The sequence below is a fragment of the Eulemur rufifrons genome, chromosome 26 (genome assembly GCF_041146395.1).
Source record: "Eulemur rufifrons isolate Redbay chromosome 26, OSU_ERuf_1, whole genome shotgun sequence".
Classification (NCBI taxonomy): domain Eukaryota; kingdom Metazoa; phylum Chordata; class Mammalia; order Primates; family Lemuridae; genus Eulemur; species Eulemur rufifrons.
In genome coordinates this window covers 786925-858860 of record NC_091008.1, presented here as the reverse complement: position 1 = coordinate 858860, position 71936 = coordinate 786925, and the positions used below count along the sequence as shown (strand labels likewise).

General features: G+C 41.0%; 2 protein-coding genes across 4 annotated transcripts in view; both read left to right on the top strand.

Annotated features, from left to right (window-relative positions):
- MYOZ2 (myozenin 2) overlaps window positions 1–17532 on the top strand; it is a 21380-nt gene extending 3848 nt beyond the window's left edge. The window contains exons 2-5 of the mRNA XM_069459194.1: window positions 3559–3728; window positions 7800–7929; window positions 9849–10032; window positions 17298–17532. Coding sequence (XP_069315295.1) covers window positions 3559–3728; window positions 7800–7929; window positions 9849–10032; window positions 17298–17532 — 719 coding nt within the window. The remainder of the gene's footprint in view (window positions 1–3558; window positions 3729–7799; window positions 7930–9848; window positions 10033–17297) is intronic.
- Window positions 17533–38335: 20803 nt separating this feature from the next.
- Window positions 38336–71725, top strand: USP53 (ubiquitin specific peptidase 53). 3 transcript variants are annotated; one of them, XM_069459210.1, is made up of 15 exons: window positions 38336–38769; window positions 44554–44646; window positions 45943–46077; window positions 48479–48592; window positions 48673–48755; window positions 51035–51140; window positions 51721–51867; window positions 52622–52771; window positions 55371–55533; window positions 56001–56153; window positions 57416–57562; window positions 58602–59340; window positions 60366–60442; window positions 69052–69148; window positions 70056–71725. In XM_069459210.1, exons 1-15 carry the CDS (start codon window positions 38626–38628, stop codon window positions 71026–71028), a joined length of 3321 nt encoding a protein of 1106 aa, XP_069315311.1. In that variant the 5' UTR covers window positions 38336–38625; the 3' UTR covers window positions 71029–71725. The 3 variants fall into 3 exon arrangements, with proteins under 3 accessions (XP_069315311.1, XP_069315312.1, XP_069315313.1); XM_069459211.1 differs by lacking the exon at window positions 52622–52771; XM_069459212.1 differs by lacking the exon at window positions 56001–56153.
- Window positions 71726–71936: the final 211 nt, after the last annotated feature.

Genomic DNA, 71936 nt, shown 5'->3' with positions numbered 1-71936 from the left:
GGTATTTTCTTTCGTTGGATTTAACTTTTCACATTAACAGTCTCATAACCCCAAGAAAAACCAGAGCTAGGAAAGTGTGCATGTTTTATTTTGAGAACTGGTGTGCAGTCAGATCTTGTACATTCATAGATTTTCTGAGCATCAAACCACTAATAAGGCCCTCCATAAAACTAGCACCCAGAGAACTAGGCTAAATTATACTTTATACCAAAGTGGAAATTGCAGAGATTAATTCTAGCCATACCAGTCCATCATCCTAGTTTTCTTTTATTCCTTTTCCACTCTAATATGCTTAGATATACATCCCATAAACAGTGCTAGATAGTTCTGTTTCTGTAACTTAATTTGTGTAATTTAATACATGGACAATCTCATTTCTTAAATGTTTATACATTCACACAGCTCTTAAATGACAATATTTTCATTCAGGACAAATTTTTGAAACTTTATAAAACAGTCTTAGAACTCAAATCAAGGCAAAGATATGAAATAGAAAATCAAGAATCCCAGATGGGTTTCAAATCAATGTTTTTAGGTAGAAATAATTATCAATAAGCTTTTTATCAATTGGAGTCTTTTCAGGCATTATTCAAAATCACAGTCTGGACTATGATATTTTATGTTTTATGTCATGTGACTTTATGTGATAACATATAGTATATGGACTTTTATTCAGTTACATAGGCCAACTGTCTGTAAACAGGCAGAAGTGTCCTGTGCAAATGCAGATAAAATCTCTTTACCTCAATAAGTCTTCTAAATAAATTAATAAGTCTATCCTAAAGCAAATGAGCTTCAGGGAGCTGCCCTCCCGTGGTTTTACCCACTGTGCTAGAATTGCAATTGCAGTTTTAAAAGCTCTTCTGTCTTACTACAACTATCTGTAAGTGGGTATCTTTATATGGACGGCATTCACTGATCTAACTAAAGTTCTTGATCACTATAAATGACACCAATAGGAAAGTATGCCCAGCAATATTATTTTCAATAGATGATCTAATGCCACAAAGACAACCTTCTAAGCCACGAGGGCGAGGAAATGGATCCTGAATGAAACAATGTGTCATTTATCAAGCATCAGGATTAAACACACTGATAAGGCCCTGTGCAGGGGTTTGCAAGGGAAGGTGAGGAATGGCTGAACTTGGACTCTGTGTGCTCGCTGACAGCCTCCGTCACTCTGAAAGTTCCAGTAACGAGAGTGATCGTGCGTGAGATGCCCCAACTCACAAGTGGCTCTCGAACTCCTGCTTCGGTGACATCAAAAATTTAACTCTTAGAAGGGAAGGGAAGGAAACCTTGGAGAATCTAGTTTACGTGTTTTGTTATTTGTTTGCTTATGTAAAATATGCTTGCAAAATATTCCTGACACTGCTAGACGTGTCCAATAGCATGCTGGGAAATATCCAACAATTGGTTCTCTAGTGGAGGTGATGGCGGGGGCGGGGGCTGGGGGGGTTGTTGGGGGAAGTCTTGATTTGTAGAGTTTGCCAATTTCTGGGGTACAAACACTCCCACCATGGCTAATTTCAAGCTACCATCATGGAGCACTAAATGCAGAGTTGGAAAGAGATGAGCAGTAGCGCAACATTACATAATATTTCTACGGACAGACACAGTAGATACAAATAACCTCGAGAGCATTGTCTTTTTCTCTCTTTTGTAATCTAAAAGGCACTTGCTGTTTTGATTCCAGAAACAGCCCACCCCCCACCCCGCTGCCTAGTACACTGAGGGACATTCATAGACACACTGAAAAATAAACTAGCTCATCCCTCCACATGTGAAATAGTGACAGAGACTCCACACACGTACAAACAAACAAAGGTGAGTATTTTCTGCAGAACTTAGCAGAGCTGGCAACAAAATCCCAGAAAACTTTATCTGTCTCTGTCCCTCCCATTCCTCCTGCATGGGTTACTTCTGCCCGTCCCGGGGTTGCAGAGCACAGTATTTTGTTGTGTCTGTGTGTACTAACTAGAGAGCCGGACAAGCTGGTCCACATCGCGTTAGGAAGACCTATGAAATTTTTTTAATTTAACTTTTTTTTTTTTTTTATAACAGACTTTAGTTTTAGACTGGTTTTAGGTTTACAGAATATTGAAGAGAAAGTACATTGAGTTCCCATGTAAACCCCTCTGCCCTGCAGTTCCCATGTTAGGAACGTCTTGGATTAGTGTGTGTTTGTTGCAACTGATGAACCCATATTGATACACGATTATTGGCTGTTGTTGTCTGTTTTGTGTGGCCGTAACAGAATACTCGGGCCTGGGTACTTTATAACGAATACATCTGCCTTGGCTCACGGTTCTGGAGGCTGGGGAGCGTGAAGTCAAGGTGATGGCATGTCATCACATGACAGAGGGCAGGTGAGAGAGAAAAAAAGACCAAGTTCACCCTTTTATTAAGGGCGCTTGTCCCGCCCATGAGGGTGGAGCCCTCGTGGTCTAATCACCTCTTGAGTCTCCTACCTCCAGTGGGGACTAAATTCCAACAGCCATTCTGCAGAGGACAAGCATCGAATCACAGCGTCAGCCAAAGTCTACAGTTCAAAAAGAAAGGAAGAAGAAAATAAATTAATAAAAAAAAAAAAAGAAAAAAGAAATGAAGAAATCAAAGTCTACACTTCACTCTGAGATGAAGTCAAGTGCGTTAGAGTTCCGGAGTCTCCCGCAAACACGTGTCGTCTGTCTGCTGTTACAGCGTCACACAGGCTGGTGTCGTGGCCCGAAAGGTCCCCGTGCTCCACGTAGTCACCCTCTCCTTACCGTCCTAGTCTTCTCTTTTCCAGCATGGTGGAATCAAAACCACGCAGCTTTTTCAGACTGGCGCCTTGAACTTCGAAACGTGCATTTGAGGGTCCTTCCTTCATGTCTTTGGAGGACGTGATGGCTCTTTTTTTTTTTTTTTTTTTTTGAGACAGAGTCTCGCTCTGTCACCCAGGCTAGAGTGCCATGGCGTCAGCCTAGCTCACAGCAACCTCCAACTCCTGGGCTCAAGCGATCCTCCTGCCTCAGCCTCCCGAGTAGCTGGGACTACAGGCATGTGCCACCGTGCCCGGCTAATTTTTCTATATATATTTTTAGGTGTCCATATAATTTCTTTCTATTTTTAGTAGAGACGGGGTCTCGCTCTTGCTCAGGCTGGTCTTGAACTCCTGACCTCAAGCGATCCTCCCGCCTCGGCCTCCCAGAGTGCTGGGATGACAGGCCTGAGCCACTGCGCCCGGCTGACGGCTAACTTTTATTCACTCTTTCTATGTGCCAGGTGCCATGCTAAGCGCCGTATATTAATATGAAACATTTTAATTTAATTCTCCTATCAACACTTTGCAGTAGACACTATTATTAGCTCCCCTTTAGAGATGAGGAAATCGAGGTTTAGAGAAAAAAAGTAACATCTCTATGATCAGGCCGTTAGAAAGTGGTGGAGGCAGGATTTAATTTAAGGCACTCTCCAAAACAGCATGGCGCAAGCAACACATTATGGAATTTAGAAACGAATTAAAAAACGCTTACCTTGGGGTTTTCATGCCTACGAACATTGTTTGTTTTACAGACGTGGACGGCATGGACCTGGGGAAGAAGGTCAGCATCCCCAGGGACATCATGGTGGAAGAACTGTCCCATCTCGGTAACCGGGGTGCCAGGCTATTTAAGATGCGCCAGAGACGATCCGACAAATACACGTACGAAAACTTCCAGTACGAATCTAAAGCACAGATAAACGTAGGTATAACTTGGCCTGGTGGTACCTAAATGCACGAGCAGCATTTGTAAATTTGCGTGTATTGCTAGATTCCCAAACAAGCATGCTACGTATTTTCTTTCAGTTGCTTCTCAGAGTTTTTTTTTTTCATCATAATGACTAGTTTAGGTGGGGAAACAAAGGAAGTATTGTGTATGATTGGAGTATGCTTTTAGCTCAGTAGGGACCTTGCAAGCTTGTAGATTTGGCATGAGGACCTGATCGGTCCTGCTGAGAGGAGGGAGAGGGAGGGGAGAGAAGTTTCCGTGGCCTTATCGCCCCCGGTTAAATGTTTGAGATGGAGACGTTTCCAAAAGCACACAGCACTCTGCAAAATAAGGGTAAGCATTTTGGCCGGGCGCCGTGGCTCACGCCTGTAATCCCAGCACTCTGGGAGGCCGAGGCAGGAGGATCGCTCGAGGTCAGGAGTTCAAGACCAGCCTGAGCAAGGGCGAGACCCCGTCTCTACTAAAAAAAAAAAATAGAAAGAAATGATCTGGCCAACTAAAAATATATATAGAAAAAAATTAGCCGGGCATGGTGGCGCGTGCCTGTAGTCCCAGCTACTCGGGAGGCTGAGGCAGGAGGATCGCTTAAGTCCAGGAGTTTGAGGTTGCTGTGAGCGAGGCTGATGCCACGGCACTCACTCTAGCCTGGGCAACACAGCCAGACTCTGTCTCAAAAAAAAAAAAAAAAAAAAGGATAAGCATTTTATTGGCCAAATAGATCCTGGCACTGAAACAGACGTGGGAACTACAGACACATTCTATTTCCTCTCAAAGCATTTATTCCACACTGTGCAGGGAAATCTGGTTCCTATGAAGGAGAAAACCAGTGTGCACGTAACTCGGTAGACAAAGATTTCCTCAACTGAAAGCTATTTAGCAAGCACAAATTAATTAATTAAACTGCATTTTACATATGTTATTGATATTATATCCACGTATACTGTTATCTAAAGAGATGGTAGAGGAGGAAGTCTGTCCTAGAAAGGCAGCCAGCTTTGGGAAAATGGCTTGAAAAATCAAATAGCAGACAGGAAGAATCAAAGAGGAACAGTGATCCTGAAGTTGAAGAGATGGTGCAGACTACGATAAAGATAAGTTTTATTCACTGAGGGTTTCTTCCTATAGCTACGAAGGGTCTGTAAGTTTACATACAAGTTTAAATCTGCAAACTTACCAGCTGCCATCACTACTAAGTTGTTTTGAATGGACAGTCCACTTCTTTACAGCAGACAGATTTATTTCACTGAGTTCTTTTACGATAATTACCAAGACACGTTATAGCAACTAATATCCACACTCACCAGCACCAACGTTTTATTCGTTTCCAAAATTTTTTATTTTCCTTTCAGACATGCAGCTTTTTTTCTTGTTAACAGTAAATGTTGAGAGGACATTTTTAAATAAAAAAAAAATTTCACAGTCGTGAGCATCCTTCAGCATCCATGGATTAAACCTAGTTATAATTGTTGTAATTATGAATTTAGTTTGACATCAATCTTACTCAACTATAGCATTTACATTTGTGAGAAATGATTTTCACTTGAAGTCACAGGTAAGTACAACGCTATAGTACCCTATTATTATGCCCAGTGTCTTCTTACTGGAAAATATCTGTGGCTGATACCGTTTGAGTCTACAGTAATCCCCACCCCATCTGACGCAGTCTATACTAATCATATTCTTTCAATAATGACAATCGAGAGACTTTCTATGAAGTCATATAAAATCAGGTGGCTTAAGGAAAGTCTTTGAAAAGTCATCCACAAGTCTAAACATCTGAATAAATGCATAATGCCAGCTTTCTTAACTTCCACTTACATCTCTAAGAATAAGACTTTACAATTCTAGAGAAAGGGTACAATGAGATTCAAAACCTCCTTAGGAACACAACCTATTCTCTCGACACCGGTATTTTAAGTTATTGACAATAATCTTATCTACTTGTGGTCAAATGTTCTAGTTATACTTAAAGTGTGTAAGCATGTGTCTTGACAATTTTTCACTATTCCTAAAAGACTGGACCCTAAGTAAATAAAACGGCCCCAAACAAGTCTAATGAAATACAAAATTAAATGCTGATAAATCACTCAGAACAATAAACTCTAATAATGCATGCAATGAAGTCACATAACACACTCTGAAGTCTGACGATACTTACTCTCTCTTCTTTTGAATAAGGAAAATAGTATTCAAGGAAGTGTACTACTTTGATTTAAGCAACACCAGAATGAAGGAAATTGAAACCCTGCTCTCAGAATTCTAGAATTCTTGGCACCAACACCTATCTTGGTGGAATTAAAGGAAACTCTGGCTGGGAACCACAGAGCAGGGTTCGATCCTAGCTCTCCCCCCAGCCGTCTGACTTAGAGTTGATTTAAAAGGGCTTTTGTTTTTTTTTTCTTTTCTGGATTTTTTTTTTCCCCTCATTTATAAAATAAGGGTATGAACGCAAATGCTCTCTAAGGTGCCTTCTGGTTTTGATGATCTGTATATTCTCTGATCTTAATTCCAAAAATTACCTGCACAATAAATCATGAGGGAAGACAGGGAGCCACATCGTACGATGACGCATTCGCTTTGTTAAGGCACCAGATTGCAGTTTGGAACGTTGTCAGCGTGACAGGAATTAAAAAAATAATCTCGGGTCCCATTCGTTCGTTTATACTGTTAGCAAGTATTTATTGAGTACCTATTATCTTCTAGACACAGTGCTGTGAGCTCAGAGATAAATAAATATTATTTAGTGATAGACCAAATAACAGTGGAAGATAGAGAGCGACTATTTACATACAATCGTGTTCTTGAATCATCTTTGGAAGATTTGTGCCCCAGCAACCTCATCTATTGACTACATTTTCTGGAACAAACTTTTAATTTATTCCTTCCCTTGAGCTATAGATGTTGTCAAAATAATAATTTAACTTAGCTTTGCATGTTTCTTATTGTATCATAATGTTTAGGACCTCCTATAAACGAAAATGAAAGCTACCCCCCGGTAATCAATGCAATTTGTTCAAACATTAAGTATCATTTTCAAAACAGAAACAGTTAAGTGCAGCTTTGAACTTACTCTGCTGCTGATTCGAGCGATATCTACTTTCTGTGACAGACAGTGATACTAGGAAATGTGTGTTCTTAGAAAGACATGAAGAAACGTTGCTTGCTGTACATCAACCCATTTGGAAGCCCAGTTCGTGAACTGAACTGCTTCTTAAATAAAGGCAACAAAGGAGATGGTCGAAGAAAATAAGCATTCAAAGGAAAATAACGTGGAAGAATGCTTCACGATCATTAAAATTCTCTCTTAAAATTGCTGCAAAACGATATTGAACTTTTTGAAATCTCTAGAAATCTTAATAGTGAGCAAATGGCAGTATGTTATAAAAAGTAGTTTTCACATAAGACCATACTAAATATATGGGGATCCTGAACATGTATTCATTTTGTTCCAAATATAACTTTTACTATGTCTTTGGCACAAAGTATAGAACAGATTTTAAAAGTTCCTCTTTTGTTTCTATTGCTATTTCAACAGAAACCATGTAGTATGTATTATACATGTTTGTAACATAGATGTTTGCAGGCTATAGCATACTGCTCTAGCTCTGTTTTCTTTAGGGTCCACTTAGCTGAGATAAAAGGAAATACATTTTCATTTGTGTGTCTAACTTTCCGGAAGGGAACTGTGGATGGTAGAATTTGTGTCGTAGAAAGTATCTGTTGCTTGAGTTCGCCGGTGTGTCTCAGCTGGAGAGCAAGTTCCCTAGACACAGTGCCTGGCACGCAGTAAGGCCCAGTTAATTTCAGCTTTAATTATTATTAAGTGGCTTGTCGTCGTAAAACAGATCTTAGATTAGTATCAGTGAAATTTCTCATTTAAGTTCTCAACCATATTAGCATGTAAATTATTGAGGCCCCAGGGAATTATGAAGTGACATTGGATTTAAATTATAAATATACAAATGGAGTCTTGCATATATAGCTCCTGTTAGTGTGCCTAACATTTTTGAGCTTTAAGCAGAGTCTCCTTTTGATCCAACGCAGCACCGTCTGGCCATGCAGAACGGGAAGCCGGAGGGAATCAGCTTGGAAGCTGGACCCCAGCAAGCCCCCTCGACGCCCCCCAACACCCCGGATCCACGGAGCCCTCCACACCCAGACTACATCGCCCCAGGTAACCAACCCCCTTCCAAACAGAACCCTAAAATCGCCGCGTGCTTAACGATATGACTCAAGTCATTTGAAGCCTTTACTAAATGGTATTTAAATGATATAGCTTTTCTCATTAACTATGTTCTGTGGATAAATTTGAGATAAACGGAAAAATTCAGACCCAAAGGAATCATGTAAAACGTTTGTAGTAGCTGTATGTTCCCTTAGAGGTCCATTGAGTTTGTCGGGAATCACTTGTTACATTGAAAATTAAGGCTGGGCGCGGTGGCTCACACCTGTAATCCTAGCACTCTGGGAGGCCGAGGCGGAAGGATTGTTTTAGTTCAGGAGTTCGAGACCAGCCTGAGCAAGAGTGAGACCACGTCTCTACTAAAAAAATAGAAAGAAATTAGCTGGACCACTAAAAATATATATAGAAAAATTAGCCGGGCAAGGTGGTGCATGCCTGTAGTCCCAGCTACTCGGGAGGCTGAGACAGGAGGATCGCTTGAGCCCAGGAGTTGGAGGTTGCTGTGAGCTAGGCTGACATCATGGCACTCTAGCCCGGGCGACAGAGTGAGACTCTGTCTCAAAAAAAAAAAAAAAAAAAAAAAGCTGAAAATTAAGTCATTTGTAATTATATTGAAATTCTATGACTGTACAATTTATGAAATGCTGTGATATATATTATCTTCTTTAATTTCACAATAACTCCATGACACAGTAATTGTAGCTCTCATTTTACAAATTAAGAAACTGAGGTTATGAATGTCTGTGAGGCTATATTGATCGATCAAGAATGAAACCAGATCTGGTACCAAGATCACAAATGCCGCATATGAAGTGATCGTGGAGAGACTGCCTTTTGTTACTCTCTGCTCCCTCAAGGGGCTTTAAATGCAATTTCTTAAGAGTGTATATTTGTTATCTTAAAAGAGAAGCAAATTCTTATCCAGTCAGTACGTATTCCTTAGAAATAATGTTAGATATTAAAATATGAAATCTTTCAAAAACCTGACATAAAGTGCATGATACATGGAGTATGCTCAAATTATCCCGAAACCATCCCCTGCTTCCCCAGGTCCGTGGAAAATTTGTCTTTCATGAAAATGGTCCCTGATACCAAAAAGTTTGAGAACCGCCACTAAATATCAGCTCTGAGAGGAGGGAGATTTTTGTTCTCATTGGGCTCTCTCCTAGCCTAGAGTACAACAGGCCCTCAATAAACATTTTCAAATTAATTAATTGTGGCATCTAATGTATAATATAAATTAATGTAAGGGGCACAGATTTTGGGGATTTTTTTTTTGAGACAGAGTCTCGCTCTGTTGTCCAGGCTAGAGTGCCATGGCGTCAGCCTCGCTCACAGCAACCTCCAACTCCTGAGCTCAAGTGATCCTCCTGCCTCAGCCTCCCGAGTAGCTGGGACTACAGGCATGCGCCACCACGCCCGGCTAATTTTTTCTATATATATTTTTAGCTGTCCAGATCATTTCTTTCTATTTTTAGTAGAGACGGGGTCTCGCTCTTGCCCAGGCTGGTCTCGAACTCCTGACCTCGAGCGATCCTCCCGCCTCAGCCTCTCAGAGTGCTGGGATGACAGGCGTGAGCCACCGCGCCCGGTCAAGGCACACAATTTTTAAAAAATTAAATGAACAGTTTTACCTGAACCAATGTATACTAAGATAAGGAAAAAAAACAACGGTACGATTGGGAAAAATTAAACATTAAGAACAATGGTTTCTTTTTAAAGTTCCATAAGCTTAAAGGAGTTTTAAAATGTCTCCAGTATTAGACTGCTGTTTTCTAAGGGATCATAAAAAGGATGCATTGTTCATACATTCACCCCAGCATGAAAAAATTAAACATGGTAAAATGTTAGGTGGAGTTTAGTAACTCCCGGGCACTGTGTTTATTTATTCTCGCTATATTTTTCCAAAGGCTATTCCGGACCACTGAAGGAAATTCCTCCTGAAAGATTCAACACCACAGCCGTGCCTAAGTACTACCAGTCTCCCTGGGAACAGGCCATCAGCAGTGATCCTGAGCTTGCAGACATGTTGTCCGCGAAATTTTTCAAGCCCGAAGGAAGGGCAGAACTGCCTGATTACAAGAGCTTTAACAGGTAATTCAGTCATGCCGGGTGACACTGTTGGCATTTTAATACCAAGATTTTCCCACTGTGGTACAGAGAACTCAATCTTCTGGTAGAAAAAAAAAATCCTTTTAAGAAAAGAATCTAAATGGCAACACAGAAACACAGACTGTCTTCTTAGCCTAGGCAGAGACTCATTTCTGCAATATTACTAGTATTTTTAACTTGGTCCTTTTTAGTATGAAAGTGAAAATGAGTTGGAAACTGTCATTGTTTTAACACCAAGATGATATCTCCATATACTTTGAAAATGGTAGTTTTATAATAATTTCTGATTCAAAGGTTGATATTAGTTTATGTGTTGCTTCAAATGCTGTTCAAGAATTTCAGAAATAATTCACATACAGGGCTACATGAGAAGTACCGTGTAACTCCAGATTTCAGTTTATATTTTTGTAGACTTTAGACCAGATTAAAAGTAATGTAGAGACTTAATGGCCCAAGATTCTAGCAGACGTACAAAGCAAAACTTAGGCTACCAAAGATATAGCCAAATATATCTGTAGTATCATTTATACAAGGGCCATCTATTTTTCCCTGTTACTCATTTTTTAAAATTTCCATGGAGATTTTGGATATTTTTAGTGGTCTTGTAATCCATTCCACTTGACTTGTATTTTAGAGTAAAATATCTTCAGTATGCTATCTCATACTGACAAAACAAACAAACAAACAAACAAAAAAACTAGACTCAATTTATAGGCTGCTTAATAACTGTTCATTTAAAAATGAATAAATTAAGGAGTCAAAGATTTACAAAAACGAATGCCACATAAACTTCATTTCAACAGTAGTCTTTAGTATTTTAATTATTATAGTATTAAAATTTTAGTTTTTACACACTCCTGTATTAGCAATACACCTGTTACATACAAGAGGCATTACCATCAAATTCAAAGAGAGGTTGAGGGGTGTCAGAGAAAGGCAGTGGGGGGCCCATTCTAATCAATGCTATAATTTTTTTCCAAAATGAGAGTGCAGAAAATTATAAAAAGCAAAACACCAGGGAAAAATGCAAAATAACGTAAGACTTCAGGCTTCTGAGATAAGAGATGCAGTAAGACTTCTTCGTGTCTTGTAGCTTCAGTTTCCCGTAGCTTCTGAGCAGCCTACAAACACAGTGGTGTGTCTGAGTCAGTTATAAAGAGATGCTATTGATCATAGAAATACCAGGTGAGCGCTGCGTCAATGAGCATCATACTCTCCAATAGGAAACGCAGCCGCCTGTGTTAAATGTAACCTATTGTGTGTGTGTATGTGTACGAGAGAGAGAGAAAATTCCACCTGCTAAGCCTTCTCCCTTACTTGAGAAACTGTTATTGCTTTTTATATATACATCCACGTAGAAATGAAAACTTGAGTTAAATTTAATGAACATGACAGTGTATTCTTAGACTCCTTGTGACCATGAAATAACATTAATGGATGAAACAAAGCATGGTGTGATACATGGACACACCAAACACAGAGCTTTGAGATCCTCTCTGTCCTTAACGTGTGTATAAAAAGAGCACATGAGATTTAAGGTCTTGTCAGTTACATGTATTGCTTTAGAAATCTTCTTAACAGCAACTAAACCGTATACAGGCGTGCGTCATTTTATTGTTCCATGCTGTATTGTACTTTACGATACATTGTGTTTTTTACAAATTGAAGGTTTTTGGCAACCCTGTATCGAGCAAGACGTCTGTTCGCACCATTTTTCCAACAGCAGGTCATGTGCTCACTTTAGAACTCTGTGTCTCGTTTTGGTGATTCTTGCAATATCTCAGACTTTTTCATTATTACGTCTGTCATGGTGATCTGTGATCAGTGATCTTTGATGTCACTCCTCTAATTGTCCGGGAGCACCACAAACCACGCCCATGTGCGAGGGTGAACTTAATCACTAAACGTTCTCACTGCTCTACCCACCCGTCTCTCTCCCTCTCCTGGGGTGTCCCTGTTCTCTGAGACACGATATTGAAATTAGGCCAATTTATAATCCTGCAATGGCCTCTAAGTGTTCTAGTGAAAGGAAGAGTCGCACATCTCTCAGCTTAATTAAAAGGTAGAGATGACTCAGCTTAACGAGGAAGACGTGTCAACAGCTGAGACAGACGGAAAGCCGGACCTCTGGCCCAGTTAGCCAAATCCTGAACGCAAAGGAAAAGTTCTTGAAGGAAATTAAAAATGCCACTCCAGTGAACACAGCAATGATAAGAAAGTGAAACAGCCTCGTTTCTGATATGGAGAAAGGTTTGTCTGGATAAGAAAAAAATCAAACCGCCCACCACGTTCCCGTACACCAAAGCCTAATCCAGAGCAAGGCCCTCACCTCTCCAGTTCTGCAAAGGCTGAGTGGAGGAAGCTGCAGGAGCAAAGCTGGAAACTAGCAGAGGTGGGTTCATGAGGTTGAAAGAAAGAAGCCGTCTCCAGAACGTACAAGTTCACAGCGAAGCAGCGAGTGCTGATGGAGAAGCCACGGCAAGTCATCCAGATGTAGCTAAGATCACTGACGAAGGTGGCTGCCCTAACCAACAGATTTCCAACGTAGGTGAAACAGCCTTCCGTCAGAAGAAGATGCCGTCTAGGACTTTCATAGCTGGAGAGGACGAGTCAATGCCTGGCTTCAAAGCTTCAAAGGACAGGCTGACTCTCTTGTTAGGGGCTAGGACAGCTGGTGACTGTAAGTTGAAGCCAGTGCTCATTTACCATTCTGACAATTCTAGGGCCCTTATGATTTGTGCTATATCTACACTTCCTGTGCCCTATGAAATGACATCACATCTATTTGCAGTGTGGTTTACTGAGTATTTTAAGCCCATTCTTGGGAACTAGTGTCCCCCATCTCAAAAAAAGGATTCCTTTCGAAGTATTACTTGCTCACTGACGATGGACCTAGTCACCCCAGAGCTCTGATGGAGATGTGCAAGGAGGTGAATGTTATTTTCATCCCTGCTAACACAACATCCATTCTGCAGCCCGTGGATCAGGGAGTAATTTCGACTTTCAAGTCTTATGATATAAGGAATACATCTCCTGAGGCTGTGACTGCCATAGACAGTGATTCCTCGGATGGATCTGGGCAAAGTACATTGAAAATCTTCTGGAAAGGAGTCACTATTCTAGATGTCATTAAAAAACATGTGTGGTTCACGGACGGAGGGCAAAATATCAACATGAACGAGAGTTTGGATGAAGTTGATTCCAACCCCCGTGGATGAGCTTCCCGGTTCTGCTTCAGAAAGCTGTACGACTTTGAGTATGTCTCTTCACCTTTCCTCATTTTCATTGCCCTGTCTGCAAAATAAATCCTATAATTATATGAAGTACCTTTAAATATAGTACATTCATTAGCTATCTAGTAGAAGACCATATTTTAATTTCTACATAATCATTTTGCCTACTTCTTTCCTAGGATGGAATAATTAGTAATGATTACGGGTGTATTATATGTCCAGCACTATTCATTTTTACAAATGCAATTCCATCACTGATCCATCAAAATAAAGAAGAAAGCATCTATTAACTGTGAATTTTAGTGAAACAGGCTTCTTATGCGTTATGTAGATGACAAAATAGAAAAGTCATTGTAAGTCAGACCTATGTTTGAAGGATTTATGTTATGGGAATTACAGAGATGCACAATTATCTTTCAGTAGCATATTCCAAAATTTCCAGTGGAAATGTTTGCTCCGCTAACTTTGACTAAAACTCCAAACTATTTTCAGAGGCCTTAAAAATCCTACAGTCTCTCACATTCAGTGCTTAACATCTCTGTGAATGGACTGTGTTTAGTTTGTGTTGGAAGCAATGAAATCCAAACAAACAGGATGTCGTCTCAATGGTGCCAAAGAAAAGAAAAACAGCCTCCCTTTTCCAAACAGCAGCCATTCACTGGCTCTGCGGTAGGAGGCAGGAGATGGGTGGGGGAACGGAAGGGAATGTTTTCATTTACGAGAAAAGAAAATGACCCGCAAATTGGTGGGAGAAAACAAAACGGAAGTGGTTCAAAGGGGGAAAAGCCATCCGCTAAAATCTCAGTTTCGAGTGTTCTATCGCCTTATGTCTTTACTGTTCATTTATTCTTTATTTCAGTAATGCTACAGTTGCACCTCCCAAAGCCATCTCATTTTTGCAAAGTCCATCAGTCCCTTTTGAGCTCACTCTCCCAGTCCCTCACTGTCATCCCTCCGTTGTGCCTAAGCTCCATCTCCCTTGCTTGTCCCTGCTCCAACCCTGGGTGAGCCCAGAATCTGTCTACGCTGCACGTGCCTTCGAGCAGCTGAACGTGCCCGGAGACAGACACGCATTTTGCCGACTGTCTCGTCTTCAACTGATGACCACAAACGTCAGCACTGTCAGGCAATCCAGTGCCATTCTTGAGCCAGTTCAGTTTGTCGATTTCCTAGACAATTTACACCTTCTCTTCTCTGCCCAAACATCCAGTACCCTCACCCACTCCTCGCTCTCGAGCAACGGCCTCTCTTGTTATTTCTCTGAGAAAGTGGGAGCAGATTGAGAGAGACCTACCTCGTCTTCCCATGTGCCAGTGCAGTGCCTGGAGCTTGAGATGCTGTTATTTTTTACTGCATTTCCAGCTGTCTAGGTGCTTCTTACACACGTCTTTCGAGTGACTTAAGTCCCCTCCTGTGTCCCCAACCTGGACATGATACCTCAGGAAGCGCAGAGCGGTTACAAGTCACTGTAACAGTTGCAGTGAGAAGATACAAAAGAAATGGAACCCAGAGTCCTTCCTTTTTACAGACTAAAATCTATGTGGAGAGAAAAAAAAATGTAACTGAAACAACTTGAAAGTAAAGGAATCCACATTGTCGTACACTTAGTACGATTAGTACAATTGTAGTACAATTAAATGTAGCACAATTAAAATATTGATTAATACAAGGCACACAGAAATTAAGATAGTCATGAAAGACAGCAGAGTGATTGAGCTAAAAAAAAAAAAAATGTGGTCTCTTCCAGGCTTTTAAATAATCTTCTCCCTAATATTGGAGAATGATGTAGTCTTACCAGTTCCCATTGTCCAGATGTTTATGAAGATCTTCTAGCTACAATGCATTATGCAAGTGTATCGTCATGAGTTTCAAAGATACAACAAAGGGAATTCCAATCCTATTGAGTGTAGTCTGGTAAAGAATAAGGCAGACGTACCAATGGCCACAATGAAAGATGGAAAATAGGGTCACAGGGGAGGTGGAAATAGAGTCTACGGACAATAAGGGGAGGAAAGCTTCGGGGACAAAGTTACATGTGAGTCAGCACTTAGAGGGGATTTGGAAATGCCACAGTGAGGTAAGAGTACTCCCAGCAGGGAGAGAGAAAGAAGAGCATGAGTAAAGGCAATGAGGTTGGAGAGCAAACAGTTTTTCAATGTGCTGCAACAAAGGGCATGGAAGTTGCTAGGGCAAAACCTGCCGACCTGTCCCCACCGGGGTGCCCAGCTTGTGTTTTCCAAACCTGCTCTTTTCTCAGACTTCCACCAGCCAGTTGATAAAACTCTAAACCCAGGAGTTGTCCTTGATTTCTCTATCTTTCTCCTAATTTTACTCTCATTTATCCGCAAATCCTATGCATCTACTTCTAAAACCTATCCTGAAACCACCCACTTCTTTCCATCTTCCCAGAAAACACCTGAAATCCAAGCCATCATGTCTTGCTTGAATGGCTGAACTATCTTACCTCCTCCCAGCGTTGTCTTCTTATAATCTGTTCATGCAACAGCAGCCGGAATGATCTTTATAAAATTTAATTAGATTATATCATTCCCCAGCTTAACACCCTACAAGGGTTCCCTTCACACGGAGAAGAAAACTCACGTTCCTTGTTTGAAAAAGGCCCCACACAACTTGCCTGTCTCTGTCCCCTCTCCTCTCTGCCCCACGATTGCCTACTAGTCTGGCGACACAAGCCTTCTTTCTTTGCCTGAACGAGCCACCATTATTTCTGCCTGGGAGTCCTCGCATTAGCTATTTCCCATACTGGGCATGCTGATGCGCTTTAGCCACACTGCATATGGCCAACTTCTGACCTTCAAATGGTGGTTTGAATGTCGCTCTTCAGAGAAGTCTTTCCTGATGAGTCAATCCAAAGTAACTACCTAGTCATTCATTCACTTGTTATTCCATCGCCCTATTTTAACGCTCTGCGTAGCTCTTATCACTATCAGATGTTTTTGTATACGTTCATGTTTGTTAAGCGTCTGTCTCCTTCACTAGGACGTAAGAGCTGAGACTGACTATGTCATTCACTTGGAACCGTGTCTGGCACAGAATGAACAAGCGAATGCCTGATTCAAATAGAGCTGGGAAGTCCTGTGGGCTCTCGAGTGCCGAGACAAGGTGGCTGGACTTTACTCAGAGGCCAGATGGGAGGATGCGGAGGTTTTTGAGGTGGAGATAGAAAGATGCAAAAGACATACTTCTTGCCTTCAGAGTTCATAATTTACAGATAACTCAAACGATATTCTTAAAAAGAGAAGCTGACAATACAAAGTACCGTATATATTATAAGCATCGAATGAACTGACATAAAACAACTGATGTTTCTGGAATTTGGCCGAGGGAGTATGGGCCGGGACAGCTGGAGGGAAGTTAGAACTGAAGGGACACAGGACATGCCCAAGTGGGGAGATGTCAGGCGGGGAGGCAGTGTCTTAAAGAGTGGAAACATCGCTAGCAAAGGCAAAGAGGCAAGAAACGTTTGTGATGAGAACAGGGTACAGGGAATAGATTAGCCCAAAACCAAGAGTACATAGAAAGGAGCTTTACATGAATTTATAACCAATATCTGTGTTATCGTAAAAGCATAGTCCTTAAATGGAAATGCTTGCCTCAGAGGTCAGATGCTGAAAACCATACTTAGATTATAAGTATGCCCATAAAGTCATGAATTTAACATGCCCATTAAAATCATGAATTTAAACGTGCCCATAAAGTCATGAATTAAACGTGCCCATAAAGTCATGAATTTAAACGTGCCCATAAAGTCATGAATTAAACGTGCCCATAAAGTCATGAATTTAAACGTGCCTGTAAAGTCATGAATTTAAACATGCCCATAAAGTCATGAGTTAAACGTGCCCATAAAGTCATGAATTAAAACATGCCCATAAAGTCATGAATTAAACGTGCCCATAAAATCATGCCCATAAGATCATGAATTAAATTATTTTCTATTTTCTGGCGAATAATTTTACATATTAATTGACATCTCTTTTTCATTTCCCACAGAGTCGCCACCCCATTTGGAGGTTTTGAAAAAGCATCAAAAATAGTTAAATTCAAAGTTCCAGATTTTGAGCTGCTCCTGCTAACGGATCCCAGGTTCATGGCCTTTACCAATCCGCTTTCTGGCAGACGGTCCTTTAACAGGACTCCAAAGGGGTGGACATCTGAGTATCTTCCCATAATGATCACAACCGAACCTACAGAGGACGCCACCATGCCGGAATCCGAAGACCTATGAAAAGCAAGTTGTGTCCACCACGGAAACCTCCCAATAGAAAAGTTGCTGTTCTACTATTCTTCCTGTCAAAGCCACTTCACATTTTTCATTGGTAGCAATAATTTAATAGCAATTTAGCACTTTTCCTTTCATGGCGTTTAATTTCAATCTCAGATCAAATACTAATAAACAATCAGACATTTTATTTTAAAAAACGCATAATTCACTTGTCTTCATTTGTAATTTTGTTTTCGCCTGGTTTAAACAAAATCCACGCTTTTTGTTGTGCTAGCTCAGACAGAAAAGTAACTGACAGCAAAAGATTTCACCCTTTGTTTCATACGATTTTTCCAGAATAGGGATTCCGAGTGGAATCTAGAATCAAAATATAGTGCAAGATGTGTAGATGCATTCAGAGCTTTTTACAAGGGATGAAAGCTATAGAAGATGATGTGCAGATGTTACTGATGGAGAAAAAGGTTGAGTGTGTCTTTTCTGGCCACCATAATAAAATAGTACATGTAGATGTATTTTTACTAGTCATTCTTAGAATTCTAAAGTGCTTTATATATTTCGATGTGTTTTAAATCATTAGGTAATTATTTTGGATGATATTCTCCAGGCAAAGTATTGTATTTATACGTATTGCCCTTGTAGAGAATTTGTATGATTTAAGATATGTCTTTAAGACATCTTAATTTTATTTATAAGTTTTGGTGTTTCCCTGTTTTAAAATAATAATGTTGGCATCTGTAATAAAGCCTACTTAGGAGGCCCCCGTCATATTATATTTTTGTTCATTTAACAAAATAAAAATTATTCATATTCTTTATACATTTTGATGACATGGTTTAGTTCTTTATGAGCATCATGAAATGAGTCACTCTTTTTAATGAAACTGAAATTTTATTGTATTATTTCAACCGTCACCAAACTGTAAGATTAGCGTCACCATCCTGCCAACCACAGAAAGGGATCCAGTAATTAAATGTTAGCCATAGAACAATGCTCTCCAGTATCCTAAAAGAGTATTTAAAAAAGGAGAATCTCAGGTGCTTTTTTTTTTTTTTTAAAGATCGGGTAGAAAAAGAAGAAATAACCCTCTGTTCACTATCGCATTTCTTTCTTTCCTGGAAGTGTCCATTAATTCTAGCCCCGCTGACACCTTTAGAAATGCCAAAACTTCCCTCTGGTTGCTACACAATTCAGAATGCAGAAGGAATTTTGAATGGGTTTTCCATTAGCCTGAAAAACAGCTAAATGTTTCAAAGTCAGAAGAAATATGATAGACTCTTTAGAACAACAGAAAGACCGTGGCATTTTTTCCCACCTGCTTTTGTATGTATGAAATATGGAAAAAAAGGAAGAATATTAAAATAAAAAGTGGAAGAATGAAAATAACATTTGTTGATAACCTGCTAAATGTCAGGTAATCTACTTATATTGCCTTAGAAAGTATACATATGTATTTCATATTATTTTATTTTCATAATTATTCTATAAGGAAGGCACTACGAATAACCTGGGTTTTATATTGAAAAAAATTAAGCCTCAGAGAACTAATATGACTTGATATAAGCCTCACTCATAATTGGAAGAACTTGGTCAGTCTGGCTCTAAAATACATGTTCTAAGAATTCATGGTTTGCAACTTCTCTTTCAGAATAAAATTCAGCCTTAAACTGTTTTATTAAATTTAGACAAAATAATTTAAAAACTTCATTATCATAATTTTGGGCAAATATAACTATCAATTGAGTAATTTTAGAGTCATTTTTTTCAAAGTCACACATAATCATAAAAAGCTGAACCTTCAGACTGTGGAAAGCAAAGTAAATAAAACAAGTAAATATATTTTATATATATATATATGCATGTGTGTATATATATATATATATATATATATTTTTTTTTTTTTTTTTAAGGGACAGATTTTCACTCTGTCACCCAGGCTGGGGCTCCTGGACTCAAGTGATCCTCCCACTTCAGTCTCCCAAGTAGCCAGGACTGCAGGCAGGCACCATGCCCGACTAACTCTCAAAATTTTTTTGTGGAGACAGGGTCTCGCTGTGTTACCCAGGCTGGTCTTGAACTCCTGGTCTCAAGCAATCCCCCCTCCTCCAGCCTCACAAAGTGCTGGCCTTATAGGCGTGAGCCACTGTGCTAGGCCTGTATATGTTTAATTTTGAAATAAGAGAAACACAGAAGTATACTCTGATTAGACCTCATTTCTGCTCAGCATTGGACACTCTTTTGATCTACATCACTTTCCCTTTTTCCCCCTATAAGGGGGAAAGAGAGGGAAAGGAAGGGAAAGAAAGAGGAAGGAAATGCTTGACACTAATAACCATCAGGGTGAAAGAAATCATCTTGCATGATACTGAATAACGTACCAAACCTTTCTTTCAAATGAAAACATTTTCTCCTTCTTAAAACCTTGGAGGAAACTCTTTGAATTTCAATTATACTGTTCAACAGACTCCTGGGTCATGAAATTATAGCTCCTATTTTATTTAAGCCGATTTCCTCTTATCTGATTGGTAGGACTGAGACGCTGTCCAAGTGCCCTCAAGATAACAATTAGAGCTACATTAATAATTAGAACTGTGGCTAAAAAGACCATCCTTGGATTTTAACTCTCCACTTCCTTTTTCATTTCTCAAAGTTAGTATTTTCTATCTCTTAATATTGGAAAGGACTTGACAATTAAAAATAGCTAACTGATTATTATAAAATCAACCCAAATACAGACAATAACTTTTAGTCAAAATGACCATTTATTACATCCACTTGCAATTTTACACTTTCTAAATAGACCCATTTATAAATGTTTTAGCAGCTTCCAAATGGAGGGAGCCAATTATTCTTGCAAAGGCTAAAACGGAGCAAAATGTCCAGTCGTGAGGATGACAAGAACACAGTGAACTTTTCAACCGAGGGCATGGCTGTACCAGCACACTTATTAATTCTGGAATTTCCTCACTCTGCTGCTTATGCAAGATAAAACTTATATGACATCATTATAGTTTTGCAGCCACAACTGTCCCTTATTAAGCTTATGAAAGTATTACTTTGAATGCCCCTTTTCTTATGAAAAACACTTTTGCCTTCCACACTCAGTTCCGTAGGAAGAAGGGCAGTTAGTTCACTTTCTGTGAAAGGTGGAAAAGTGCCAGGCTTTGGCCAAAAGAGCAAGCAGGGCGGAATCCAGTTCAAACTAACTGATCCAAGCACTTTGCAAGTGTATCAAATAATTTAAAAAAATTGTAATGCTTTTTAAAAATTAAACTTTCCAGAATTAAGAAAAAAGAAAGTAAAATTGGTATAATTTTTTTTTTTTTTTTTTTTTTTTTTGAGACAGAGTCTCTCTCTGTTGCCCGGGCTAGAGTGCCGTGGCGTCAGCCTAGATCACAGCAACCTCAAACTCCTGGGCTCAAGCGATCCTCCTGCCTCAGCCTCCCAAGTAGCTGGGACTACAGGCATGTGCCACCATGCCCGGCTAATTTTTTCTATATATATATATTTTAGTTGGCCAGATAATTTCTATTTTTTTAGTAGAGACGGGGGTCTCGCTCTTGCTCAGGCTGGTCTTGAACTCCTGACCTCGAGCGATCCTCCCGCCTCGGCCTCCCAGAGTGCTGGGATGACAGATGTGAGCCACTGCGCCCGGCCTGGACCTGACATTGATGCCTACTGTGTGCCATTGTAGGAGATTTACAGATAGAAATCTGTCAGATAGACTTTGCAGATGAAATGCTGGCCAAGTGAGACATACCCTTCATCAAACTTTCTTCCTAGTGAGAAAGACACTAAACAAGAAAATAAACAAGTCACATAATCACAGGTTGTGACAAGTGATGTGAGGTGAATAAACAGGACACCGTGATGGAGATCAGCGGGAAGATCTAGGTCAAGGATGGCTTTCCCAAGATAGTGAAGTTAAAACTGGGATACAGAGGATGAAAAGGAATCGACCTCTTAGAGACCTAGGGGAAGCGTATTTTAGGTCAGGATTTCTCAACCTTGGGACTGTGGATGTTTGGGCTGGATAATTCTCTGTTGTGGGAGGCTGCCTTGTCCATTGCAAGACGTTTGGCAGCATCCCTCCCCCAACTGTGACAACCACAAATGTTTCCAGCCATTGTCAAATGTGCCCTGGGAGACAAAATCACCCCCAGTGGAGAACTACCCTTCTAGACATAGAGAAGAAAGAATGCAAATCCTTGAATAGCACGAGTTGCTATTGGGGAGGCAAGAACAGATCATTCAGGGCTCTGCAGGCATTGGAAGGAATTTTGCATTTTTTTTTCTATGTAAATAGTAAGTCACTGAACAATTTTAAGTGGGCGAATAACATATCTATATTTTAAATAGACTACTTTGGCTGCTGTGTGGGAAATGGATTGAAAACCATGAGGATAAAAGAGATCTTAGGATCAGGCACTAAGATACATCATCATTTGGATTAAAGTCGATTGAAAAGTGCAAGAGAAAACTAGGTTGAGAAAGAGCAGCCCGTGGGCAGAATGAAAGCCATGAAGGATGATGTCACAAAAGTTGAGATGTCTGTCAAGGAGGGAGTGGGCAATTAGGACTAGACTTTGCTGGTTGGCTCATCATTGAGTCACAGCCTAAGGATTTCTCTTCTCGCCCACCTGCAGTTTCCCTACAATTCTTCTGTATCTTATTCCAAACTCATCACTCTGTTCAAGAATTTACAAAGTCTTCTCATTATATGCCTGCGCTGGCTTTGTTTATTCCTGTTTCTAAAACTTTGCTCTTTTAAGTCATGTCACTTCCTCAACGCCTTAAAATATTCTTGTTTATGACCATTCCAAGCTGCAGCTCACATCTGATCAACCACAGAAGCCCTCTCCAACAATCCTGGCCCATGCAGACATCTGTATTCTCTAAAAAAAATCAACAAAACTTCCTATTTTTCATTCTATCCACTCTACACATATTTGTTTAGCATCTGTGCTAGGCACAGTGCCATGCCCTGGAAATACAATGATAATTATGGTTCCTGCTCTCCAGGGGCTTAGTGAGGAAACACTTATCAGTCTTTGTCATTAATGCACTTAGGAAAGGAAGGGTTTTGTCTGGGATCTAATCAGTCACTTCGGCAGACTGAGTAGTAATATGTGAGGCAGATTGAGTAGTAATATGTGAGTCAGTCATTCAACTACGACTTCCCTATGCTGTATTTCACTCTGCCCCACCCAGCTCAGTCCTGATTGGCCACGCTCTTAGCTGCTGATTCCTGCCAGTCATCAGTGATCAGGGTGAATCTAGCCATGGGCTAGTAGGTCTCCCAAAGTCCGAGTTACAATCAATCCAGAATAACACTGAGATGCGTGTGGGCATGCCGGTGGTATGAACTTTGGCTGGGACTCAGCTGGTCAATCTAGGCTGCTTTCTGACACCCCCAAGCCCACTCTCCTTCGTGATCTCTTTACCTGTGTGAGGTGCAGAGATCATTCTTTATAAACGTGGGTCCACCCAATCGGAAATTATTGAATCAAACCCACACACATATCCCTCGAGGACAAATAGTAATTCTGAGAGGCAATACATTTAAAATCCATGTTGTGACCTTCCTAACTACCAAGCTTTCTGGGAGCAACTCCTGTCCTGTTACGCAGTGCAATATCAGTTTTCCTTTTTTTTTTTTTTCCCCATCTGTTTGTTTCAGAGTCTGCACTCTCGATGCTTAAATTGGGACCTATTACAAATCTATAATATAAAGATCAGTACTTAGATATGCCGAGACTGGTAGAAAGTTTGAAATTACATAACTAAAAAAGTGTACAGTGAGGATTTATTCCAATTCTTGAGCTGGGTAAACTGAAAGGTGTTCTTCTGTAATCTCAAATTAGGAACGGAGGTAGGATAAGCTATTATGATCCATGGTTCACATTATTTGTCAAGAGTGGAGGTGAAGGTTGCCCTGTCAGTTATAGTTGCAGAGAAATAATTACAATCCAACATAATTGTTGTAATAAAAATAAGTCCAAAAAGGGTGAACGAAGGACAAGTCTGTCTCAGAAAGTTATGAAAGGATCCATGGAGGAGACAAGGATTCAACTGAGACCCAAAGGATCTTGAGAGAACCTAGTAAGATCACAGAAAAGCAAGGAATTTTGAAAGACTAGCGTGGAGTAAATGGGGGAAGAATGGCAGAGGAAGTTAGAAGTCTGGGGTCAATCATGTAGGGTCCCGCTGGTAGGTGATGGGAGGCCCTGAAAAATTCTTAGCAGAGACGAATCATGATCATATTTTCATGTTAGAAAATTAAAAGAATGGGGGTTAGACTGGAGTGGAAAATAGCTAGAGGACATCATGTGGATACTGCAATAGACCAAGCGAGATGAGTCAGAAAGGACGATGATTACTTGAAGCACTTAGTGAGCATGGAGATTAAAAAGAGGAATGGATTTGAGAGGCAATTAAGGAGATAAGAGTCAATACAACTTGATATTAGGATAGAGGGAATAAAGGAAAAGCAACAGGGGTACTCATGGATTTCTGACGTGGGCAAACTGGGTGCCATTAACTGAAATAGGGAATGCACATGGCCTTGGTCTCAGATGGGGGAGGAGAGACATGACATCAGGAGTAAGTTATGGTAACGATGCCCATGCCAATTTGGGACATATTTTAGGTACCCATGTGAAATCCAAATGAAGATGCTGTCGCTTACGGTGTCTGACCTCAAGATACACATTTGGGAGTTCTCTGAGCAGAGGACACCTAAGTTCATGATGGGAAAGAGGCTGCTCAAGGAGACATGAGGATTAACATTAAACCACAAAAACAACAAAAGAGAATGGAGTGCTGGCCAACACAGAGGGCACGCAGAGGAAGGAAAATATTTAAACTGCAGCAGAGAGGTAGCTGCAGAATGAGGAAGGAATGGCATTAGGGAAACCAAGGGGAGAGTTCATGGTGTTCATACTGTTTTAAAAATGTAGAGTAGGTTTTATTTTTCCCTTTTCCCTCCAAGTTTTTGATATCTTGGCAGGAACTGCAGCTTAATTTCATTTATTTTCTTCAATGCCTAATTCAGTAAAGGGAACATAGTAAACGCTCACTAAATTCTCACGGATTGTCTCAAACATTATAAACTGGTCCCACTTGTCACCCATATCACCCCTCAATGTTCCTCCATCCTACTTCAAATAAACTTTTAGCGCTCCCTATGAGTCTAAATCCATTTTTACAATCAGCACGTTCTATTTACACGGGATTTGGAATTAGTTCCAAAACTTTATTTATCTACTTATTGAGAAGACAGAGTTTTGATACCAACGATAGCGTTGGGCTTTTCTACTATTCCTAAGAAATATTTTGCAAGAAACTAGTCCAATTTCCCAGCAGCACTTTGTAACTTAAAACCTGTTCAAAACCACCGTAAAGGATGCAGCCACATTTTTCTGACGATTAAGCATTAACCAGGTCAGCAGACTTATTAAAAGCTATTTTATTAATGGTCACGAAACCACCAGTTGGGAAATACAAATTCACGCCAAAAGAAGCCATTTAACTGCATCCAGCCACCCTTCCCCAACGGCCGAGCCGCGGCACCGCGCTCCCGCCTTCGGGGAAACGGTCGAGACGCGGCTCTCGCGGGATCTCGCGCCTCGCAGTCAGCCAACTGGCTCGCGCGCCGCCTCGAACCCCCGCGGGAATAGAGTTCGCCAGGTCCGGAAAGCCGGGAAATCGCGTGCGGGGGCGGGGCTAGCGCGGTGAGCGGGAAGGCGGGGCCAGCCCTGAGGGGGCGGGGCGGACTCGAGGCGGGGAGAGGGGCGGGGCACCTGTTGATCGCAGGTGTCACTGCCCTGACTGGCCCCTGCGTCGGCGCGTGTGCGCATGCTCCGCGCGCCGGGCCGGGCTCTGGGCGGCGGGGACCGGCCGCCTGGGCTCCACTTGCCGGCTGCCCTCGGTGCGGCGGGGTCGGCGCTGGTCGGCGGGAGGGCGCCGTGTGGGGAGCGCGAGGCCGTGTGGAAGCGCGAGGCCGTGTTTCTCCGCCGGGACCGCGCGCTCCTCGTGCAGGGCGGAGACGGCGCCAGGTAAGACTCGGAAACTCGTCGCTGGGTGGGCGCCGACGACCCGCCACCCGCGGGCCTGGCGGGGACGCGCCTGTGCCACCCGCGCACCTGGTGTCGCGCGGACCCCGGCCCTGCCCGCCGCGCCCGGCCTGGCGGGGACGCGCTGCCCCGGCTGGTGCGGCCGCCGGCGGGAGGGCGGCCGGGGTCCTGCGGGGCCGCTGCCTCCGCCCCGGCTCGGGCGCTGAAGGGATCCGGGCGGCGACGGTCCCCCTCGGAGGGGAGAGAGGGGGACCGGGTTCGCCAAAGTCCGGGGTCGGTGGCGTCTCGGCGGCGGCAGTACCGTGCAGCGTTAATGTTTAGCTTCCCGGCGACGGCACAGGGGCCGTCCCCAAACTAGTTGTGAACAGCTTTGCAGAACAGGAAGTGCTCGCGCAGGTGTACCGGGCAGGGTTCGCGGAGCCCGCAGTCTGGGCAGGCTCCGGGCTGGGCTGCCCCTCCGCAGGGCTTTGCTGCTTAATGCAAAGTCTGATTAATGCTTGCAGAATGCACTGCAAGGCTTTATGTATCAGCTAGGCAGCAAAGTTTTCCCAGCGTTTTCTGATCTGCAAATATATATATATATGTATGTATGTGCTTTTTTGCAAGGAATTTTCCAGGCTGTTTTTGAAGTTTAACAGTAAACTTAGGAAGTTCTTTGTGATTAGGATCTGGTTCACTTTTGTGTTCTTTAAAGAAAAAGCCTTTTGCTAATTTTGTCTGTTGAGAAGGTGTAGCAAGTGCTAACATAAAATTCTGATGAAAGTGAACTTTTGGCTAAATAGATGCTTGTTAGTTCTGTTTTCTTTTGTTTTTTTCAGTTCCATGATGATGGTTTAGGCAAAGATCTTTCATCCCGTTAAAGAGAAATTTTCAAAAAACCAACAGTGAGCCAAACTTACTCTGCAAAAGTAATTTGTGATTTATGTGCTGTGGTCATAAGAATTCCAAATAGACAAACTCACTGTAGGTAGGAGTCAAGTAAGGTCTGCGAAATGAGGTTTTTGGTTTTATATTTTAGAGCCTTTTAAAGTGAGCTCCTTTAGACACTTTGTCTAGTTTCAAGATTACTGGTGATGAATCATGAAAGTGATTTCTTAAAATTTTTTTCATTAATCCAACTAACTGGTAGTTATGTGTGTTTTTTTCCTAAAGTGTGAAAAATAGTGGCCTTTCCTTTTCCCTATGAATTAAAAAAAATACATTTTTATAAATGTATGTAGAGTGTATACAGTTCATGGAACTTGACACTAATACTCAATTTGTTAATGTTATTATTTTCTCTAAATGATGCAGAAAGTTTTTAAAAAGATATTATTTTAATAGGTGCACATTTCCACCTAGTTAAAGAGAAAAATGCCACAATATTCTTACGATTTCAGTATGTGCTGTTATTCAAGATATTTTGTATTGCTTAATGTCAAGTAAATGTTTATCTTAAATTGCAGTATCAAGAAATACAAATTTGGGGCCGGGCGTGGTGGCTCACGCCTGTAATCCTAGCACTCTGGGAGGCCGAGGCGGGTGGATCGCTCAAGGTCAGGAGTTCGAGACCAGCCTGAGCAATGAGCGAGACCTCGTCTCTACTAAAAATAGAAAGAAATTATCTGGCCAACTAAAATATATATAGAAAAAAAAAAATTAGCCGGGCATGGTGGCGCATGCCTGTAGTCCCAGCTACTCGGGAGGCTGAGGCAGTAGGATTGCTTAAGCCCAGGCGTTTGAGGTTGCTGTGAGCTAGGCTGACGCCACGGCACTCACTCTAGCCCGGGCAACAAAGCGAGACTCTGTCTCAAAAAAAAAAAAATAAATAAAAAAATAAAAGAAATACAAATTTGGGCCGGGCATGGTGGCTCACGCCTTGTAATCCTAGCACTCTGGGAGGCCGAGGCGGGAGGATCGCTTGAGGTCAGGAGTTCAAGATCAGCCTGAGCAAGAGTGAGACCCCGTCTCTATTAAAAAAAAAAAAAAAAAAAGAAAGAAAGAAAAAGAAGAAGAAATACAAATTTGATACCATATGGTTTAGAAGTTTGTTTCAGCAAGACAAAGTTAAAAAAAAATGAAAATTTTTATCTTTTTTAAGGTAATATACACTTTTAAAAGCCAAAATCAGAGCTGTTTTTCCTGCTGGAACTATTTGGAACTCACTCACCTACTAGAGAGGATGTTGCTTTAGCCTACAACTTTCCAAAAATACTAATATATTTGATCTTTATAAAGTAGTGGGTTAAGCTATCCTACAAAGACATTTAGTTACTAAAATACTTACCAGATCTTATTTGATAGCGTTAACCTGTAAGGTGTTTCTTGATTATAGACCCCAAAGGCAACCTATAGAAAGCTAAGTAGCTTATGTATTACGTCTGGAAGCATTTTGAATACAGGGTACTTGGTATGTTAGGGCTGAAAAGATTGCCAGTCTAGCCTACTCATGCTTTAACCCCACCTTGTTTTAAGGAAGTGTGCTACTATGGGTCAACTTGGAAGAGCTAGGTCGAAATTAGTGATGATACAAATATAACATTATTATTAATTTTGCACTGATGATTTTAGAAAATTTTACCTTACCGTATAGGCACGTAATAGGAACAAGAAGTGGATGCACCCTGTTCTGTCACAGGTGAAAGCCCTCACAGGTTATTTAAATTTTAAATGAATAAAATCCTGATCTTGGTGAATTGTCATGAATTTTTTTATACTAATAGGAATAGTATAGATACTACATATAGTATATGGAATATTTAGGCCAAAAATATAATTGGTTTTATTTGTGATTTAGGATTTTTTCATGCCTTTTTTTTTAATCCTATGAATTTTATTTTTTGCATTTACAAACATCATTCGGAGAAGGCTTCGTTAGGCCACCAAAGGTGTCCATGACACATAAAAATGCTACAAATCATTGCATCCGGTTAAAGAATTTTGGTTTTACATGAAATTTCAGAAAAGTCGCTTCATGTATTCATGTTTGTAGTTCATTAGAAAATGAAATTTTATGCAAAATAAACTATATTTCAGTATCTTAGCCGTTTTAGTGAACACTATCAGTTATTTGAAATGTCATGGTATTTTTGAATTTGAAAATAATTACATCAGTCTTCTATTTTACACATATTTATACCTATTGCAAAAAAGTAGTTTTAAGAAATACTCTTTGGAAGTTTTTTTTTAATCTTCTGTGCTTTTCTGATTTAGCAAATTTATGCCATAAACATTGATTGATCTATTGTTGTATGGTAGACACAGTGCTAGGCACTACAGACAGTGTCAAAGTAGTTGTAAGTACGAATTCTTCCTTTTCTAAGCCTCGTCTCTGGCTGTTCTCAATCCTCCCAGAACCACCCTGAGTTCCCAAAGGTAAAATCGTCTTTTTCTTACACCCTCGCCTTTGCGAGATTCTACCTCTCTTCTCTTTCCATTCCCCTTTCAACCTCCCAGTCTCCCACACCACATCTGTAGGATGTCTTCTGATCCAGCGAAGAATAGATTACGTCATCTTTGTGTTATCTCTGTACTTTGTACGTCCCTTTGTTTGAGGGTTACACTGTTGCTATGGAGGGAAGACAGAATAAGTGAATACATGAAGATGGTGGTAGGTGAACTGTCATTTTAAGAAGTGTAGGAAGAGTGCTGGGCAGACAGCCCAGAGGATGGTAAGGCCAGCAGGGACAGCTTCTCAGGGACCCAGGACCATGAATATCAAAGTGCATTTTGGGTGCTCTAGTTATTTGTTACGGCTGGGTGGATCATCATGTTATTCTAGGAATTAAAATTGTCATTAAGGAAGTTTGTAGTTATTTTTCTGAAAAGTTGTACATTGTTTGAATTTTTCTAAATTCAGTCTTCTCTGTTGGTTATGTTGTTATTTCAGAGTTACTTTATCTTTCTGATGCATTGGCTTCTAATACTTTGCTTTCTCCTCCTTTCCTCCAACTCCAAAAAGATTTGGAAATGAACATTTAAAATAATACTATGGTGAATCCATTTGTAAAGTGAAGCGTTCACAAACATTTATTTTGTAAATTAGAATTTTTTGTGTGTTTTCCTAAAGTAGGATAGCTCTATAAATTAAATTGTTTATCATCTACTTAAAAATAACTTAATAATAGGTTTTAAAATTAAGAAATTGACACTTCATTGTACAATTTCTCTGATCTCATTAGTCTGGATTAATGCTATAGTTAAGTTTGATAAATCATTTAAGGAAATGGAGAAAGATAGCAAAATAGGGTATAAAATATGTAATACAGCTTTTACTTTTCTCAAATATTTGTTATGTTTTTAAAAATCATTTTACATCAAAGATAGTGTTATTGTGATTAGGTTACATCTGTTGAATACCTGCTATATTTTGGGCATTTATTAGGTGTTTTACACATGGTTTATGATTCTCACAATAACCCTATGGACCTTTTTATATTGATTATGGTGATAGATGATGAAACTGATACGCTTGCAATGATCGAGTAGTTGAGTATTGTGTCGCTGGAAACTTATCAGAGGAGGAATAAATAATTGTGAGAATCGTGAGGCCCGTCTCAGGACGTGGATTCCCTCCTTGTCAGGAGCCCATCAGGGTTTTCTTTGTCCATCAGATACTTTATCCTTTGGGCCTGAGATAATACTGCCTCCCTGTCAGTGCAGTTCTGACGCTAAACTGCCTGTCACATGGTGGGAAATTGTCCTGTACTTTGGTGCCTAGGTCATCCTGGTTAGTAACACTTTTTTGGGGGGAGGGTTTGTTGTTTTAGATTTCACTTTATTTCCTGAGATTCATTCAGTAAGCACTTCATGACTACCTACCAGGTAATCTGTTCTGTTCTATGTGTTTAGGATTTACTTTACATTCTAAGAGGATTGGGAGGAGAGACAATGAACAATAAACACAGTCAAGTTTATGGTATATTAGAAGGTGAAAGAGCCAAGGAGAAAAGAAAAAATAGAGCCAGGCAAGGGGACTGGGGATGTGAGGTGGAGATGGTGGGGATGTGCATTTTAAGTAAGTGTAGCCTCGTTTAGAAGGTATTTTTTAGCAGAGCAGTCGTGCGGGAGGGAGCGCAAAGCCTGCGGGTGTCGGGGGAAGTATGTTGCGGATAGAGGAGTAGCCGGTGCAGAGCTTATAAAGAGCAAGGGTTTGTCTGATGCGTGTTTAGGATGGACGAGGAGGCCGGTGTGGCTGGAATGGAGGAAGCCAAGGTCAGTAGCTAGAGTGAGGTCAGAGGTGAGGGGCAGGCAGGTGGTGTAGGGCTGCTGTGGTCTGAATGTTTGTGACCCCCGGCCAAGCTCACACTTTCCAGTCCCCAGTGCAGTAGTATTAAGGGATCGCACCTCTGGGAGGTGGTCAGGGCCTGAGGGCTCCACCCTCACGAGTGCGATTGGTGCCTTTATAAAAGGGGAAGCACGTGCACCCCTTCTGCCGTGTGCGGCACCGTCTGTGAATCAGGAGAGTGAGCTCGTACCAGAGCTGCCTTGACCTTGGACTTTCCAGCCTCCAGAACCGTGAGCAATAAATTTCTGTTGTTGACAAATTACCCATTCTAAGGTGTTTTGTTAGTATATCCCATATGGACTAAGGTAAGGGCCTTGCTGGGCATTATAAAGACTTTCTGGGTTTGACTCTGAATGTGATAAAGACTCATTGCAAGGTTTATCCCGCGGAGAGTTCTGATTGGGGGGCTTGGAGCCAGCTGCTGCAGGTCCCCTGGAGTCACGCTGTGACGGAGGTGGTCACCGTGGCCCACCTGTGCAGCAGGGGCAGGTGTGGGTCAGTCGGGCGGGTCACGCAGGTTGGACCTGGCTGACCTCCCACGCGGAGGTGGCCACCACAGAGCGGTTATGAAGGCAGGTACCTGGACGGGCCACGGCGAGGAGCCAGGAGGCGGCGGAGAGCTGCGGGGTGCGGGGGAGGCCAGGCCGCGCCCCGGTAGGGGCAAGTCCAGCTTGTGCGCAAAGTGGATGCAGAGGCAACGTAAAATCACAGGAATTCACTGCAAACACCCCGTTAGCAATTATGTTCCTAGTGATGGGCGTTCACTTTGCTTCCTTTGCTACTTACTGCTGCTACCTGACATATCTCAAAATGTGCTTTTATTTCCGGGAGACAGATTCTCTGTGTTGGGTTTTTTGGGTCGAAGTGTATTTATGTTTTTAATAGTTGTTGCCAGGTTGATACAGTATTGCCAGAGGGTATAATAGTATAATTACGTTTTTTATTAATCAATAATAAAAGAAAGTACCTCTTCCCTTTTATCCCCACTAACAGTGTTACTTTTAATTTTTTGCCAATCAGATAGAAACAAAGTAGCTCTTAACTCCTGTACTGTGACGCCTCTGGGTTGGGGGCCCCCCAGAGCCCCCCACCTGCCAGGTCTGGCCGTGGCCTGGGAGAGCTCAGGACTCAGCATGTGGTCGTCCCCATTGCTGTGAGTCAGGACGGAGAGAGGACACGTAGCCAACTCAGCAGACAGAAAAGGAGTGTGAGGCGAGGTCAGAAGGAAACCGGGCACAGACTTCTAATAGTTTCCTGCCAGGAGCGTCACACACACTAATTATTCCAGCTGTGACCCACGTAAAATGCACCTACCAGGAAGCTCATCAGAGACTCAGCGCTTAACATTGGTTTGGTGGGGGAGGTAGTCACACAGACATTGTCTGCCTGGCGCACACCAAAGTTCCAGACTTCCAGAAGGAAAGCAGGCGTTCAGGATAAACCACATTGCTTGTGCAGTGCAGGTGCAGCGACCCGTCTGGCCAGCTAGGGTGGTAGAAGCCTCCGGAAATCTGAAGTTCCCGAAGGCCGACCCTGCAGGCAGGCCGTCGTAAGGGTGACGGTCTGAGGTCTGTATGAAACGTCTTTTCCTTCAGCTTTATTGAAATATAATTCACATACCAGACAACTCACCCACTTAAAGTGTGCAGTTCTGTAGTTTTTAGTATATTCACAGAAACGGGCATCCAGTCAGTTCTGGAACATTCTCATCACCGCGAAAAGAAGCCTTTTACCTGTTAGCTGTTACTCCACACCCCAATCCCTGCAGCCCTGACTTCTCCAGTCCTGAGCAGCCTGTGGATTTCCCCGTCATGGACATTTCATATGAATGGAGTCACATCATACGTGGTCTTTGTGACTGGCTGCTTTTACTTACCATGATGTTTTCAGTGTTCATCCATGTTGTAGCATGTGTCTGCGTCATTCCTTTTTGTGGTTGAATGATACTGCGTTGTAGGAATTAGCTATTTTCTGCACAGCTTATCGAAGAATGGCTATAGAATAATATTTGCATTCTTGGAATAAACCCTCTTGTCTTTCTTTTCTGTAGTACATTCTTCTTTTTACACATTGATAGATTGCTGGTATTTTATTTTTAATTATCACACCTATAAAAATGTGCCACATTGGCATGAGGCTTATCATGTACTGGTATTGAGATGATGTTTCCTTCATGAAATAATTTGGGGTTACTTTGTATTTGATTTTCCCTGTGGCCTGCAATAATTTGACATTAGAATTAAGGGTTATTGGAAGTTTAGATAAAATTTAACTTTAAATAGGATCCTGATGCCATTTTTAGTGTGAGAACTTTGGTCACCTTTCTGTTTTCTTCTAAACTATTAATAGTCTTTTTAAGTTTTCCAGTTTTCTTGAGTTAATTTTGGTAATTTGTATTTTGCTAGAGAATTACCTATTCCTTTAGATTTTCAGTTACTGCTGTAATATTTAAGTGGTATTCTTTTGCAGTTCTTTGGTTCCTTATGTATCTGTGGCCATTTCTCCTTTATCAGTTTTATTAGTGTTTGTATTTCTGTTTTTCTTTTTGTCCATAAGCTTGTGGAGATGTTGCTTATTAGCTTTTACAAAAATTCAGTTTTGAATTTATTTTTTCTTTCTATAACTAGTGTGAAATCTTGCGTAGGGCTGGAAGTCACAGTATTGCTAGATGATCTGTTCTGTTTGTGGCCCTCACCAAACGAAGTCCCTCATGGGTGGTGATGTCTTCATGCTCCTTAGCACAGTTCATGGCGCACACTTGGTGCCTGATCAAGTTTGTTGAAAGGATACCACTTCAAAAGGATTCTTCATCAAAAATATGAATTTATTACCAATACAGAACTCCCTTAATGTTGTAAGAACATGACTAAACCTATTAAAAACTTAATTTGTATGCAGAGTTTCAGGATCATTCAGATCACTTTGAAGGAGGTTGCAAACCGTAGAGTTAAAAGGAAGAAAACAACTAACACAATACAGTGGTTTTTCGGCATCTGCGGTGGATTGGCCCCAGGGCCCACTGCGGATACCAAAATCCGAGGATGCTCAAGTCGTGAGCGGGCCCTGGGGCTGCGTAGACTCTCACAGCTGACCTTGTGCGTCTGCGGGGTCCTCGTCCTGCAAACACCGACTTTTCAGTGCCTGGTTGGTTGAAATCCACAGACACACAACTGGCGGATACCGAGGGTTGACTGTGTCGTGTTTTGTGATTCTCGGCGCATTGAGCCTGTGTCACAGCAAGGCTGTCCTTGTTCTCCTCATTTTGTAGGTGAAGAACCTGTGACTCAGAGGTGACGAGAATGTATCTAAGACCAGGCAGCCAACAAGTGGGCCTGGAAACAAAGTCTCCTGACTTTAATTCTTCTAGAAACTTGATGCTTTTCTTCTTTACTTTTCCGTGTTTCACTGTCTCAAGTGGGTGTTTGATCAGTGGTACTGAACCGACCGTGCCATTCTGTCTCTCCTCTTTCTGTGCCGTGAAAATGGAACTCAGTGACTTTTCACCCAGAGTTTAAAGGCAAAGTTCTCACAAAGAGCTTACATGACCCTGCATGATCTCTTTCCCATCCTCTCATCTGTGATACTTTACTCTTTGTTCACGGTTCTCCTGCCACGCTGGGCTTTTTACTGTTCCTCCCCCATACCAGATAAGCTCCAGCCTCAGCATCCTTGGAGTTGCTGTTCACTCTGCCTGGAATTCCTTCCCTCTGGGGGCTTCGCCTCCTCCAAATCTTCGTGCAAATGTAACCTTCCCAGTGAGACCTTCCTTCACTGTCCCACCTAAAAGTGCAAACTGTCCCACATTGCATGCACTTCCCATCCCCGTAGCTCACATTGTTTTTCTGTTATTACTTATCATATGCAACCCTTCTAGTACACTCTACAATGTATTACTCATTGTGGTATTGTCTGCCTCTCCTCATTACAATGTTAGTTCCAATGCTTGGTGTGATACGTGGCTCAATGAATGTTTGCTGAGTGAAAGAATGAGGAAGGAAATTCAGATGATTAAACAGAACTGCTGGTAATGCAAGCATACCTCGGAGATATCACAGGTATGGTTCCAGACCAGTTAAAATAGAGCGAGTCACATGAATTTCTTGGTTTCCCAGTGCATATAAAATTTATGTTTATACTATACTGGAATCTATTAAGTGTGCAGTAGGGTTATGTCTAAAAGAAATGTACAGGCCGGGCGCAGTGGCTCACGCCTGTAATCCTAGCACTCTGGGAGGCCAAGGCGGGAGGATCGCTCGAGGTCAGGAGTTCGAGACCAGCCTGAGCAAGGGTGAGACCCCGTCTCTACTAAAAATAGAAAGAAATGATTTGGACAGCCAAAAATATATATAGAGAAAAAATTAGCTGGGCATGGTGGCGCATGCCTGTAGTCCTAGCTACTCGGGAGGCTGAGGCAGGAGGATCGCTTGAGCCCAGGAGTCTGAGGTTGCTGTGAGCGAGGCTGACACCATGGCACTCTAGCCCGGGCAACAGAGCGAAACTCTGTCTCAGAAAAAAAAAAAAAAAAATGTACAAACCTTAATTTAAAAATACTTTATTACTTAAAATGCTAGCAATCAGTTGAGCCTTCAGCAAGTCACATGATCCTTTTGCTGCTGGAGGGTCTTGCCCTGATGTGGTTAGCTGCTGACTGACTCAGGTGACGACTGCTGAAGGTTAGGGCGGCTCTAGCAATTTCTTAAAATAAGACAACAGTGAAGTTTGCTGCATCGATTGACTCCTGCTTGTATGAAAGGTTCATCTGGAGCATTCGATGCTGTTTGCTATCCTTTTACCCACAGTAGAACTTCTTTTCAGAATTGGCGGCAAACCCTGCTACTGTTTATCAATGTAATTTCCTAAATCCTGTATTGCCATTTCAGCAGTGCTCACGGCATCTACACCAGGAGTTCCCTTAATGTCAAGAAACCACTTTTCTGTGCTCATCCATAAGAGGTAACTCCTGATCTGTTCAAAGTTTTATCATGCGATCGCAGCAATCAGTCGTATCTTCTGATTCCGCTTCTAATTCGAGCTCTCTCGCTGTTTCCACCTGCAGTTAATGCCTCCACGGAAGTATTGAACTCCTCAACGTCGTCCGTGAGGGTGGGAATCAACTTCCTCTACACTTCTGTTGATGTTGATATTTTAACCCCCTCCCATGAAGCACGATTGTTCTTCATGGCACCCAGAATGGCGAATCCTTTCCAAAAGGTTTTCAATTTACTTTGCTCGGATCGACCAGAAGACTCCATCTATAGTGGCTGTAGCTTTATGAAACGCATTTCTTATAAGACTCGGAAGTCAGAATTACTTCTTGATCCATGGGCTGCAGAATGGTGGTTGTGTTAGCGGGCTTGAAAGTAACATTAATTTCCTTGTACGTCCCTGTCAAAGCTCTTGGGTGACCAGGTACGTTGTCAGTGAGCAGTGATGTTTTGAAAGGAATCTCTTTTTTCTGAGCAGTAGGTCTTAACAGTGGGCTTAAAATATTCAGCAAACCATACTGTAAACAGATGTGTTGTTATCAGTCTTTATTCCATTTCTGGAGCGTAAGCAGCGTAGAGTTAGCATAATTCTTAAGAGCCCTAGAAGTTTCCGAATGGTGAGTAAGCATGGCTTCAACTTACAGTCACCAGTTGCATTGGCCCCGAACGAGAGAGTCAGTCTTTCCTCTGAAGTTTTGAAGTCAGGCATTGATTTCGGCTCTCTGGCTATGAACGTCCTAGATGGCATCTTCTACTAACGGAAGGAATGCTGTTTCTTCTGTGTTAAAAACTCTGTTGTTTAGGGTAGCCACCATCATTAGCTTCTTAGCTAGGTTTTCTGAATAATCTGCTGTAGTTTCTACATCAACACTTGCTGCCTCACCTTGTACTTTTATGTTCTGGAGACGGCTTCCTTTCTTAACCCACATGAACCAACCTGTGCTAACGTCAGCTTTTCTTCTGCAGCCTCCTCGCCTCTCAGCCTCCACAGAAGGGGAGAGTCGGGGCCTTGCTCTGGATTATTAGGCTCTGGCGTAAGGGAATGTGGTGGCTGGTTTGATTTCTATCCAGACCACTCAGACTTTCTTCATATCAGCAATAGGCTGTTTCACTTTCTTATCTTTCTTGTGTTCACTGGAGTAGCACTGTTAATTTCCTTCAGGAATTTTCTTTTGCATCCACAGCTTGGCTGTTTGGTGCAAGAGGCCTTGCATTCAGCCTCTCTCGGCTGTCGATGCAGCGTCCTCGCTGAGCTCAGCCATTCCTGGCTTGTGATTTAAGGCGACAGAGGTGAGACGCTTCTTTCACTCTTATTAATTGGCCTCATTTCAATGTTGCTGTGTCTCAGGGCACAGAGAAGCCCAAGGAGAGGGCGAGATAGTGGGGGCAGCCGGTCAGTGGACAGGTCAGAACGTACACGTTTATTGATTAAGTTCGTCACCTTGTGTGAGCAGGTTCATGGCACCCCTGAACAATTACAATAGTAACATCAAAGATCACCGATCACAGGTCACCTTAATAGATATAGTAATAATGAAAAAAATTGAAATATTGCGAGAATTACCCAAATGTGACGCAGAGACATGAAGTGAGCCTATGCCGTTGGGAAAATGGTGCCAGGAGATGCTGCTATACAGGCAGCATCTGCGAAGTGCTGTGAAACGACGTGGCCTGTACTTGATTGTTTTTAATTCGTAAGTTTAACGTTTCAGTTCCTTTTAACCAGTAGCATGCATTTGTGAGTAACATGGAACTTTAATTCACTAAGATTTGTTTATCAGTTAAAGGTGTCTTTCAAGTAATTATGCATATCAATGTACATAAAATCTGACTTTTTTGGAAAAGTGTAATTCTGTGCGTAAGGTAGATAAAAATGATAGAGTCTGCAGATATGTGTTTGCTTTAATAAAGCAGTTCAGTGTTGACAGATACAGGGTACCAGCTAAGATCTAATTTATTGCTACTTTTTGTAGAATATTTTCCGTATGAAGCCATCCTTTCAATACTACAAGCTTAAGGTGGGTAAAGGTTAATGTCACACTGGAATCTTTAAAAATTTTAATAATGAAATATGTTTTCCTTTTCATATTTTAGAATATTATTAGTTGTCAATCTTTTTAGGATGAATTTTAATTCTGTATTCAGTATCTGTGTTCAAATAGTAAAGTCGGAATTTTCTTATTAGCATTTACTTTTATGTAAACATTTCTTTTCTTTCTTACAGATTTGGTTTGAAGTCACATTGATATGAAATATGGAGTCACCTTTGATACGTTCACCTGGGAAAAAGAGACTTCTTTCTTATTAAAATCACATAAGGACAACAAATGACCAAAGGAATCATGCCAAATTCCAACTCTACATTTTTTTGTATTGTCAAGATATATTTTTTAATCCATCAAGACAAATGACTTGTGTGTAAAAGGAAATGATTTGTTCATCAATATTATTTTTAGCAGTTTTAAAGGAATCTTTTTCAACTTAACTTTATACAGCTTCTCATAAAATTTACATCTAAAAAATTTTAAGGCCTTGTTTAAAGTAGCTTTCTTTTTGAGGGCTCAGAGCTTCAACGTTTACACACCCGATTTTACTTGTCAAAGTCCTCAAAACTTTATAACATCAGAAAAGATATGCACTTGGAAGCTTACATTATTAGAAGAGAGCGCAGTGCGTTTAAGCGGACAGTTGAAAACCTTATCCATTTTATCATCAGAAATATCACATAAAAGTATACAATTCTTGGCTTTAATGCAAACCAAGTTGGTTGAAAATGGCGTGGGTAAAGTTCCTACGGAAACCCGGTGGCCACCTTGGGAAAGTTTACCAGCCCGGGAGCATGCTGTCCCTGGCCCCGACCAAAGGCTTGCTAAATGAACCGGGACAGAATAGCTGCTTTCTCAACAGTGCTGTACAGGTGAGACCATAATTGTTAAATTCTTACAACTACTTCTCAGGAAATCCTTGTTTAATGGTTATTTAACTCATATTTTGAGAATAAAGTTACTATTGAATGACTTTTTAATATCACTTTTAATGGGAACAAAAGTATTTTGGCTGGGCATTTTGTTTTTTATAATAAATGGAAATGGTTATGTCAATAGAATGATGTGTTTTACTAATATAAAAATCTTTTTATTTAAAATGTTTATTTAGTAGATTAGGAATAGTTTTCTAAAACACGTAAAAATTTTTGTTTTATTCAGCTAACGTATATTCAGCTCCCGTTTTTTAAGAACGGGAAATCTAGGGTAAATCTCAACACCTAGGATAAACAGGAATTAGCTGCTGGGATTGTAATGAGAAAGCAGAGTTTTTGGTCTCTGTACTTGAACTCTCTTCCCCTCCCACCGTGGCCCTAAATCATCTCCATGGAATCCTGATTCGGGCACTCCTGTTGTGGTTAAATCGAAAGTTAATCCATTTTGCATCAATCCTTGTTGGAATTCTTTTAATTAACATATGTGTATTAACCAGCTCTCTGCCTTAGGTAAATGTCCTTTCTTACGTGTAACGATAGTTTTTATTCAGCGGTTCCGGATTTTGTAGGGTCCTGTGTTCTTCTGACCATTGACTGTAGAATCCTGAAGAGGAGGAGGAGTTAGAATGTGAAATGTTTTTCTACTGACCCTGGAAGATACCTCCAAAGAATTCTTTTAAAATGAATCACTTTTTACATACATTCATTTTCTTCTCTTGGAAACTGGGAGGGGAGAGAGAAAAGTATTGGTTGATTAGCTCATTTGATAAATGGGCACATCTAGAGTGTGTCAAGAGTGCAGACAGCTGACTCAGACCTGTGTTCTCAGTCGCCCTCTGCCTAGGACAAATATCAAACTTGAAAGTTCTTTAATTCACCCAGAGAAAGAGAAGAAATTGTTATTAGGAAAGCATTAATTCTAATTTATTATCCTGTCCTGGCTCAAAGATCCCACTGGCATTAAGTACCATGAGAAATGCAGAAAAATATTTATTGAATGACACTGGATGTAGAAATACCAGATACCCAAAGACCTGGAATTAAATCCTTGTGATTGAATCAGGCTGTGAGAAAGCTTTTACCATTTCAGATCTTTTCCTCTTACCTCTTTGCTTGCTCCTTTCCACTGTTATATTTTTTCCTCTATTTCTGTCCTTTCTTTAGCTCCCGAAATAGTGTGTCTAGTTTAGGGAGACTAAAAGCATCTTGGAATAGGAGAAAATTCTGAGTAAGGAAACTTACGTGGTAGAGAAGATGGAGAAGTATTCCTATGGGGATGTGTTTTTACCGTGACGACTGTTGATACCTACACAGTTCCTGTTGCTGATGCCCATCCACTCCCTGGCATAGATCCATATTTCCATGTGATACCCACATTTTTCTGCTCAAAGGATTTCTCTTATAGTGCAGGTCTGCTGGGAATGCATTCTTTCAGCTTTTGTGTGAACAAAAATCTGCATTTCACTTTTGTTCTTGAAAGACATTTTTACTCAGTAAAGAGTGTCTAAGGTGACATTTTTCTTTCAGTACTTAACCGATTTTGCTTCTCTGTGTTTTAGTGTGCATCATTTCTAATGAAAAAATCTATTCTGATCTTTGCTTCTCTGTCTATAGCTTGTTCTTTTTCGCTGCTTTTAAGATTTTTCTCCTTATCACTGGTTTAAAGCAATTTAATGAGGATGTGTCTTGATATAGTTTTCTTGTTTTTGATGTTTGGGTTTGTTAGACATCTTGGATCTGTGAGTTTATAATTTTAATCAAATTTGGAAACTCTTGGGCTGTTATTTCTGTCTCTTCCCTCGTTTGGGGGACTTCGATTACGTATACTAGAATAGTTTGTTGCTTGAAGTTGTCCCACAGCTCACTGACGCTCTGTTTTCTTTCTTGATTTTTTTTTCATCTGTTTTATGTTGTATGGTTTCTATTACTACGTCTTCAAGTTCATTAATCTTTTCCTTGACAGTGTGTCTAATGTGCTGTTAATCCCATCCAGCGTATCTTAGACGTTGTAGTTTTCACCTCTAGAAGTTTGATACGGGTTTTCTTAAAATCTCATTCCTGTCTCTACTTAGCATGTTCAGTCTCTTACCTCTAGTCTCTTAAACATATGAAATACAGTTGTAATAATTGTTTTTATGTCCTTGTATTCTAATTCTGTTGTGTAAATTCTGGGCGAGTTTCAATTGTTCGTTTTTTTTTTGTTTTTTTTTTTCCCATTCTTCATTCTGGGTTGTATTTTCTCATTTCATTGAATACCTGGTAATTTTTACTGGATGTCAGACAAATTTTACCGTATTGGGTTATGGATATCTGTATATTCTTAAAAATAATCTTGAACTTTGTTCTGGCACAGAGTTAATTTATTTGGAAACAGCTTGATCATTTTACTTTTAAACTTTGTGCGGCAGGACAGAGCCGAGTTTATTTATGCTCGGTTTAATTTTTCTGCTGTCGAGATCCTTCAACCCGTGCTGTGTGGACTGTGAAATTTTCCACGTTGGCTGTGGGAACAGGCATATCCTGGGCCTGTGTGAGCTCTGCGCGGTATTTCCTCTACTCTTTTGGGATATTTCTTTCCCTGGCCTCAGGCAGTTTCCTCCTATTATGCCTCCAAATGCTGGAGGGTCAGGGGGCTTCTACCTGTCCTTGGTGTTAACTCTCTGTGCAGCTCTCTCTGCAGTCTTCTGCCCGCCAGCTCCAGCAGATTTGGGGGTATCTGCCGTCCCCTGATGTTAAGACGTCTGCCATATAAACTAATTCACAAAGCTAATCCTCATTGACAAAATAACTTTTCAAAGAGCCTTTTTATCAGAAAAAGCCTGGCTTTTAAAAATTCAAAATACAAATGTTACTATGCAATTTGATTAATACTTTTAAAAAAACTGCTGAGAAATAAGTTGTGGAATATGTCTTACGAGAAATTACTGAAAGCAGACATGATTAAAATGTCATGGATCTAGTGTAAGTCAGAAAAATGAATTTATATGCCATTTCTTGCTACTTAATATTTAAGCTATCTTTTACATTATTTTGGAGTGAGGAATATATGATGAAAGATTTGCATTCCTTTATTTAAGGTGTATGCAGGTTTATATTGATCTTTTGGGAATGATCATGAGAAATATGTATAAACATTCAACAATAACTACATTAATTTTGTTAGGCACCATTTAAATTTTGACTTACAAATAGTGAAAAGGAAAAAAGCGTATATTGCTAGAAACGAATTAATTCCACAACTAGCTTAAAGTTTAATTTTTTAAAATAGGCAGTAGAGGCCAGGCGCGGTGGCTCACGCCTGTAATCCTAGCACTCTGGGAGGCCGAGGTGGGCGGATCGTTTGAGCTCAGAAGTTCGAGACCAGCCTGAGCAAGAGCGAGACCCCATCTCTACTAAAAATAGAAAGAAATTATATGGACAGCTAAAAATATATAGAGAAAAAAAAAATCAGCCGGGCATGGTGGTGCATGCCTGTAGTCCCAGCTACTCGGGAGGCTGAGACAGGAGGATCGCTTGAGCTCAGGAGTTTGAGGTTGCTGTGAGCTAGGCTAACGCCACGGCACTCACTCTAGCCTGGGCAACAGAGTGAGACTCTGTCTCAAAAAAAAAAAAAAAAAAAAAAAAAATAGGCAGTAGAATATAATCAACATTTTTAAATAGGATAAGGATTAACTAGAATAATTATTTTGTGATAGAGATTTGTTAAAATAGGCTTTACACTATTGTTTTGAGTATTGTGATGTACAGAGAACTTTAAAGAAATCACGTAAAATGTTTTTTCTGTAGTTTGATCCCGTGTTAACCTAAAAATGTGGCTAGTACCAGAAAACATTCCAGTGACGTTTGAAAGACTTCACCAACTATATGAACAGATGATGGCGGGCGTCTTATTTGGGCTGAATATTTTAAACTTTTATCTGTTGAGAAAGCAGCACAATTACGTAGGTGTGGCATTTCAGTGTGGTTTAACTTCTCCGAGTTAGAAGCAAAGTTATAATATTTAATAATTAACATTTATTGTGTTCTTCCTGTGTACTAGAAGCTTGACTGAACATTACGTGTGTCACCTAGTGTAATCCTTTTAACAGCCCTAAGAGGCGGGTGCTGCATTTTTCCTTACTTTGCTGATGAGGAAACTGAGTCCAGAAAGCATTTTGTCTGAGTCAGTGCAAGAGCTGGGAAACGGTAAAGCCGGAATGAGCAGCTGGTGACCAGCCTCCAGGTGTCGTGTCACCAGCCACGGTGACACACTGCTTCTGAGGTTGTGCTGTCATTGATCTGCATCTCGGTTGGCAAAATGGATTTCAGTGTTTTTTATGGTGTGATGGGATATGAGATGCAAGAAACTTATTCAACATTATCAAGTGCTTTCAAAACACTGAGTTATTTCTGCTAGATGGATGGAACACATTAGTTATGCTTTAAGAAAAAGCAACTTCTAAAGGGAAATTCGGAAGTGACCTTTAGTTGCCAAGTAGTTGAAAATACAGGAAACGTTAAAACCAACTTGTTTTTATTAACTTTTTATTAATATTTTTAGTTGGGAGAAAGGAGAGATCATGAATGGATTTCCTTAGTTTTATTATTTGACGACATGCCTGAAAGGTTAGGGAAGCTTGAAGGTCTTGTTTATTGTCCTCGTAGTAAAAGCCACAGATGGCCGCTGGTGTCCACTGTGTGCCAGCCGAGTGCCAGCCCTGCCCTGCCCACGTCACAGGTTGTCACCTGTGGTTTAATCCTTACAGGGACTCTAGGAGACAGGCACTGTTGGGACCCCATTGTACAGAATGCAGGGTTTTCAGAATGATCTTGAGTACGGGGCTGATTTATTTCAACAGTGACCGTCTTTTCTGTTTGTTTTGGCTTTGTCTGTTAGTAGCAGAGGATGGATGGATAATCGCAGCAAACGGTATCAGGTTATTTCTTAACCGCTGCCTAGTCACCGCGCGGACGGCCCCTTTCTTTTGCGGTGCCCTGTGACCGCTCACACCCCCGCGTACCCTCCCCTTGCCGCGGTGCGCTGACCCCGGTTCCGCACACTCTGGCTTCCAAGTCTGATGATATTTCCTTTCTAGATCTCGGTTTGTTCCAAGTATTAGAGTCACTTCCTCTTTCATGTCTCAGCCAAACCCTCTGCTTAGTATCCCGTGTTTCCTGTTCGTATCAAACCCTTAACTGCGGAGTCAGCTTCACCCTGTTCTATGCCTGTCGTGGCTTTTCCTGTGAAACAGCATCTTCTAAATCCCTCTTTTATATCTGTCTAACACGTATGTAGTGGTGCTATACCTGCTGTTATTCCTCGTGGTTGTGGACGTCTGATTATGTACAGGAGAGTAAAAGAAGTTACTTATTCGTGACCAGCCTGAGCAAGAGCGAGACCCCATCTCTACTAAAAATAGAAAGAAATTATATGGACAGCTAAAAATATATATAGAAAAAATTAGCCGGGCATGGTGGCGCATGTCTGTAGTCCCAGCTACTCGGGAGGCTGAGACAGGAGGATCCCTTGAGCTCAGGAGTCTGAGGTTGCTGTGAGCGAGGCTGATGCCACGGCACTCACTCCAGCCTGGGCAACAGAGTGAGACTCTGTCTCAAAAAAAAAAAAAAAAAGAAGTTACTTATTTACCTTTTATAATCTTTAAAATATTGAAAACTGTCTTTTTCCACAGTGCGAAAAGTCTCACCGTGTTTCTTTTTCCTTCCCATCTCGCTGTTTTTCAGGTTTTATGGCAACTGGATATATTCCGGCGCAGCTTGCGGGTTCTGACCGGACATATTTGCCAGGGGGATGCCTGCATATTTTGTGCATTGAAGGTAACCTTTTCATAGTTCTGAAAAATGACTATCCATTGTCTTCTCCAAAAATTTAATTTTGACAATTGACAACTATTCGGTCGATTTGTTTGTAACTAAAGTTCACTGTTGAGCGATTTACAGTTTTGAAGATGACTTCTATGACTCAGTTGATGTCTTCATTTTCCACTTTTATATAGTGCAGTTAAAATTTAATATTGTAAGTAGTATAAAATGGTTAGGAACCCTGTGTTTTTCATTATTTTGAAATAATTCTTTATTCATTGTAGCAAATGTGTTTTGAGCTTCTCCTGAGTTCTGGGTCCTTCTGGAGATGCTGAGGGTACAACAGTGAGCAGAACTGATAAAAATCCTTGTTCTCATGCAGCTTGTGTTCTTACGGGGGAGGAGACAAAATAAGCAAAGTGAAGAGTATGTTGGACGATACTCATTGTAACAACACAGCAGGGAAGGAGCGTAGGGGGTGTTGAGTGGCAGGAAAGCCCACGGAGAAAGCGACGTTTGACTCAAGACCTGGAGAAGGTGCCAGTGAGCTGCAGGCCAGGTGCCGGGAGAGCCTCCCTGGCAGGCGGGCCGGGAGGTGGCGGAATCGGGTGGCAGAAGCCGTGTGGGCACGAGAGAGGCGGCAGGCGTGCTCGGGAGTGGGGGCAGTCGAGGGGGCTTCAGAACACGCCTGCACGTCCCTTTGCGCTCTTCCTCGTCCGGTCTGGTCCTTGCACACGGGCTGGCCGTAACGACTGATCTCTGTCACACGGAATGTGGCAGAACCGAGGCTACAGTGAGCTATGACTAAACCACCACGCTCTAGGCTAGCTGAGAGAGTAAGACCCTGTCTCAAAAAATAAAGGTTCCTTTAGGCTACTGTAACTTTATTTTTTAAAGACTAGTGAATTCCTATTAATTTTATGTGATTATGTACTTATTTTTGGTTTGCACCATTTTAATTCTTGTATTTTTAGTTAATCTCAAAACTCTGTTCCTTAAAAAACCTGCATCAGCATCATCTGGGGGAACAGTTTAAAAACGGGCCTCACCTCGGGCTTACTCGGTTGGAATCTCTGGGACCGGGGCCTGAGAGCTGGGCAAAGTGTTTAATTTTTATGCTCGCTGACGTTTGATTTAGAGGCTGCTTCAGCCATGTCTGCGCTTATATGAATAATCAATTTCCGTATGGAATTTCAGGCCAAAAATTGTTTTGTATGAGTTTCTAAGAGCGTCTCTGTGTTGTAGTGCAACTATTGAAATGTTTTTGAAATCGTTGGCCCCAAACTTACCGACGTCCCCGTTGCTTCGCAGACGATATTCGCACAGTTTCAGCACAGCCAGGAAAAGGCGCTGCCCTCGGATAACATCCGGCACGCTCTGGCCGAGAGCTTCCGGGACGAGCAGCGGTTTCAGCTGGGCCTCATGGACGACGCTGCGGAGTGCTTTGTAAGTGTGGCCGCCTGAGAAGGCAGGAGAGGAGGTTCCGAGGTCCCCGACCTGTTTGTCCCCACTGGGGGGTGCGGAGCGGGGTGGCAGGCGGAGCTCGGGCAGCGGGTGAGGCGGGATGGGGACAGCCCCTGTGGGTACAATGGAGTGTCGCCTGCCCCCCCGCTGCCGTGTGGGCCCCTCGCAGGCTGCGACCCCCTCCCGGGGGCTGAGGATCTCAGCTTTACATGATGCAGATTTTGAGACAAATGAAAAACTTCACAACAGTGGAGAAGTGTCGGAACCGGCTGGTGGATCCATGTCTTACCTGTCCTTCAAGGCTCAAATTGTTTTATTTTAATTTTACTGTTTTTTGTAGAGATGGGATCTCCCTACGTTGTCCAGGCTGGTCTCAAACTCCTGGCCTCAAGTGCTCCTCCCGCTTTGGCCTTCCAAAGCGCTTGGGGTTGCCGGTGTGAGCCGCCACGCCCAGCCTCGGGGCTCCATTTAAATCCATCTGTGTTTTGTGTCGTATGTTTGGTTTTGATTATTTGTGTTGCTCTAGTTTTTACCAGGTATTAGGCCACTAAAAGCTTTACTAAATATGAGTGATATCACCTAAGCCAGTGTTGTGCCTCCAGAAGGTTCACATGTGTGACGTGTTCCCGGCAGCGATATTTCTCTTTACGGGCAGGGGGGAGAAGGGGACTTTGGTGGGCAGTTACTAGGGGCAGCAGTTCTCGTACCCACACTGCGGGTTGGGAATCGGTGAGGATGACGTTCTGAGGCCGTGTGTCACCACCACACTGTTAAGCAGAGCATTTCTTTGATCAGGGGCACACCTAGTTCTAAAATATGCGTGTTGATTATTAAATGTCTCAGTGACACAGATGTCAGCTGCGTTTAAGATGTAACCTTTTCTTCTCTCTTGGTTCTTGGTCCTGCTCCTGTTTAGCAAATTCTGTGAATTCTTCACAAACCTTTCTAAGACGTTTTCCTTTCCATATTTCCCACCACGACTTCTTTCTAGTTCAGGCCTTTGTTCTCAGCATAATTAAGCCTCCTGCTAGTGTCCATTCAGCCTATCCCTTTATGATCTATTTTTAAATAACCACCAGATTAATAGAAATTTCTTTAGGTCAATGCTTAACTCTTCAAATATTTCTGCGATTCAAATGTAGACTTTTTATTCTCATCTTTGAGGCCCTTTACAATTAAACTCGAACTTACCTCTTTGCTTCCCCTCTGAATTTTTCTTCCTAAATGAGATGGTTCCATGTGTTCCTCGTACACATTTTTTATATTCCTAATTAGTAGCCTTTGCTCAAGTTCCTAATATCCTCAGAAGTTTTTAAATCTATCATTTTCTCAAAGTCCAAACTGAGCCATGCCTCCCAGATAATTCATGACTAAATCATCCCACTCCATTCCCCGAATTTCTGTAGAATTTAATAACTGTAGAATCCACTGGGCATTTATGTGTTATTATTTACGTTTTTTTTTTAAAAATGAGCATCTTTATGGTTTTGTTTTTTTTTTTTAGACAGATGGAAAGATCACTGACTAGCACATTGCCTGGCACACTTCCGTGTTGGTTACAATGTGTCAATAATGGCACACATAGGAACAAAATACACTTTCCATGTTTCTTCTGTTTGTAATTGATCCATTATTTAAAAGATAAATACATTTTATACAATACTGAACTTTATAGTGTTACTTTCACTTAAATGAAATGTATTAACACATGATGTGATAATTTACGCAATGTCTAGAAATTCAGGCTAAAATTATGGAATGGTTTAAATATTTCGGGGCAGAGGAGGGGGAAGTTAGCTAATGAAAAGAATCCATTAGTTAAGTTTTGATAAAAAGAAGGATTATTGTGTTAAAGAAATACCCCTTACTGCTCTGTGTTATAAAGCGGAACATTCATGTGAAATTTGCTGCAGAGGACTTTGCCCGCAGTGTGGGTCGGTCTAGATACACAGCCTTGGCTCCGCTGTAAGTCACATGGCTGTCCGGATGATCCAAGTAGGATTTTTGAAAAGTTATCTGATTTTTCTCAATATGAGAATGCTATGAGAATGCTGGAAATATAGGAAAGTATTAATGTGTTTTCTGATATTAAATTCTAGATATCAGCCACCATGGGTTGGTTGTTAAAAGGATTTAAAAAATCTTTATTAAAATCATATATTACATTACAGTGTTTCTTTCATTAAACAACATTCTTTTAAGCTAACGCTACAAAAAGTGAATAATTGAACATTCAGAGTGTGGATTAGAGAGGAAAACTGCAAAGCAGCAATATGTGTGGCACTCCTAAATGTATACTCTGGGAAATCTTCACTTAAAAAGGGTAGTATTTGGAGGTTTCCCTACAAGACCAGGAGCTCATTTGTCTTTATTTTTGAATTAGGAAAACATACTGGAGAGGATTCATTTCCACATCGTGCCAAGCAGAGACGCAGACATGTGTACCTCGAAGTCCTGCATCACTCACCAGAAGTTCGCTATGACTCTCTATGAACAGGTGAGCTGGCTTAGTTGTTTGGTTAGATACTGTGTTTATGTATTATGATCGATAGATTAAACCTGTGTTTTCACCTATAGTGTGTGTGTCGTAGCTGCGGAGCCTCATCCGATCCTCTACCTTTTACAGAGTTTGTGCGGTACATTTCTACAACAGCCCTATGGTAAGAGCCCATTAAAGCATGTTTACCGAAGATGTTAATAACACGTTTAAGCACCTTGAGCACTTACTCTATAAAACCATAACACACAAGAATTTCCCCTCTCTGAGGCCAGCAAATACGCTACCATCAGAGGTGCCAAATGATACGTCTCTCAGTTGGATGTTTGCAGTTTGGCCTAAAGTATGTATCACTTCGCGAAATGTACACAATACTAGTCAAAATTTGTATCTGTTTATGTTTATAGCAAGTTTTTGGAACTGTGAAGGGCAGCTTAAAACGACAAACTCAGTGGTAAACGGAACTGCACGTGGTTTCTTCATTTCTGTTAGGATGTTCCCTTTGTAATGGCCACGTGTCTTGTCAGCTCCACTGTGTCCCTTCATGGTGGTAAAAGCTAGAGTAGCAGAAAAGAAAGAAAAATGTGAACATACTTCTCAAGTTTTCACATTTGAGGGCTCAGCATTGACCTCACATAAAAATTTGCCTGCAGGACTGTCCCTCCCTCCTTCCCTCTGTCCCCCACCCTGTCTGTCCAGGAAACATTGGCCAGTTAGGATCCGGAAGCAATCCCTAGACCTTACATAATGTAAATAAAGATTGTTTGAACACTTTCCAACAGGCATTGGAGAGTATAAATATATTTGGTATGTGGTAAACACTGAATAAGATCATAAATGTTTGCAGATATTTTAATACAAAAGATATAACTTGGATGAATAATTATCAATTAGAATCTATCAGTGCAACAGTTGATAAATGCTGTCAGTATTTTTATCAGTGTGCAAAGTGAATATTGTGTGTTCATCCATTTTCTATTATTTAACTTCCTTGCTTTCTTGGGCATAACACATGATTTCTTAAAGATTACTGGATAATAACCACATGGTTATTTGGATGTGTTTAGTATCTTTCTTACATATACAACAGTTGGAAAACTGAACATTTCTAGACTTCAGTCAATTGTAGTTAATTGTCAGTCATGTTTTTCAATTTGTATGAAAAGGAGGCTATTGTTTGAACAAGTTAAAAATGTAAAATTTTAACTTTACTTTGAAACTCTCGTGTAAAATAACAGTGTTCTGAGGCAGTATCTTAGGTACTGAGAATTAGATCCCTGTCAATTTCTGCCTGGTCCACACTGCAAGTTGCAGGAGTACAGACTTTGAGTTCTAATTCTAGTGTCTTCCTTTTTATTGGTATTAAGTATTGAGTACCCGTTATTGGATGCTCACTATGTTCCAGGCTTTATGTAATTGTCATTTTTAATCTTAACAAAAGCACTATTTTGTTGTCGAAGAAGTAGGTTTAATGAGGTTAATCTGGTAAGCGATGAATTAAGATTGAAACCCAGGTCTGACTTCACAGTGTGTCCAGTTAACTATTACTCTAGTGCTGTCGGTTTTGTAAAACCAAGATGTGCAATTTTAACGAGCTTATCCGATTAAGGGCTTTCTAGTATACTTACGAAGTGTTTGGAAGAGTACTTTTAGGTGTTACCGAACGCTTGTAGGTTATTTAAACTGTTGAACTGTAGAATACATCCAGCTCTGTGATGGTTACATTACTGTTAAGTAGAGCCAGAACATCTAGAATGGAAACAGTAAGAGCTTTTCAGCTCACATTACATTCCTTTTTGGAAATGTTTCAGTAGTTGTTTAAAGGCCCTTAATACCTTGATATGTAATAATATGACTCTTAGAGAAGTTGAATAAAAAATGGCACAGATTCCCTGTAGTGTATTAAAAGGCCTGCCTTTTAAAGACCAGAATGATTAATGTTCATAATAGGAACAAAAGGCACAATTCTGGCTTAGATAACTTTGATTGTGACTTCATATAATCAGCAAAGGGCCTTCGAGCCGAAATTGATAACTTTGCTTTCAGGAACTCTGGGCCAGAGAGGGAGCCTTTCCCACAGTTTTGTTCTCGTTATGGCAGAGTTTAAACTCAAGTTTCCTTATTAAGTTACAGTATAAAAGAAACATTTGCCTTAGAAATACCTCCAGACAGAGCATCTGACCTTCATGTAGTTGCAAATAAAAATATAACTTTGTATTATTTTATTCTGTACTTGGCCTAAGTCTTTTCATCATACACCCGCCAAATTAATAATTTTTTTACTTTATGGAAATACACTTTGTGGCTGATTTTCCAGACACAGTCATGTTTTAGGCAGAAAAAGTGATGCACATCTGTATCGATAACTTCATATTTTTCTTGTGTAATTTATTAAAGTTTTACGTTCATAGGCCAGATTTAGGACTGCTTCTTTTTTTATAGCAATGAAGTTGAAAGAATGGTGGAAAGGCACGAACGCTTTAAACCTGAAATGTTTGCAGAATTGCTACAAGCAGCAAATACAACAGATGACTACAGGAAATGTCCTGTAAGTGTAATTTGGAGAATATTAGACTGCTTCAATGTTTGTAAGTTTGAAAGTAGACATTCAGAAATTATCATGTAAATATTCTCATACAGAATTTTTAAAAATATTAATTTAGATAACTTTATACCATGTGAGCTATTTATCTTAGCATTTTGTCTTTTAAAAAGTCTTAATTTTGTGAAGGATTTAAGGTAGCATGTATTGAATCTTTTCAAGGTCTGAAATTTGTCATTTGATTGGAGAGAAAGTTTCTTCTTTTTTTAAATGGACATGATAAATTTTATTTTGTCATCTGAATTGTTAATGACTTCCAAGGGTTTTATTTCTGCTTTTTTTATGTTTGAATTTTTACTTTAACAGATCTACAAAAATATCAAAGAATATTTTTTGATTTAAAATAAACTTACTATTTAATCAATAATTAAAACAAATAGCTTGTTAGAAGTCAGTTTCTAGTATACTGAAGAAGTAAATTTCAGGTATATGTTAAGATTGTCATTGTATGATACAAACTGTATAAGGTTTTGCCTGTGCTACATTTTTTGACAATTTCAAAACTTGCCTTTGTGTTTTTTTGTAGAGTAACTGTGGTCAAAAAATAAAAATCCGCCGTGTTTTGATGAATTGCCCAGAGATTGTTACGATTGGTTTGGTCTGGGACTCGGAGCATTCCGACTTGACGGAGGATGTTGTTCGGAATTTAGCAACGCATCTTTATCTCCCTGGGGTAGCTTACCCTTTCTCGTTCTTTTCTCTTTTATTTTTCATTTTCTCTGAAACATCTTCATATATTTGGATACTCTTATTTTTGTTTTTCAGAACTAAATTTCTTCCTGAGGGAAATAATATTGAGATGTGCTCTAGTAAAGATAAAGGGTCAAATCAGGCTAACTGGAATGTCTCTCAGTTACAGACTAAACTGTCTCATGCCCTTTCCCTCTTTTACTCCAGAATGATGATGATGGTAGATTATTTTTTATATGTACGATCATGATTATAAATATTAATATTTTTAATCTAGAAAAGTTTAAGATTTAAAATTCGTCTACAGCACTGGTCTTTTAATATGCTTGTTACTTTCTTAATATATTTTGAATTTGTTTATGTTACGATGAAAAATTGATGATTTTTTAAATAATGTGTTTAATGTATATTTAAATATGTGATTCAATCAAGAATTACCAGGAATGTGCAATTTATCTCACATTTTGAGTTTATATGTAAAGTGTCAGTCATATATTTAGATGCTGTATTACTAAACTAATTTGTAGTGAATTCATTTGATGAGACTTGAAGTTCCTGTAGATGAATTAAAAGTAGTAATCGTGTCAACGGTACAATGTTAGTGGTGCCTTGAGTAAGATATTGTTGGATTGGGGCAGTATGCACGAGAGATCTTTTTCATAACGATTCATCAAATTGTTGTTCCTCATTTTTAAAAAGATACAGTATTAAATCTATATTACTAATTTTTTAAACAGCTTTTTTATAGAGTCACTGATGAAAATGCCAGGAGTAGTGAACTTCACCTTGTGGGTGTGATCTGCTACACCAGCCGGCATTACTGCGCCTTTGCGTTTCACACCAAGAGCTCCAAGTGGGTGTTTTTTGATGATGCAAATGTGAAAGAGGTAAGTGGCACTTCCACTAACTGGAATTATTACCACGGTTTTTTGCTTTTTAGGGATAAATGATACAATGATACTCAAAATTATATTACGTAAAATAATAATAGATGAGCATAATGGTAACTATCAGTTCCAAACTTCCTTTTATTCTTTAAATTTAGTTTATTTTGAAGCTCACTTTCAAACGAGCCCATTTCCAGACTAATAAAAGTTGACTCATGAACGTTAGGGATCATACGTAACTGTCAGTGATACATAGTTACAGTATATGTTTCTTTGTGGATGAGTCACGATAATTTTATATCACTAGCGATGAAAACATGCTAGTCTTTTTTTTTTAATTCAAAATATTACAGGGGTGTAAATGTTTTTGGTTACATGGGTCACTTTTGTCATGCTTGAGTGAGGACTGTGAGTGTGCCCATCACCCAGGTAGTGTTCATTGTGCCCCGTTAGGTAGGTTTTGCCCCTCCCTCCTCCTTACTCCCCCTGCTTGATTTCCACTGTGTTTTATTTCCCTCCATGCATGTGTCGGTACCTGCAGCAGTGTGGACAGATCTTAGAAGCGTTATGCTTAGTGAAAGAAGCGAGACGTAAATGATTGTGTACTGTGATTCCATGTATATGGAATTCTGGAAGAGGAGAAAACAAAGTATAGGAAATAATAGATCCGTGATTACCAGAGACTGCAAAGGGGGAGGTACAAGGGAAGATTTTGGGGTGAGGATTACATGATTGTATGTATTTGTCAAAACTCACTGACTTACTATAACTAGATAATTTTATTTTATATATCTCAATAAAGCTGGTGAAAAAATTTTGGTATTCATATTCTAAAGTCTTTACTTTGCTTGAATTACTTAGCACTTGATACAGGAGTTTATTGGGAGTTCTGTCTTGAGTCCGTGCGTAGCAACATTTTGGAGTCCCTACTTTGCATCTCTGTAGTTTAAGCTGTCAAAATTTAGAGCAAGAATGAATGGGGTGTATAAATCACCCTGTGAGGTTTTTTGTGTTTTTGGTTTTTTTTTTTTTTTTTTTGAAATTGACTCCTCAAGTCTCAGAATCCCAGGTGAGGAGGGTAAACAGCTGAGTACGTGGAGTCTGAAAAAGCTCCTTGAGGTTTTTTTTAAAGGCCTCTACCCTGGAAAAGTATTTGAGAATGTCTTAGGGGAGTTTTCTTGTTTGGTTGGTTGATTTTGTTTTGTAAATTTATAGAGGTATAATTTACAAATGTTAAAATGCACCCCTGTTAAGTGTACAGTTTGGGTTTTGATGAATGTGGTCACCTCTGTAAACACCATGATCAGTACACAGGACACGTTCGTCACCCCAGGAAAGTTGCGTCATGCGCCTCTGCGGTCAGTCCCCCACTCTGCCCCAGGCCCAGGGGATCCCTGATGTCACCGTAGATGGTCTCTTACAGCATGTTTCTGGCTTTCTTCCTTCAGCGTCAGGTCTTTAAGGTTCATTCGTGCCGTTTGTATCAGGGCTTCGTTTTTATTGTGTTCCATTTCGTGGCCGTACAACAATTTCTCCAGTTGCCTGTTGAAGTGTGAATAGTCTTGGTGTGAACATATTTTTTTCCATTGCTCTTAGAGAATACCCAGAAGTGGGATTCCTGGGTTGTGTGCTAAGTGCATGTCAAACTTCACAAGAAGCTATCAAATTAATTTCCGACGCGAGTGTAACCAGTTTGCGTTTCCTACAGGCGGGGCACGAGAGTTCCCTGTTCCACATTCTTGCCAGCACCTCGTGTTGGTGTCTCTCATTTGAGCCCGTCCTGTGGTCGTGCGTCACCCGCTGTGGCTTTAGTGTGTTCCCTTGGGATTGGTCCTGGGCATCTTCTCATGTGCTGATTGATCGAGTGTTTAGCCAGTATTTCATATTGTATCATCTCCTTATTTCATATTGTATTATCTTCTTGTTCATGAGCTGTAGGAATTTGTTCTGCATGCCACTCCTTTGTTAGTTGTATGTTGCCTTTTTCAGTTTCTTACTGGTGTCTTTTTGCAAGAACAGAAGTTATTAATTAACTTTGATGAAATCCATTTTATAATTTTTTTTTTTCCTGTGGTTTGTGTGGTCTCCTAAGAAATCTTTATCTTCCCCAAGGGGAAAGATTTTCTCTTTTGATTTCTTCTGTAAGTTTCATGGTTTCTATGTGATCTGTTCTGAGTTAATTTTTGTGTTTTGTAGGGTACAGAATTAAAGTTCTTTTTCTCATATGGCTGCCTGGTTATTCTAGCATAATCTGTTGAGAACATTCTTCTGTGTTTCTCCATTGAATTGCCCTGCAATCTTTGCCGAAAGTCAGTCAACTGTGTGCACGGAAATCTTCTAAAATTTGACGATTAAGACTTGTTATAGAAAGTCTGTAATCTTTTCCCATCAATTTTTAAATGATAACATTTAAAAGATTTTTATTTAGACTATTTACTAAATAACAATTAATTATTATATAGTAGGGTGGACACATGAACTGGTAGCATCTGAATGTCTTTAAAAATTTTTTAAATACAAACTAATTCAGAGTCTCTGACTTTTCATATAATACATTGATTACAAGTGTTTTATTTAAATTCACTGTGGTTTTTTAAAGGTTGGCGCTAGGTGGAAAGACGTTGTCTCCAAGTGTCTCCGATGCCACTTTCAGCCGCTGCTCCTGTTCTACGCGAACCCGGAGGGCACAGCGGTTTCCACCGAAGACGCCCTTAGGCAGGTCGTCAGCTGGTCACAGTACAAGTCTGGCGCAGAGAGCATGGGTAATTCTTGTCTTTATTAATTTGTCAGTGTTTTCCATTTAACTAGGAATATTAATACACTGGATATAAAATGAATGTTCAGGATAATTTCAGATTCAAGTTTCAGTAGAGTGGAGTTCAGGAAAATGTTAGCATTTGTTGTTAATCTTTAGAAAGGAACCTTTCCTCACCAGTGGGCTCAGAAGTACCTTCACGAGTCTCCTTCTGTTCGGGTCACACAGGCACAGAAGAGGCTGCTTGGCTGGTAGCTCTTTCTAGCAGTAAATTTTAAGTGATTGAGTAAACTGGAAAAGTCCAAAGCAGTTAGGCCATTTTTGGATGCATTACAGAGCTTGTAGAAATCGTTAAGCAATGTCAGTCCTCTAAGTTTTAGGTACTTTTGTCTACAGTTAAAAAACGTCTGAAACGATGATTCAAACATCTCTTCTACTGATGGGAAGGGAATGATACATTTTTATCTTTTGAAGGATGTGAAAAGCCCACAGTTTATAAGTCAGATAATTCAAAAGAAAATGGATTTGGTGGTCAGGCAAAACAGAGAGAACATCAGAAATTTCCAACCGATACTATTTCGTCATTTAATCGGAGCCACATTCAGACAAGTGGAGGGAGAGGACCAGGTATGTGTTTATATTGTCATTTTTACGTGGTCCCTGACCAGCTGAGCGTCCTCCTTTCCTCATTTACTGGGGGGTGCTGAGCTGGCTTGCCTTGGCCAGAAGAGAAAATAACAAGTAGGTAACAAAATGTGGTCTTTGACTTCTGTGTTTCTCTGAGAGCTGCGGTTTTCCCGACCGGTTTGATTTGAAGGTGTGTGAGGGTCTCCGCGTGCTCAGAGCTGCGGGAGGCCCGGGGTAGTCGGGACGGTTACCAAAGGAAGCTGTGCTGTGGCTTTTCCTTCCAGGAGCTAGTAATCAACTTGGAGAGTTGATAATCTGGCAGATACACCAACATTAAATTCACTGTTGGTGAATGCAGCCGTAGTTCACAGTTACCATAGCTGCAGTTTGTTCTCAACCCCATGTTTATTCACCTCTCTCTCGTTGTCGTTCCGTGACTTTAATTTTCACAAGCCACCTTCTGTGACTTGGGTCGAAGTGAGACATCACAGCACCGTGTGTAGTTGTGGTTTGGAAACACATGAAACTCTTAATCGTGTGGATGTTCAGGATGATTTTATAAGCAACCGATTTAAATATATATTAATGAAATAACGTCTATCCATAAAAGTAACCCATTCAATCAAGGGTCGTAAGATCCAGAATTAACAGTTATCATCCACAAAGAACGACAATAAAGGCTTTTAAAAATTCTTAATGAAACTGTCACTTTTTTCCTCTCATGGATTGTTGATATTCTTTAACACATTTTTGTTTTTCAAAAGACACCCACTTTTAAGCCCCAAAACAGTGTGAGTGGGTGTTTGAGAACGCAAGCATTGGAACCAGACAGCTTGGGTTCACATTCCAGTTCAGTACTGACACTGGAGTGAGTCTCTGATTTCTCTCTGCCTCAGTTTCCCTACTTGCAATGGAGACAGTAATTGTACCCACCGCAGAGGTTTAAGTGAGTCAGACACGTGGAAACAGTGACCACTTGGTTACCTGGAGCTCTTGCTATTTTAATGGCAGGTGTGTTGGTTCCTCTGTACTTGCTTTAGGGGCCACATAAGAAGTTTTAAAACACAACATGCACCTCCATTGTCAGGAGAAATCGTGTCACTTTTTTTTTTTTTGGTTAAGCATAAAAATGAGCTCATTGTTTAATTAATGTTCTGTGTTTAATATGTAACATCTGAAAATTTTTATGTAGTTCAAATGTTACTTTTGTTGAGCAATTTGAAAAATGATCTGTATTATTATAAGAATGATTTCTTTTGCAGTTAAATTAAGTCACATTGATCAAAGGGATAAGATAAAAGACATTTCCAGAGAATGTGCTCTAAAAGCTATTGAGCAGAAAAACTTACTTTCTTCACAAAGGAGAGATTTAGAGAAGGGACAAAGAAAAGATTTAGGCCGACATAGAGGTAAGTTAAGAGCTTATAGCATTCATCTAAAATAGGGCTGCTAAAAATCTTATTTTAAAACTGAATTTTGTAACTTTAGTATAATTTAATATAATTGCTTTGTCTATTTATATATTTACATATTTCTTAGTATGATTTCTTAATATACCCATACTAAATCTAAAAATGCAAAATTTTCGTGGTTCTTGTTTAATTCTAGCCTGGGACACTTGTGTTTATATCTTGATGTTTTAAACTTTATTTGTAGATGTAATTCACTCATATGGTACATTCAAATAACTAAGGAAGGTTAGAAAATTAAGTGCAAAGAGCTTCCTTTCCAGCAATCCCTGCCCTTCCCTCTGTTCACTGTTACTAGTTTACAGTTCATGTAGGCATGTTTTACGTTTTAGGGTTTAATTCCCTTTTCTTTATGGACACAGCGTAATTTCACTGTTACTGAGAGACCTTAAAGAATGATGTAAGAGTTTTGCTGGGGCGACACCCTTGCACATGCCCCTTCGAATGCTTTTTGTTTATGGCCACGGCGTAAAATCCTCTTGGAGGAATTGCTGGGTCAGGGTTTGTTAATTTTAGTTTTGACCGGTGGGACTCAGTTGCCGTCCTGAGACGCTGGACCAGTGGGCACGCCCCAGAGCAGCGCTTGGACGCCTGTTTCTTCACACGCTCAGTAATTGAGTTAACAAACTTAAATCTTTACCAGTACAAGAGGTGGAAAATATCTTATTTTTATGATTTTTGTTAATTCTGAGTGAGACAGAATGCTTATTTTTTTTAAAAAAAACAGCTTTAAGTATATCATGAAATTATTTTTTTAAGTTCTTTTATACCTCTATGAATGCCTTCTCATTAAGCAAAAATAGGGACTGAAAAAAGCACTTTTTAATCTCAAAATAGTATGTGATATCATTTGCTTTTAATTCTTAATCTAAAACTGCTTAACGTTTCTTCTCGAATAAGGTATTTGGCTTGTCACTAAAAAGTGGCTTTGAGGAATAGTTTATTTGTTTTTGTTTTTTTTTTTTCGTTTGTTTTTAAGATTTGGTTGAAGACGACCTTTCACATTTCCGGTCCGGGTCACCTCCTGCCACAAATGGCTTGAGACAACACGGGAACCCGCGTGTATGTCGCAGTCAAGGGAAAGGACCGTGTAAGCATGATCGCGTTGCCGGTCACGGTCGAGCCCCTGCACAAACAGTAAGTTCAAGCAAAGCCCAGGCTCCCGCCCCGGGACAGAGGACAGCTGGCAAGGGCAGGAGTGACGGCGGCGCTGGGTACGAGACCGACAGCGGCCGGGAGTCCAGGGATAAGGGAAGCAGCTGTCACAGCAGCAGCAAAAGCCGGAGCCGCGGCTGGAAACCCATGAGAGAAACGTTAAACGTTGACAGCATTTTCAGCGAAAGTGAGAAAAGACAGCCCAGCCCGAGACACAAAGCAAACCCCAGTAGCAAGCCCACGTGCAGCACGGAGCAGGGCTGCGGTGATGGGCCCAGAGAGGGTCCCGAGCAGAAGGGTCTAGTGACCATTTCTGAGGACGGGACGAAGCAGGAGACGGGAAGCGGGAGTTCGCTGGAGTCTGACGGGAAAGGAGCGGAGAGAAGCAGGGGCCTGGCGGAGAGCCAGGCGCACGGGGACAGCTGGCACATGCAGAGGACCGAGTCCGGCTACGAGAGCAGCGACCGCATCAGTAACGGGTCTGCTAACCCGGACTCGCCCGTCGCCGACGGCCATGGCGCGGGGACGGACGTCGGTGGTGCCAGAGAAGCCGTGTTCTTCAGGTACTACGTGAGCTGAGTCAGTGGTTTTCCACCCGCCACCCTTTCTCGTTGGTTATTTGAAGTAATTCTTAACATCTGGGTTAAGTGTAACGGAAACAGCACGAGCTTAGCATAAAGAAACCTGAGCTACTGCAGTGTATTTAGTATTTCAGATTTCTGTTTTTAATAGTTAATTCCAAAAATAACAACAACTGTTTATTTTTAGAAAATTTGGAAAGCGCAGAAATACATGACCATTGTCATCCCCGCCAGCTACTGATGTTATACTACAGGTTTGAAAGCGTAGACTTCAGTTGGTTTCATGTCGGTCGTTAAACTGATTGTTTAATTCTTCAATCTGTTGTAATTCAGAGTTGGGGCTGTTTTCTAATGTCAGTTCCACAGAAGAGAGATTTTCCTTTTAGCAAGTATAAAAGAATTTGGACAAAGTTTAACTAAGTTTGTGTTCAATTCATTAAATACATTTATTATGTTACAACATGTTAGCACATCAACACTTCTCCATGTAACCTCTGAGACGCTTCCACAGCTTAGTGGCTGATGGCTGTGGTCCGTCTAACCAGTTTTTCTGCTTGTAATTCTTCTAAAACATTAATTTGATATTAGCTGGTGTTTGACCACAGTTGTTATTAAAGGGTAGCTTTGCAAAAATCAACTGCTCATGTTTTATTAAAATATTTCAATAAGGACTTGAGGAAACATTTTTTACTTGACAGGGTAATTTCATAGCACTCCCTAGGAAGCGGTGGCCTGGAGTAGTAGAAAGATTAGAACTTTGTAACCAGGTGGACGTGGATTTTAATTATTGGGCACATTAATTTGACTTTTGCAGCCTCACTCTCCTATTGTGAAATGAGGATAACTACTTTTAAGTGTTGTGAGATGTAAATTAAATAATGTACGTTCATCCCTCCCACTGTGTGCACTTAGCATACAATAATTGCTTAACCGATGTTGTTTTCTTTCTTTTTCTTAGGATAACTAAGATAATCTGTGTTTGGTATGTGTTCTGCTTTATTTTCTAGTGACCAGATCAAGGCAAACAACCTAAATAACGAAGGCGTGGACTGTGCGTCCCTTCAGAGCAAAAACCACCCAGAAGGTAGAAAGTTCGTTTAAATATATTGTAATAGTGGGAGTAGAGAATAAATTGCAGTAATTTGTTTCCTGCTGTGATATACCTAAGACAAAATCCTATATAGATGGCTATAAAATTATTTTAAAGTAACTTTAAAATATCTATAAACAAATTTCATTTTTATTAGGTTCATGTATCATATTTTAATGAAATATATGTAGAAAGAAGGGAATCAGCGTTCTTTTTGGTATGTATATTATCCACGCATGCTGTATTTTTCACATTTTCTGCACAAAGTTATTGGTTTTGTGTCTCACTTCTTACTTGGTTACGTAAACATTGCTTTTGAAGCTTGCAGCCTTTTTGAATGTGCTTTTGGGATACGTCTTTAATGTTACGGTGTTAATAGCATTAGATGCTTTCCGTTTCTATTTAGGTGATGAAATCTTTGAGTCATTTTTTTCCCAGTAGCTGCTTGCATTTCAAGTTTCTATACTAGAGACCCTTGAACAGTGATTTGGGATTCAAGCAGGCAGGACTGTCTGTCTACCTATGGCAGCTTAACACTTTACTTTTACCTAAGAAAAGGGACATTTCTGTGTTTGCAAAGAAAAAGGTCATGATCTGATTGTTCAGAAACTGTGATCCATAGAATATTGGTCTTTCTGACCCCCCCTCCCCCCGCCACTTTCTAAATAACGTCCGGGTGAGATCGGCACACAGAGAGATCGGTAAGTTTTGCTTTGAGATAAGAGCAAGGAAGACAAGACTGGTCCTGTTACTGCTGATAAGGTTATGAGCGATGAGGGGAGTTGGGAGCGTTCATGCCGAAAGGCTCCGAAGGATGGGAAGAGCTGTGGGGGAAGGAGCCGTATCCGGCATGGTGGGCAGGTTCTGGGTTACACAAGGGTAGTGACTTCGCAGCCTCGATGTGTGAACGCGAGTTTGTTTCTTGTCCACGACGCGTGTCCAGTGGAGTCCCGGGCCCCACTCCGGGCCCCGCGCTCACGGGGTCGGGTGAGGCCGGGGAGGTGAAGGAAGACGCACCAGGGAGCATCACCCTCGAGCTCTTAGAACTTCAAATGAAGAGTAACATACGCACTTCCCGCCACTTCTCATCGGCCCGGACAAGTGTTCTAACCAGGCCTCGTTTCAAAGAGGGCAGAAAAGTGCAATTTTATAGGTGCCTGGAAATCTGTCGCAGCGTGCGTGAGCGGCCTCGATGGGTACCGCGGGAATCAGGAACAGACAGACTGGGAAACAGCCTTCTGGAAAGTTCAGTTTGGAAGCAGTAACTATGTAGTGGTGTGGGATGATGGTAGGTGGTTTGTTAGCAACATACGGCAGCCCAGAAGCAAAGAAAATTAGATGTTTGCATGTGTCCGGGGTTTAGGATTGTTTTGGGGAGCACGTGTCTGGAGGGTTTGGGGGAGAGGGGTCGAGGAAGACGATAGCAAAGAGATTATTGATACTGAAGGTCAAAGACAATGTTTTCAGATTTTAGAATTCAAAGGAATAGAAGGGATATAATTTTTCACAATAAAAGATGGCCGTGAACAGCCAATTTCAAAGTTTTCTAGTGTTTATCATCCTTAAGGCTTTCGTGGAGATTATTTTTCAGGTCGCACACAGTGAATGTGATTAAATGTTAAATTATTTTGTTTTCATCAACTGGTATAATATCAGAAGGAAACACTTATATTAAGGAAATCACCTTCCTTTCGCATATTAGAATGTCTCGCCTGATAAAATCTGATAAAAGTCTGGTAACCAAGTATTGCAGGAAACGGTGAAGGGTTGGCCAGAAATCACAGCAGAAGTCGGTGAGGCTGAACAATACCCGCGAGTTCAGTGCTCTTTACAGAATAGTGCTTGCTTCCTGAGAGCTGTGAAAACACAAGGTCACAGGGACTGTGGCGGTCAAGAGTGCGTTGCTGTTCGAGCTTTGCAGTGGGTTCCCCATTTAATGTGACAAGAGTGTCTGCGTAGTACACTCAAAAATCTTTTTTATTGTGGTGAAATATACATAACAAAATTTACCATTCTGTTTCTGTTTCTAAGTACATAGTTTAGTGTCATTGAATACATTCACATGGTTATGCAATCGTCACCACCATCCAGCCCCAGAACTTTTTAATCTTCTTAAACTGAAATTCTCTACCCATTAAAGAGCAGCTCCCCACTCTGTCCTGCCACCAGCCCCTGGCAGCCACCATTCCACCTTCCGTCTCGGAATTGGGGTGCTCCACTTCATAAAGGTGGGATTATGCAGTACTTGTCCTTTTGTGTCTGGGTTATTTCACTTAATATAACGACCTGGGGGTTCATCCATGTCGTAGCACTTATCAGAACTTTATTCCTTTTGAAGACTCAGTGATATTCCGTTGTGTGATAAACCACAGCTTGTTCATCCATTCACCTGTTGATGGACATTTGGGCTGTGACGCCTGTTGGCTGTTGGGAGTGACGCTGCCGTGAACACTGGTGTGGAGTGTTAAGTCCCCGACTTCAGTTCTTTTGCGTATGTGCCCACAGGTGCAGTTCCTGGGTCCTGTGGTGGTTCTTAACCCTTTGAGGTGCTGCCTGCTACTGTTCATGGCAGCTGCCCCATTTTACGTCCCACCACCCGTGTGCAGGGGCTCCTGTTTCCCCGTGTCCTTGTCAACGCTTGCTATTTTCTTTTTTTTTTTTTTAAATAAGTATCTTATTGTGGTTTTATGTAACCCAGTCTTAACTAAATAAATTACACTGCTTTAAAGTTATTTTTTATTTAATAAACTTCAGAGCCTACCATTGTTCTCCAAGCCAGTCTTTGACTCGAGAACTGCTGTGTGTGTTGCGTTGCGCCCTGGCGTATCTGTGTCGTAGCCTCTCCTCCAGTCTGGGACTGAGGATAGGTGGGGAAGCAATCCAGGAATTATTCCCCAAGTTACAAACCTGCCTGGCATGGTCCCTGCCCCCAAGGCTCAGTTTAGTCTACGTCTGTGCCTGTGTGTGATTTCTTGGTTCTCTCCCATTTTTCATGTATAAAATGAGGGCACAGTTACATTATTAACCTAATTATTATTATTGCCTTTGGAGTCTGCAGTACTTTGCTGAATCTCAGCTGATTCTAGAAGTCAGGATCCTTTCATGCCTAGAGTCCCGATCTTGTAAATGACAAAATAAGAGTGAAAGAAGTTAATCAGTGATCGAAAAAAATTGTTAATTCCCTTATTTCTGTTTTTTTTTTTTTTTTTTTTTTTTTGAGACAGAGCCTCACTCTGTTGCCCAGGCTAGAGTGAGTGCCGTGGCGTCAGCCTAGCTCACAGCAACCTCAAACTCCTGAGCTCAAGGGATCCTCCTGTCTCAGCCTCCCGAATAGCTGGGACTACAGGCATGCACCACCATGCCCGGCTAATTTAATTTTTTCTATATATATTTTTAGCTGTCCATATAATTTCTTTCTATTTTTAGTAGAGATGGGGGTCTCGCTCTTGCTCAGGCTGGTCTCGAACTCCTGAGCTCAAACGATCCGCCCACCTCGGCCTCCCAGAGTGCTAGGATTACAGGCGTGAGCCACCGCGCCCGGCCCCCTTATTTCTTATCATACAAAAAAAGTCTGTGCCTCCACATTCTTAAATATACTATCCTTACTATTGTTAAATCCTAGAATTAGTTAAGTGACAGATTTTATTGGAAGAGTTTATACAGATTTTCTCTAAGATATTTTTTTTGCCAAACTGAAGAGTTTGTTTATTTAAAACAAATACATTAGAAAGTATATTTAGAGAAAGAGGCACTTTTATCAGTCGATTTTCTTTCTGTGCACGTTAAATTCTTTTAAGGGTTTCACAGACTGATAACATTCTTTTCTGTTGCTGTGGCCCACCGTCAGCAACAAATGTATTTTTTAAAGCATATTTATAAACTTTCAGGATTGAAATTTAATTTGTAGCAAAATAGCAGTGTTTGTTTTTCTTTTAAATTATAATCCCGGTGAGAAAAGTTGTTACTGACTTCCTGCCTTTTTATTTCATGACATCCCCAAATTTAGGTATCTGATGGTATATATTATTATGTATTAAAGTATGTCCCTCCTCCCTTTTAATAAATGATAAATTTAGCCAGAAATATTTATCCAAAGTTTTGTGATTATTCTGACATATTCCAATTTCATTTAAATGTACTTTTACTATAAACAAGGTCATTGATTAAATTATTTCTTTTGAGTGGTCGGGGTTTATAGTTGCAGTATTGCCAATATATTCTGGCATCTCACTATACAAGAGTAAAGATCACATTGTCTAGACCAGCAGTCTGGTTTTATTGCTATATAAATCTCTTTTAAACCTAGGTCATTTTTTCCAAATGAAAAATGTATTTAGATTTCTTGACGATTTCGCTTGGGGTTTTTTTTTGATGCAGTCTCAAAATCAGTGTTATGAAAAGCTTCTTGCCTTGACATTGAGCGTGTTTCTGTGCCGGGTGTTAAAATCAGACTATGTCAGATTAGCAGATAACCTGGAGCCAGTATTCTCCTGTGAAGACACACGGAGGTCTGGGTCAGCAGAAGAGAAAAATAGCACGTCTATTTTTAAGTTAGTTCGAATTCTGAAGTCAAACCGCTTGGCTGAATGCCAGCCACAGTGATACCAGACTTTCAGACATGTTCATCAAACCTCTGCTGCCTCCTGCTGTCCGTTGTGTGGATACTGTAATAAAAGTAAAGAATCATTCAAGCATTAAATACCTTTTTCTTATTGGTGAATATTAAACTTGAAATTATGGATAAGCTAAGAAATAAACATAATTTCAACTTAAACATCATTCAGGCTTTAAGCGTTGAAAAATGATTGAGATGCTTTTTGACATTACTTATTAACATTTCTTTTTTGAAATGATAAAATAGGTGTTGAAGAGAGGGAGAAAGTTTCTGAGCCTAAGGCAGCGTGTCAGGCTCACCCCCAGCTGTTTTCTTAAGCATGAAAAATGCATATTCCTTCTAGAAACTGTCTGGGATCAGTTTTACTGCCTTTGCGAGGTTTTCTGAGTGTGGCACTTGCAGGCTTGAGATGGGGGCGGGGAGGGGATAAGATTTGTCTCAGTTCATCCTTGTCTGTCCCTGGGCCAGCGAGCTGGGACGTGGGGTGGTGGTGAGAGAGATTGACAAGAGGGAAACGTATGTTTCTCACGCGGTTGTGATTCTGCAGGTGAATGTGTGCTAGACATTGCGCCACATACCGGGCCAGCCTCTGCAGAAGCAGTAACAAAAAGGCACGTGTCACACAGTCAGAGAGCTTGCTGCAGTGCACTGTAAGCCAGAGTGTTAAGTCTGAAATGAGGTGATTTGTGTTCCCCTTTGTTCTACCACCTGAGGTTTTTTTTTTTTTATTTACTACGTGAGCCATGACCTACAGGGTATTGAATTCTCATGTCTATCACATGGCTCTTGGAAATTGCTTCCACGATTTAACTTACAGAGCCTGATCGTGATCCAATACAGATTGTTTTCGTAGGGTAAATGTTTATACGTTTGATCGAGTGTAGACTCCAGTTGAATTTTGAGTGACAGTGTGGGTTTTTAAAAATGTACCCAGAAGGTCAATTTAGGGATTATAGAAGCATCTAAGACAGAGTTCTCTGTTATTTAACAAATAAAGCCACTGCTTTGAGAACTTTGATTTTGTATTCTTTTGTCTTCTTTGTGGTCTTCAGTTCGTAGATTTGGTGTAGGGTAGATGAGACTAGAGAATGAGAGGAGACGGCGCAGATGAACGTGATGAAAAGGGCCACTGGATACATGGGGGCCTGCAGGAAACGTCCTAGAAATGTCATGGAAATTACGACAATGTTTCAGTATCTTCTGTGGCCATCAGCATGTTAAAACATGTCGTGCTATTTCATGTTCAGACTAATGACCTCGTTCCCTGGGAAGGAGATTTAGTGCCGTGACTTGGTGTGTCGATGGCTTGTGCAGAGGGCCTGCGGGGTGTGGCAGGAGCACACTCAAGTGCTTGGGAGCTGGCCCTGGACCTGGCTTGAGAGCCGCTGCTCACCTGCTGTGTGGCGTTGGTTGAGTCAATTAACTTCTCTGAGCCTCAGTCTCCTCGAGTGCAGAAATGGCAGCTGTTTCACAGAATAGTCGTAACTGAGGTTTTAAAGGATTAAATGTCATCCACTAGAACAGCAGTCTTCAAACTTTTTGGCCTCAGGATATGTTTATACTCTTAGAAAAGGATTGATGAACTCAAAGAGCTTTTGTTACTGTCACCAGAGGTAACAGCAGCAATTCTTTGTAAGTATTGGGAAGTTGCAGAACTTAACCTTGGTGGATTCAAGTTCTCCAAAATTCTTACTTTCATTTAAAAGCTTGAATTTTATCATCGGCAATAAAGATAACCAGGTTTTTTTGTTTTTTTTTTTCCCCCAATGAAGTGGGGAAAAAAGACAGGTTCACGTCTTTTTGTTTTCGAGAAAATTTCTGCCAATACCTGTGTCTGAATGACCAAAGTGTATCCGTCGTCTTTTCAGGTAAAAACGGTGCTGCGTGACACCGGTTAAGTTCAGCTGCTGAACCATCCAGACTGTCCTAGAAATGCTTTTCCACGAACCGACTGTCGTGCTTGGTGTGCAGCGAAGGTGCTTCACGCACAGTTCCCGCTTCCTCAGAATGATAAAAAGACGTGTAAATCAAGTAAATCAACAACGTAAATAATTTTTGCTGCTTCATCAAGCATTAAGTGAAACTGGCTTTTTTTTTTTTTTTTTTTTTCCTTCAAAAAACCACAACCGTGCAGCAATGAAGGCTACGATTATTGTAGCACAATTCGGTGTCATTGCCTAGAATCATACCAGCGGTTTTACCCGTCATTGTTTTTGCACCACCAGTGTAAATGTCAACATAGTCAAAAAGAAAAAATAACATCTTAGTATTATTATGAAAATAGTCTGATTTCATAGACCCCCCTCCCCGCCTCAAAGGGTCTTAGGGACCTTCAGGGTTCCGTGGCTACACTTTGAGAACTGCGGGACTGGAATACTATGAGACTTGGTACATACCGGGCGTTCCGTGAATTGTGTCTATAATTGTGTGGATTGTGCTATTGTGTGGATACGTGACCAACATAACTAAGCAGTTCTCTAGTTTTCCTTCCTGTTAGTAAGATAAGTAGGATAATGGTGTTCACAAAGTAGTTAACTCCAAAGATACTTCTGTGCTTTGTTCTTACGATTTTTCTATCACCATCCTGGTGCCCGGGTTCCTTGTGCCTTTAGCAAAGGAAAAGCTCTCTGCAGACCTTCAGGTTCTCAGATACGAAACACTCGCTCTCCCATAAGGGGGTATCGAAAACCGGGGTGGTCTTCGGTAAGTTTCTGTATTAATTCAAATGTCTTAGTTCCCTTTTCTTCATCTTTACCCTATAAAATAAATTTTGGCTTTCAGGGTTTTGTTTGTTCAGTTGGGCCTACTTTATCGATAGTCCAGAATTAATTTTATCTAGCTGTATGAAAGAGTAGAGGGCAATAGCCATTTTTATTAGTGCTGTTTTGGTTAAGATTAATATTTTGTAGAGAAAAATCCAAATGTAGATGGTGTTTTCCTCTGAACATTGATATTGCCAAAGGCCGTCAGTTTACTCTCCCAGAATCACTGCTCAGAGAGAAAAGAAACAGATCTGCTGTATTTTACCTGACACCATGTCGGCCTTTTGGCCTGAATCCTAGCTACTATAGTTTAAAAAAAGAGAGAGAGAGAGAGAGAAAATGCTTAATTTGGAAGCTGAGCTCTTACCATGTACCAGGCTTGGAAGTGACAAGAGTCACCTTGTAAATTAGTATAACTTTTTTCATAATGCTGTTGAATTTAAAAACTATTTGGTGCCCGTTACCCGTCAGAACTGGAGATAAGTAATACTTACAAGGAGACAGTATGGCATCACGGTTAAGAACGTGGACTTTGGATCATACCAATCCAGTTCTGCATTTGCTGGCTGTACGGCCTTGGGCAAGGTACTTACTCGGCCTTTCTAAGCCTCTGTCTTCCCATCTGTCAAATCCAGATGACGGTAATTTCTTACAACTTGATAAGCAGTCAATACATGATGGCTAATTAGTAGTGGTATAATGTTTGATATGCCGTCGTTATAACTTCCCGCCCATTTTGACTCCCTTGAAGTTCCTAATGCTCCTACGAGGTAGATAAAGAGGATTTACCATCCCATCGTATCGGTGAGGAAACGAGATTGGGCGGGGTTGGGAGGCTCGAGCACCAACCCTTAGTTAGTCCAGACTTCAGCCCAAGCCACCTGTCTTCAAACGCTGGGTTTTCCCGTCATAACACGCTATCAGTGAGGATCATGTCGCATGTCACAGGGGAGACACACAGTTCCACGTGACCCAGCGGGAACAGCACTGCGCTGGCCTTGCCGACACCCTCCAGCGACGATAAACTAAAGAATGAACCATGAGTTTCGTATAAAGGGTTCAAAGAAGAGCTGTCATGTTAAGTCTCGAAGAATTCATTTTTGTTTGTTTTTTATTTGGAAGAGAATTCTCTATTTCTAGAAAACTTTGTATTTAGAGAAGCATAAATGGAATAAATTCTGTAAGATCATTTAAGTAATTTTTTTTTTCCCCCCTCCCCGCCACAGGCTCTAGAAAAGAACTCCAGGGCCCGGAAGCAGGCCGTAAACCTCATGAGCTCCACCCAGAATCACATCTCCCGATAAAAAATCATGTGCCAAAAAGGTAGATATTTGGAAATAAAACCCTTTTCCCTAAACGCACGTGTGTCATGGGAACGCTTTATCGGAAGGGCAGGAGCAGCGGGCCTAGTGTCACGATGCCTCCTTGTTGGGGATCAGTGGTGGGGTGTGGCCCGAAGGGTGGAGGCCACAGAGTGCCAGGTGCAGTGTCTGGTGGTCTGTTTTGCAGTCTTACGCGGTGGGGAGCATTTTGCAAAAAAGAAGACATTTGAGGCTTAGATTAAGTAAGGTGCCCCAAGGAATGGAGCTAAGATTTGATTACAGCTCTGTCTACCCAGCAAAGCCTCAACTCTTTTTAACCATTCTATTCTAATTCAATGCCATGTAATTCATATTAGAAAAATAATTTGCAATGTGGTGTCATTTATCTTTACCTTAGAAGATAATTATTAGAGGTAATCTTCATTAAATTATTTTAAATTAGTAGACCGCCCTTACAGCGTAATACATCAAAATTCAAATACTTCTACCTCTGTTGCCTTTAAACTTTGGAACGTTGGTGGGAAGGTGTTGGGGAGCACCGAATTCCTTGGTTGTGGTATTTTCCTTAAGTTCTGTGCTATATTTTAGTACAAATGAATGTAATCTCAGTGTTTTCCAGTTGAAATGAGCTCTCAAAACTCCACCTCTAATTATTAGAAGTATGATTTTGGTAGTGATGGATGATTCTGGTAAGCATTCGTGTATTCTGTCTGGCATGAAGATTTTTGGATTCGGAGCAAGTTGAAAATGTTAATGGTTGCAACTATCTTCCCCTTTCTGTTATGTTAAAGAAGATGAATATAAACCATATATTGGGAGAATCAAACCACAGGACAAATGTTTATTTTCCTCCCGTTTCGCCTGTTTGCACACAGTGTTTCAGCCTTGTTTTTATTTTCATACATTAGGTCACATGTCTGTGAGACCGATGGCAAGTCACTTCCTTCGTCCGGGCCACACACCCTCAGGGACCACCATGCCCGCCAGCCAGATGAACAGGAACCGGGAAGACCAAACGAGTGCCGATGTTCTGCGTGGCGGAGCATAGAAAATTCCGAGAGGAGAGCTTTGCCCCTTCATGGTGAGAACTCTGCTTCTGGGAAGAGGGGGAGCAGCAGCGAGCCGGTCTCCCCGTCTTCACCGTGGTCCTCACGCCCGAGAACCCCTGGGTCAAAGCCAGAAACGGCCCCCGTCATCCCGCAACAAGACGTGGCAGAACAGGGTCAGTCTGCGACCTCTCTGTCCAGGGAGCAGGTGGCTCAGTTGGCCTGCAGATCGGACGGCTGTCAGATGCCAAAACTCCTTTGCCAGAATCCGCCGCCCCCTTTGCCACCAAAGCAGCACGCCGTGACCAGGGTGCCACCACGGCCGGAGGGAGGTGAGCCTCCACTCGCCGTCCGCCGTCCAGACGTGTTGGAAGCCGATTCCTCGAGTCTTCCCAGGCGCGGTCTAAGTTCGGCTTCAGAACCAGGTGGGGCAGGGAGCACGGACGCGAGTGACAAGAGACGGAAGGGGACGTGGCAGGTGAAGGAATTCGCTGGCAGCCCCTCAGAGCCCCCGTCCAGCCCCTGCGCCGGGTTCCAGGCAGACTCAGGTGCAGCCGACGCATTTTGCCAACGGGGACTGGACCCCGGCTCTGCGCGGCCGAGCGGGCCGGTTTCGTTAACGACCTATTTTTCGGTTGACGGCTGCATGACTGACACGTACAGACTGAAATACCGTCAGAGGCCCACGCTCTGGTCTCCGGGCGGCGGTGGCCTTTGTGACGACAGTTCTCCGCCTCAGAGCGAAAGGCGGCCAGGACCTGGGTCACACGACAGTCTCGATTCCAGCCGCCCTTGCGAGCCGGGGTGTAAACCGGGCATACGTTGTAACAGATAATGACAGAATCCAGGCTCGGCAAGCTGCTTCCCCGAGGCCGCTTAAATACAACAGGAACCTACTGACCAAACCCAGTGACACGAAGTCAAGCCCACGGCGTTTTTGAAGTCATCCATCACGTTATGTGTGTCTGTGTGTGTGTCTGTGTGTGTGTGTATAATTTATATAAGGCTTTATGACGATCAATTTATCAGATACTTTAGAAATTCCCTTTGAATAGTCTTGGCATGCCTTGAAAAATAGAAGATTGGGGTACATAACAATTCATTTGCCATATGCTACAGTTGAATAAAAATGAAATCTGTCCCTCTGTTGTGTGGCTACTAACCAGTATTAAACTAACCAGTACTCGTGTGGAGATTGTAAACTGTGCTAACGGCAAAATACCAAGTGATACATAGTTTATCTAGTCAAAGACGTTTTGGTTTATGAAGAAGCACTTTCTGATGGGTGACCCAAAGCGGGCTTCACCCATGTGTTTTTGACTTCTGTGATAGTCTACTACGTACGATCCCTTTAAGTGTCTTAAAAAAAAAAAAAATTTGATCCTTGAATTTGATAGCATTAAAAAAATGCCTTAATGATTACAGGTTTTAAATTAAATTTTCAAAGTCAGACAGAACTTAACTTTGCTCCTGGAACCTTTCTCTTCAGAATATCTAGCTAATACAAATTAGGCCTTCAACTATTACATGTATTCATAAATACTGTCTCAGCTATGTAAGCTAAAAAGTTAAAATACTTTAAACTGTAGTATATTTATTTATCTTGTTACATTTTTAAAAAAAATTTCATATGAAATGTGAATGGTCTTTATCTGGGTTTGGTGATGCCGGGTTGCTGATCACCAGTGTGGGAAATAAGAGGAATCCTCCTTCTGGGCATGTCCCTGTCACTGCCTACACATC

Excerpts from the sequence above, each read along its gene's own strand:
- USP53 (XM_069459210.1), top strand. The coding sequence starts at position 38,626 with ATGGCGTGGGTAAAGTTCCTACGGAAACCCGGTGGCCACCTTGGGAAA. Across the intron at positions 57,563-58,601 it reads AGATTTAGGCCGACATAGAG|ATTTGGTTGAAGACGACCTT; the intron begins GTAAGTTAAGAG and ends TTTGTTTTTAAG. Across the intron at positions 59,341-60,365 it reads AGAGAAGCCGTGTTCTTCAG|TGACCAGATCAAGGCAAACA; the intron begins GTACTACGTGAG and ends TTTATTTTCTAG.